This window comes from Cannabis sativa, chromosome 6 (assembly GCF_029168945.1).
Source record: "Cannabis sativa cultivar Pink pepper isolate KNU-18-1 chromosome 6, ASM2916894v1, whole genome shotgun sequence".
In the NCBI taxonomy this organism is placed as follows: Eukaryota; Viridiplantae; Streptophyta; class Magnoliopsida; order Rosales; family Cannabaceae; genus Cannabis; species Cannabis sativa.
In genome coordinates, this window is record NC_083606.1 from 19974892 (window position 1) to 20046980 (window position 72089).

At 36.8% G+C, this 72089-nt stretch overlaps 3 protein-coding genes and 1 non-coding gene across 4 annotated transcripts; 1 reads left to right on the top strand and 3 right to left on the bottom strand.

Moving 5' to 3' along the window:
* The first annotated feature begins 35189 nt into the window (after positions 1–35189).
* Positions 35190–46173, top strand: LOC115724941 (trafficking protein particle complex II-specific subunit 130 homolog). The gene is made up of 21 exons (XM_030654316.2): positions 35190–35501; positions 36365–36594; positions 37355–37536; positions 37809–37992; positions 38289–38379; positions 38642–38802; positions 39392–39481; positions 39635–39796; positions 40058–40119; positions 40297–40387; positions 41093–41226; positions 41427–41637; positions 42081–42626; positions 42710–42922; positions 43068–43455; positions 43594–43684; positions 43803–43887; positions 44550–44739; positions 44840–45129; positions 45324–45414; positions 45578–46173. Exons 1-21 carry the CDS (start codon positions 35438–35440, stop codon positions 45751–45753), a joined length of 3732 nt encoding a protein of 1243 aa, XP_030510176.2. The 5' UTR covers positions 35190–35437; the 3' UTR covers positions 45754–46173.
* Positions 46174–46379: 206 nt separating this feature from the next.
* TRNAQ-CUG (transfer RNA glutamine (anticodon CUG)) lies at positions 46380–46451 on the bottom strand. Its single transcript has one exon. It is a non-coding gene; the product is annotated as a tRNA-Gln (tRNA).
* A 3541-nt stretch (positions 46452–49992) lies between these two features.
* Positions 49993–50319, bottom strand: LOC133039200 (uncharacterized). Its single transcript, XM_061118036.1, has one exon. The coding sequence runs from the start codon at positions 50317–50319 to the stop codon at positions 49993–49995; it is 327 nt and encodes a 108-aa protein (XP_060974019.1).
* A 17466-nt stretch (positions 50320–67785) lies between these two features.
* On the bottom strand, positions 67786–70088 carry LOC115725378 (uncharacterized). The gene is made up of 2 exons (XM_030654878.2): positions 69451–70088; positions 67786–69161 (listed from the first exon to the last, which is right to left on the bottom strand). The coding sequence occupies exon 2, from the start codon at positions 68995–68997 to the stop codon at positions 68110–68112; it is 888 nt and encodes a 295-aa protein (XP_030510738.1). The 5' UTR covers positions 68998–69161; positions 69451–70088; the 3' UTR covers positions 67786–68109.
* Positions 70089–72089: the final 2001 nt, after the last annotated feature.

Consider the following 72089-nt stretch of genomic DNA (forward strand, 5'->3'; position numbering starts at 1 on the left):
ATTAAATACAAGAAAAATACAAATAGTTTATCTAGAAATGAAATTCATTAAACTATGTTTTTCTTAAATTAATTTCAAGGAAATTAATTATGTTGCTATTCAATTTTATTAGGTCAAACTAGTATAATTAACCTAGCATAGTTATCCAAATCAGGCAAATGGGCCTTCACAATTGGGGTTGTTCATGTGAGGGGGGGCTGGGTCCAGTATGTCGTACCCACTTCTAAGGCTCCCAACTCTCACACAAGGCCCAAAAGAGAGGAATTTAACCTTAAAATGAACAACTGTTATTAATTGAATAGGCCCATTAACTAAATGAGCCTAAATAAAATCTATCAGGTAATGACATTTTATTTAGCAACAACAACCTATATGTGTCTATAACAGAAATTAAACATATAGGCTCACACAGGCACACAGATTTGGATGGATCCTATCATGTTACTAGGTCATACACAGATGAAAGAAGAATGTAAAATATACCTGTTACAAATTATTTACTTGACCTATTGACAATTGAACCATGGGTTAAAATCAGATCATTGGATCTGTCAACAAGTTAACCCTGGCAATTTAGATCAAGCAATAATAGGTTTTAGAAAACTTACCAACAATCTAAAACACATACTCCTGCAACAAGGTTAGATTTGGATAGTTGGATGTAGGATTTATTTAATTTTAAAATATTAATCTTTATTTCAAAAAAAAAAAAATCGGTTCTTAAAGAATAAATAAAATAATATTTAAAATTAAACCTACAATTTTGAAAAATTAGGTTTTGGGTAACCTAAATATCATTTCAAAATAAATTTGCTAACTTTCCTTTTAAATTTCATGTTATTTAATAAATTAAATATTCAATAAAATAGAAAATGGTAAATATATACCCTTTTCTCATTTTACAATTTAATTTAGGTAAAAATAATTTAAAAGAGTTAACAAAATTATCTTATTTCCTCTTTTAAAATACCATGATTATAGTAATCTTATTCTAAATAAGGTCAATTTACCAAAAAAAAATTAATAAAAATTTAATTTCTGACCTTTTATTCAAAATAAGATAGAAAAATCAAAATTTAAAAGAAATAAGAAAAGAGGCAAGCAATGCTTGATTTTATCCTATTTTCAAATTCAAATTACACTAATATCTAAAATTAATTTTAAAATAATATTAATTTATTTCTGATAATTAGATTTGAAAATTGAAAAACAAAAATCAAATTACAAAACTACACAAAAAATCGGAAGTCAATTCCATGAAATAGCATGAAAAATCGAAGAAAGCGAAGAAAAATAGCACACTGTACGGATGGTATGCGTTGCATACAATCCGCGCGCGCAAGGGAGGTGATCTGCCCAGTTTCCTCGGCGCTGGGAGGCTGCCAGCAGCCCTTCCGCGCGCGTGGGTAGGGTGATCACCACCCCAATTTTTCCCGATTTTCAAAAATTCATAACTAATTCAAATTAAATCGAAATCGAGTTCTGTAAAAAAAATAAATTGCTTAGAATTTTCTAAACTATCCAATAAAAATAATTCCAGATACAGATAATCAATTATTTTTTCCAGAATTCACAAACATCAATCAAACATCAATATGACACACCATGAAACCATCCAAATCACAAACAAATCGTTTTAAGTCCAAATTTCTTGCAAGCAAATCAATTACCATGGCTCTGGTGCCAGTTGTTGGAAATATATTTTACCAGGAACTTAGATCTACTCACAAGTATGTTGATTTAACAACCTAAAATTGAACTTCTAAAACGATGAACTAAACACATAAAAGTTAAGAATAACTTACAGTGATGGCAGCGGAATTAAGTGTCTCCTTCCACTCAGATCTCTAACCCTTGATTCCTGTCTGTAGCAGAGTATAATCAAGATATGAGCCCGAAAATTCTTCAGTTGGATGTGATCCTTCACAGTCTTCCAAACTATAATGAGGTACTGAGTGATGTGTGTGGGCACTTCTCTCTCACTAGGATTTTCGAAATTCTCTCTTGTTTTTCTCTCTTGATTTCGTGTATAGCAATGCAAAGCAAAAGCTTGTAAAAACATTCCAAGAGTAGAGAGAGGGGGCGGCTATAAATAGGAAAAGGGAAGAGCACAACTTTCCAAATAAACAGTTTCCTCTTTTACTGTGTAATTGAATAACTGTCTTATTTAGTGTGATCCACCACTTTCCTATTTAGGCTAGGCTTTGATTAGCAATTACATGACAATTTAAATTGAAAATAATAATTGGGAAACAAGCAAAGGGTGGCCGGCCATGGTGTGTATGGGCCTCACTGGAATTTTGCAGTTTCCTCAATTTTATTTCTATTTCTCCAAAAATGCCATTTTTCCAATTCTAATCTTTTAAATGCCAAAACTAATTATTTAATAACTAAAATAGATTATTAAATAATATTTCCATTTAAAGTAATTATTAATTAGACATGCAAAGTCTCTTAATTAATAATTAAACCTAGAAACCCTTTTATTTACAATTTCATCCTTAAACTATGAGAATTCACAAATTAGACATAGTCTAACTTTCAGAATTATAATTGATTAATCATAAATCAATTATAGAGTCTTACAAACAATATAGTCTCAACTAGAATGAGGACCATGGATCTATATGCTGAGCTTCCAATAAGTTGAACCGATTTACCAAGTAAATCCCTAACTTATTAATTCCTTGTTGAATCCACTCTTAGAACTTGGAATTTCACTCTCAGACTTATATAGAGCATATCATATGTTTCACGATATCAATATGCTATCTCATTTAACCATTGTTATAATCTTAATGTGATTTAGAGATCCTCTATATAGATGATTTACATCGAGATGGGACCAATTTACCGTTTACACCCCTCAATGTATTTTGCCCCTTTGAACACTTAGTTACCTGTAAATGATGTTTTAGTGATCTAATATACAGTCACTGAAACAAGAGCTCATCCATTTACTTCTATTTAACTAAGCTCAAAAGGAATCGTCACTTTACTTCTATACACCAGTAGAAGCTATAGATTTCCATATTTATGTTCAGCACTCCCATTCAGTTATGCTATCATGTTCCCAAAATATACGTATCATCCTGACTTAAAAGGTAGGCTTAACTAATAAATCAAAGAACATGAATAGCACTCCTGAGATTGAGCCTAAGCATATCAGGATTTACATTCTCTTAATCTAAGATCAACTTCTAACATTGACTTGGAAAGATACAACGGTAAGTTTACAATATCTTTGACCAAGTTCAATATCGGTCCAGTCCAATGTATACTCCATACATTCGAAACTAGTATACTTTGCCAATGTTCTGGAAAGAACATAACACTTACTCCAAGTGTAAGTATACTTCATCGCTGATTATCACATCAGTGTAAATCCAAAACACTGATGAACAGGGACCAAATCTTTTGAATCATATAATCACAATCACATTCCACTGTATTGACAATACTGTAATTGTGAATAACTATATGTTCTGGATTTAACTGATTTTGTGCATATATCAAGTATATATATATTAAACCATAAACATGTAACATACATGTAATCATAATTCACTTCAAAATTCTAAATTGATAATTAATCAGATTGTAATGGGTTTTATTAGGGCACAAAACCCAACACCATGGGTCTATATAACCGAGCTTCCAATAAGTAGATCAAGAATTTATCACTAAAATTCACTAACTTATTAATTCTTCGTTGAATCCACGCATAGAACTTAGAATTGCACTCTCTGTATATAGAATGCTCTATATGTTCCACCATATAGACGCATCATTAGTTATCCATTGTTATAATCCTAATTTGATCAATGATCCTCTATGTGAATGATCTACACTGTAAAGGGATTAGATTACCGTTACACCCTACTATGTGTTTTATCCTTAAAACACTTGACCCCGTATAAATGATATTTCAGCTTTTGTGAAATGAGTACTCCACCATTTATGTTCGTTTGGTCAAGCTCGAAGGAGATCATCCTTGGCTTACTATTCGCCAGATAGAAGCTATAGATTCCATGTTTATGTTAGCGCTCCCACTCAATTGCACTACCGTGTTCCCAAAATGTACGTATCACCCTGACCTAAAAGTAGGCTTAACTAACAAATCAAAGAACACGAATAGCCTTTCAAGATTGAGCCTAATCATAACAGGATTAAGAACATTTGATCTAGGATCAACTTGGCGATATTGACTTGAATAGATTTTACGGTAAGTTTAATTAAATCTAAGTCAAAGTTCAATATCGGTCCCTTCCGATGCATACTCCATGCATCCAACCTGAGCTTTACTTTAACTGTTATAGGCATAAATCTACCCTCCCCGCGAGAAACACTTGTCTATAGAGAACTCGCTGTATTGAAGATGGCTCGCAATATTATAGTACTCGCAGTACCGAAAGAAAGGATCTCGCAATATTAACTTAAAGAGTCCTCGCTATATTAAGAAAGGCACACCTCGCATATTTGATGAAGTCGCAGTATCAATAGGGAAAGACGCAAATACATACACCAATCAACGAAAGTCAACAGTCAAACATTCAAGGAGCATTCATGACAAACGTTACATATATTTATAACCGTTGTAATTAATTTGATTAATAATCATATTATTGTTATTATTTTGTAACGGTCTCATTATGGCCATTATTTGTAACCGATGCCTACTACCTATAAGTAGAGGTTTCCCCCTCCATTCAAAGGGGGCTGATGTGAATAAAGAGACAGAGCAAGAGACTCTTTTGAAGAGTGGATTAGGCAGGCCGAGCCCGAAGCTCCTGCTGAACCACTATATTTTTCTGTGTCTATTTTATACTATTTACAATACTCGCATACATCATACATTATATTCTTTGAGTACTCGCCATTCTAAGTGAGTACTCGCATAACTATTATTTGGTATTCAAGCAGCTCTTGAATACTCGCACAAAACTGGTGTTGTCAAAATTTGCGCGACAACAATTGGCGCCGTCTGTGGGAACGATTTTTATAATAATTCTATGATTTTTTGGAGGAAAATCACAGCGTGATTAGACACAGAATCAGCATGTTCAGTCAAACGAGATGTGAGCAATCTCAGCTCCGACACTCAAAATATCAACAAAAATCAAGAGATCATCAACAACACTGTTCAGAGCAACACAAAGAATTCCCTGAGGAAAATTCACATCAGCAAAATCAAATAAGCATCTCCGTTTGAGATTATCCACCAGACTCCCATGAAGAGATAAACAACCTCAACCTGAGAAAAGCCCCCATATCAGCAAACAGAGAGAACCAGAGATATATATCATCTATTTCGAAAGGAAGGAATGACTCTTACCGCTATCTTGGACGTCGGAGCCGCCCCAAATCTTGAAGAAGCTCAGATCCTGGAACCGCTCAAGCCCAAGAGTCTGTCGAGTGTTAATCCCTCAACTCTAGGAGCTGCCTGGACTCTAAGGACGTTCGGTTTTTTAAGCCACTTAGGCATCGAAGTGCCTCGACTTTCAACATTCTTCAAAGAGATCGTAAATAATGAAGAACAAAATATCAATCTTATTCTCACAACAAGAGCTCTCAGATGACAACATAAAGGCTATAAATTCTTACTGAAAAAGAGCCCCCAATACCACAGATTACATATTGTTTCAGGAACTTATAGCACCAACAAATCGCATAGGCCAATCCGCGAAGACTGCGATTAGCGGCATGACTGCACAACGAAAAATTGAATTGCACTAAGAAAAAAGAAGCGATGAGGATGCTCAACAAAGAAAGAACAAACTGCTCTCACTCACCCTGTCGTCGTTCTCGTTGCCAGAAGAAAGTCTAATCGGTAAACTCCAAACGACATCTTTATGTCTTGAATCAAAAACGTCTCTATAAAGTACACCATAAATGGAAAATCAAATGGGTGTGAAACGGTTCAATTATTGAAGTGAAGAGAAGAAGACGAAATATCAGAACCATTCATTTAAGTCATTTGAGGAAAGCATATTCGGGAGGTTATTGTTCGTAAGATGGTTAGCGGCGTTTTTGAGAGTTCGCATGTTAATTGAGAAACATATGAAATACTGTATAGGGTTTGGGGCATGATGTAATCTTTAAAGGCAGAAGGCCTTTTTTGTTCTGGTTATCTCAAAGGCCCAAATAGCCCACATGATAAATACCACATTATGGTATGGTTTGTATTGGTACATGAGATATTGGTTAGTGTACCCACATGACCTGATTGATGGAGCTATACGAGTCAGCGCAAGGAAGAGAGGAAAAATAAGAAGCTACACAAATGGTCACAACAATCAAAGTTTCCTCTCTACAGGTTATGATCTTTTTCATTTTATCTAAAGGATATTCTCCATTTATAATGAAAATACGTATATGTGGTCTTGCGAAATTTGAGACCAAATTTTGTTGCAATTGCGAAATTGGCAAACCCCACGTGTGCACATTCTCGCATAATTGCTCAACAAAATTATTATTGCGCTTATACATAATTGCAAATAGGCGTGCCTAATATAGTGCTCATTTTTGCGTCATTTAGCAAATTCACTATTATATTTTTATTTGCAAATTGGCGAGCCTTACATGTGCTCATTTTTTGCAAAATTACTTGACAAGTTCACAACTATGCTTATGTACTCTCAAAGAGGCAAGCTCAAACACTTATTTTTTGCATACTAAAATACCAAGTATATGGCAAACTCGCGATAGTGCTTAATTATTTTTACCCATTAGCACATCGCAAATATGGCCAATGCCTCGCTTAGGCACCACTCCGATTCAATCAGGCAGCACAAACCCAAAAGGTTTGCTGGCTAACATCTCAGAAAAATGAAAGAATCGAACCCTACTGAAAAGGTTCGGGCGATAAAATAATTACCAAAGTCAAAAGACTTTTTCGTCTCATTTTAGGGCCCGATGGCCCACTTGGTAAATACCACCCGCTTATATATCGAATATATAAAAGTAAAGAGGCACTGTACATCAGAGGGACGAGAAGGAATCAATCAATGCTCAGATGCTATATGTGCGAATAGCCCAACACCTACAATTTACCAGGTGCACTTTCTCCTTTATTTTAATCAAGTCCAATACTTTGGTCAAAATAATCATTTTATATTTGATACATTATTATTCGTTCACTTCTAAGAGAAATAGAAATGCATCTGAATGCATGAGCTATATTTTTACATGTGCTCATTTTATTTGCAAAATGGAGTGAAACATGACACTTATTTCTTGCATAATTATTTATGAGCGTATTGCAAACACTCATTTCTTCATAATCGCAAATTGGCGAGCCCAATGTGTGCTCATTTTTGCATGATACTTAGAGCCAACTATAATGCTCATTTTTGCATACGCTCACAAATAATTGGCAAGTCGAAAATAGTGTTCATTTTTGCCCACGATTATGCTTATCTAATCACAAATTGGCGAGCACTGTCTGTGCTCATTTTTGCATAATTATTTGGGCCAACTGTGCTCATTCTTAAGTAATCACAAATTGGCGAGCTATGTGCGCTCATTTTTGTTTAATTATTTAATGAGTCTATTGCAATAATTATTTTAATAATCATAAATAGGCGAGTCCAAAGACTCATTTTTGCATGATAAAATAACAAGTTTATTGCAAACCCCTGCTGGTGCTCGGTACTTTTAATACTAGCACATCGTATATATGGCCAAATCTATGCCTTATTTGGACGATTCATGAAAAAATTGCCTCTCCGTCCTAACGGACAGTACAGACTCCAAAAAGTTCTGCTGACAGGGCATCTTGAAAATATAAATGATGATCGATAGTCATTATGAAAACCTCGATAAGGTAAAACTAAAGAACACCTGTAAAGTGACAGATCAAATGTCCCTCAAGAAAAGTTCAACGATTAGACATCAACATGTCATTGCAAGAACTAGGGGCATGATAAGGGAGCAATTCCCACAGTATTTCCTTGCATGATCAAAACTTGCGAGAAGGTGCGACCGAGATATGGTCTAGTCGCACACTATGCATCGCATAGTAAAAATAATAAAAGCGGGATGTAGAGAGAAGTTAGCACAGTCGCGACATATATCGAGTATATGCGATGATCCGGTGTTTCTCCCTCAAGCTTATGTAAAGACTGCATCTTTACCAGCATTTGGTCCGGATGACCAATGTGCACGACAACTTGATCGGAACCCGCGAGTTCTATGTTGTCAGTATACGAATGCCCAATATGCGACCCGTTTAGTCGCATGCATTCCATGAATTAAGAACCCCGAGAGGTTCATACATGAATGCCCGATACGCGACGCGTTTAGTCGCAGGCATTCCATGAATTAAGAACCCCGAGAGGTTCATACATGGATGCTCGATACGCGACCCATTTAGTCGCAGGCATTCCATGAAAAAGGAACCCCGAGAGGTTCATACACGAATGCCCGATACGCGACCTGTTTAGTCGCAAGCATTCCACGAGTTAAGAACCCCGAGAGGTTCATACATGGATGCTCGATACACGACCCGTTTAGTCGCAGGCATTCCATGAAATAAGAACCCCGAGAGGTTCATACATGGATGCCCAATACGCGACCCATTTAGTCGCAGGCATTCCATGAAAAAGGAACCCCGAGAGGTTCATACACGAATGCCCGATACGCGACCTATTTAGTCGCAAGCATTCCACGAGTTAAGAACCCTGAGAGGTTCACACAACAAAACAAACCCCGAGAGGTTTGTGCATTTATTTGAACCCCGTAAGGTTCATACATCAGTGCAAACTCCAAGAAGTTCATGCATCAATTAGAACCTCACAAGGTTCATAAGAACCCCGATAAGGTCATACACCGATAAAAACCCCGCGAGGTCCATGCATCAATATGAACCACGAGCGGTTCACACATCCAAAAGAATCCCGTGAGATTCACATTTTTATTGTGCGATGGTCTTATAAGAAACCTGCGAGTTTAGATAACCAATCGAAAATGTGACGCACAACATGAATAAGGCATCGTGATCATCGAAAAACGTGGGCTTGGACTATTTTAAGTTCTCCAGCACAGAGCAAGCTATACTGAAGAACTAGGGGCATGTGTTATAGGCATAAATCTACCCTCCCCGCGAGAAACACTTGTCTATAGAGAACTCGCTGTATTGAAGATGGCTCGCAATATTATAGTACTCGCAGTACCGAAAGAAAGGATCTCGCAATATTAACTTAAAGAGACCTCGCTATATTAAGAAAGGCACACCTCGCATATTTGATGAAGTCGCAGTATCAATAGGGAAAGACGCAAATACATACACCAATCAACGAAAGTCAACAGTCAAACATTCAAGGAGCATTCATGACAAACGTTACATATATTTATAACCGTTGTAATTAATTTGATTAATAATCATATTATTGTTATTATTTTGTAACGGTCTCATTATGGCCATTATTTGTAACCGATGCCTACTACCTATAAGTAGAGGTTTCCCCCTCCATTCAAAGGGGGCTGATGTGAATAAAGAGACAGAGCAAGAGACTCTTTTGAAGAGTGGATTAGGCAGGCCGAGCCCGAAGCTCCTGCTGAACCACTATATTTTTCTGTGTCTATTTTATACTATTTACAATACTCGCATACATCATACATTATATTCTTTGAGTACTCGCCATTCTAAGTGAGTACTCGCATAACTATTATTTGGTATTCAAGCAGCTCTTGAATACTCGCACAAAACTGGTGTTGTCAAAATTTGCGCGACAACATTAACCAATGCTCTGGAAAGAACATAGCATTTCTCCAAATGCAAGTAAACTCTTGTTGTAGATTATCATATCAGTAAAACCCTGTGTCTGATAAATCTAGGAAACTTTATTCACATAGTCATGTTTACTTTCTAATGTGATGACAACACAATAAACAGGATCAAGTATGTGAAAAGGGTTTAAGATGAATTTATAAATCAAATAGACAAGCAATTGATAAAGTGAACCAAAACATACACAAATGAATGAAAAATACTTCTATTTCTTTATTGATGTTGAATAAAATAGATTACATTGAAATGGAGTTTTATTTAGGGCATAAAACCTAACACTGTCTTACCTGATGTCCCAAGTACGTAGAGATTCCAAATCCCCGGATGCTCCCTGTACAAGTGTCGGTAATCCTAGTCACAATTCCCATGATTCACAAATAGGGTTAATTCCTAAATCCACTTTCACATAATCATATAATTGGCATTCAAATACAAATAAACATACAGACCTCGGAACAAGCATTTCAACGATATTCGGAACACCCCAAACGGAGTTCAGATCAAAAAGTTATGAACAACCAAAGTTCAACATGTAATCTGCCCAAAACTACCCAGGCAGGCCGCGACACTCACCAAGCATGTCGCGGTTTCTAGGTAGAAAAACCCAAAATTCACGCGAGCAGGCCGCGGTACCCCCTTGAGCGTGCCGCGACACGTGGGTTGAAAATCCAGAAATGCCAATTCAGTTCATATGAATTTCAAGGCCAAAATACAGCAAACTCCTACCAAATCATGCTCAACTCAAATAGATATTTTCCAATTATAACCATCAATAACAGAGGCTAAGAAAAATAGAATCAAGCTTAAATTAACATCAATATATGCAATTTAATTCAAGCTCCTCAAGCAAAAAAACTAGCAACAACTTTAAACCAAAATCAACATCATCCACCCACTGCACAAGCTTCAACACAAAACTTTTAGGCAACATAAAAACCCAGAAAAATATCGAAGTATATATTCAAGAACTAAATCACAATTTTAACTCCAAAAAATTCACCCAACAAGTCTAGATGCATATCACAAAAATCCACAAGCCTAAGCAACATGGTGATAACTCTAAGATTTAGAATTATTTTGATATCTTCAAACTTGAATTTTAAGCTAAATAATAGAGTAATTAGTGTCTATATTATGTAATTGTGTTTAGTTTGTTGTGTTTTTGTAATAAATGGAAGTGTGTGTGTGTGTGTGTGTTAGTAAGTGTTAAATAGACTTATGTTGTTGTTTTTGTGTGTATTAAGCAGAAAAAAGGCTGAAATGGGTATTGGGAAATATTTGGAACAAGAAGAAAAAGGAACAGGAAAAGGCTTGTTGCTGACTGTCATTGCTATAACAATTATCGCATAGCAATTGGCCAGCCCAAGAAGTGTAGTGTGGCAGAAATTCCAGCTGGCGTGAATGAAGAATAAATGATGCTTATGTGGCAAAAAATGTGTATAATGACTCAACCAATATGTGGAAAAAGAAGGGCAAGTGGACCATGACTTGGATTTCCAATTAGGGTAAACTTTAGTACCCTAATTGGGAGGCAGCCAAGAGAGGGAGATATAAAAAATGGTGGCTGCACTTGGAGACTAAGGGGAGTACGAAAATTACAGAGAAAAAGTACAAAAAAAAAAAAGGAAAGGAGAGAGTACAAAGAATAGAATAAGAAGACTAAGAAGAAGGAGAAGAAGGCAACCTCAAAAGAGAAGATTTGAGCACACCAACTCAAATGAATTTACACCCTCATGCATTCTACAACCTAGGCATAACATGAACACAACAATTCACACAATATTCAACATCAAATTCAGAATTAAAGAAATAAGAAACTACCTCAAGTCCTTTACAACCCTAGCACCAACAATCTTCAACGCCAAGTTTAATTCAACATGAAATCAATTTAGAGAAAATTAGGAAAGTAAGAAATGGAGAGAGGGGGCTCGATTAGGTTGTGTAAAATCAGAAAATAGATTTTCCACTATTATCAAAAATCCATTCTGTTAAAATATGACTAAATGGTCAAATGACCAAAATGCCCACCAAGGCCAAAATAAGCATACACACATATCAAGGGTATAATTATCATTCTCCACACATAAACAACATATATAAATTTTAGATTATTCATTTATCAAATAAATGCAAAAATAAAATCTCAAAAATATATTTCGGGCCTCGAACCTGGTTCGGCCCAAAATACCCGGTTGTGACTATACTGCGCTGACTTGTCAAAAAATACCTGCAGATACACAGAATACATATACTATATAGTAATATAGTCCATAAGCACGATATAACATTAAAATTACAGTTTTACCCTTCTCAAGTTAAAATAACGAAAAAATACCCCTAGCTCGCCAACGGGATCTTAACATGTCATCTAACGGTATAATTCCATATATTAAATTATAATATAATTTCACATCAATTCACATTTAACTAGTTAGGGTTTGCTAATTCGATTCCTTAATTTTAGAGTATTACAGTATTAGTTAGGCCACAGTCCTTTAGATTGGCAGGAGTAAATAGATGCTTGGCAGTCCTTTCAATGTAAGAAAGGTCGTAGAATTCTCCAAGGCCCTGCGAGAGTCAGTGCTAAGCTTGGGAATATTCTTGGTCACTGCAACAAAGAAGTAAAGCATAAGCCTGCAGTAAAGAGAGAAAAATAAAGCAAAAGTAAGGAAAGTGAATCACGAGTTTACTAATTTAAACTCTGAGATGACGCCAGCTGGTATGCCCTCTACCATGAAAAATCTAGAGGTCTTGATGGAAATTGTAGAAGGCATCCTTAATAAACATTCGACGTCTTTAGCACTTACTATCCTAAAGAAATAAGTATCAGTCATTGTGGAGCTATGGGGATTGTTGTAGACCGAATGGAACTCTTCTACTAAGGGGAAATGACCATTTGCCCATTTGAAGGCAATGGCAAAGCTCGATAAAATGATGTAGCAGATCGGAGCCAACTGGAGTGGAGCAATGCCAAAATAAGTCGAAACTGCAATAAGAAATGGATGAAGGGGAAGAGTTGCACCGCACGTAAGCAGCTGATCATTAAAGGAAACTCTACAAGCCGCATGATGAGTAGCTCTTTCCCCATCACTGGCAACTAATAAACAAAAATGGGCATTAGGTGGAATGCAGTAAGCGGCCCCAATATCATGAAGTTCATAAGGTGATAGAACTGGAAACATCAGCATGAGCAAATGGGTCCAACAACATAGGCAAGCTAGGGACCACCCTCTTCTTAGAAGGCATACCTACAAACATAAGGAAATGATGGTGAGCACGGGCTTCGAACTTTCAATTTCTTTCAAGAACTTTGTGAGCTCGAGTCTTAATTTGAGTTAATCCAACAAGGGATGGAGAAGAATTGAATTCCATCCTACAATCATTGGGTAAGCAAACTCCAGTGAAGGAGGAAGAATAGGTTTCTAGGGAAAGGTATTCTCGGTGCAATAACTCGTTCTCAGTCTCAGCTAACAACATCCACCTCGGGGTTAGTAATTTGGTCACTTTGCTCCCTCCTAGGACTGAATATATTTTAGACTGAACTCTTTCCAGATGCTCCTTGTAGTTTATGATGCATCTTAAATGGTCGCCCCTCTCAAATAACAACCTAACATATCTCTCATAAAGGTCTTCTTGAGGACTTTCATAGTTCAAGGAGGAGATGTAAATAAAGTTGGCCCCAAGGGGTATTTGTCCGGTATTCATGGCCAACTCGAGGTGGAATAACATGACACCTTCACCTAAGAGGTATAAGAGGGATTACTAAGTTTGCTTAGCGAAGAAAATAGATAGAAGGGTTCTATGGGGCAACATGCAATTCGATTCTGTAGTCGTAAGAAAGACAAGACTCGCATACATAAGAAATGAGTAAACAATTAACAACTTCAGCAGGGAAAGGAAGACTTCTTTTAAGGTGCTGAAGGAAAGCCAATGAGATGCAAAGTTCTGTAAGTAGGAGGTGAAATACCTGTAACAAAAAAATATATATATAATGATGTGTCAAAACAATCATCCTACCAAATGATTTATGAGATTGACAAGATCTAAGGTCACTCGGCCCAAGAATGAATGAATGTCACTCGACCCCAAGAACGAGTCAAAGTCACTTGGTCTCATGATGGCCAAATGTCACTCAACCTTGAGAGTGACTAATGTCACTTGGCCCCAAGAGCGACCCAAAGTCACTCAGCCTCTTGAAGACCAAGTGTCACTCGACCTCTTGAAGACCAAGTGTCACTCAACCTTGAGAGTGACTAATCTCACTCGGCCTTAATAATGACTAATGTCACTCAACCCTAAGAGCGACTCAAAGTCACTCCTAAATGTCATTCAATCTTGAGAGTGACTAATGTTATTCGGCCTCAAGAGCGACTCAAAGTCACTCAGCCTCTTGATGACCAAATATCACTCAGCCTTGAGAGTGACTAATCTCACTCGGCCTTGAGAGTGACTAATGTCACTCGGCCTAAAAAGACTCAAAGTTACTCAGCCTCATGATGACTAAATGTCTCCCAACCCCTAGTAACCATGGTTACTCGCAAAAGAGTGACCAAATGTCACTCGGGCTCATGGTGACCAAGGTCACTCAGCCAAAGAGTGACCAAATGTCACTCGGGCCGATGGTGACCAAGGTCACTCCACCTCATGGTGACTTAGGTCACTCGGCAAAAGAAAAGAAAAAAGAAATTCTTTTTGCCCTTGAAAAATCAACAAAAAAAGAGAAAAAGGTTTAGACAAGGTTCGAACCTGGGACCTCTTGCCAAGAAGGATTGACCTTCACCACTAGACCAAGGAAAAAAATGTGAAGTGAAGAAGAGAAAGGGGGAGACCTCCTATATATACTAAGGGCATTATCAAAGTGCGCATCGAGGGAGAAATTTACAAGGCATCCAAAGGACACCCTAATAACTAGTCCTCAAGAACAATTAAAAGAATTCTAGAAGACTACGGGGGTAAGTGTTAATTTTAGAAATTGGCACTTGTAATTTCTAAGGTTAGCTGACCAAGGCATGAAGAATGACATGACCAAAGTCACTCAGCTCAAGAGTGACTCAATGTCACTCATCCTTGAGAGTCACTAATGTCACCTGCCCCAATAGTGACTAAAAGTCACTCGACCCCATCATGAACAAATGTCACTCGGCCTCGTCATGACCAAATGTCACTCGGCCTTAAGAGTTACAATGTCACTCGGCCATAAGAGTGACAATGTCACTCGGCCTTAAGAGTAACAAATATCACTCAGCCTTAAGACTGACAATGTACCTCGACCGTGAGAGTGACAATGTCACTCAGCCGTGAGAGTGACAATGTCACTCGGCCTTGGCATTGAGAAGTCACTCAGAAAAAGCATTAAGAAGTCATTCGACAAGGGAATTAACGAATGTCACTCGGTAATGACTTCTCAAAAATTAATTCGACAACCTCCCTAGAGAAGTCACTCGGCAATGACTTCTTAAGAAGTCACTGGGTAATGACTTCTTAAGAAGTCACTCGACAATGACTTCTCAAATAGTCACTCGGTATCCTCCTTTGAAAAGTCACTCGGTAGCCTCCCTAGAGAAGTCACTCGACAATGACTTCTTGAGAAGTCACTCGGCAATGACTTCTCAAGAAGTCACGCATAAATAACTTCTTTGAGAGGTCACTCAGCCATGACATTACAAATGTCACTCGGCCATGATCTTGAAAAACTTGGAAGAATTTTCCCAAGCCAGAGGAGAATGAAAGCGACAAGGATACAATCACAAGGACATGGTAAGCATGCGAGGAGAGTACGACCATGCCTACAAGCTCTGAAAGCAAGGAGGTACTGCACCTATAGGGTCTGAGGAGCTGACCAAGGGTACACTGTAGCCACAACCCCTGTGACCCAGGACCATCTGACACCAGACAAGGGTATGAAGTGTAAGACCACCTTCTACACCTACGATTTACACCCTGAAAGTGATAGCTTGTCCCCTTTGGGACCACTATGTATCTCAAGCCACTTAGGCCTATAAATACCCCATCCTAAAATGTGAGAAGGGGTTGGAAAATTAGAGTTGTAATCTTGAGCTTGAAAGCAATAGAAGAAAAATTTTCTCTACTCTAAAATTTCATGGTCATTTGAGGTTACATTTTATCATCATCTCCTTCTTATTTTTGAGTTTAAGTTTAGATTTTGATTTTCCAGCTACAAAGTTAGTTGACAAGTTCTCGTCGTCAACACAAACTAATATGCCTGAAATGTAAGTGTTATCCTGATTTTTCCCACTTGACGTGGCATGTCCACGTGGCCAAGATCAATGCCATGTGAGAGTACAACTCGTCAAGAAGAAGGTCAAGCCATCTACTCAACACTATAACTAACGGGGGGTCAGAGTACTTAGAAGGGATGATGAAACGACGAACAACCACCCCGAGGGGGTTGGTCGACCACTCTTGGTCAGCCCTATGGACAACATAGGCTGGCTAGCTTTCAAGCATTATGTGGCCAGCCAACTTGCACTTGGCAAGTGCATGGCTGGTCAGCCTTTGCCTGGCAGGCCTTTGGTGTGCAGCCTTCATCCATGGACAATAAGTTAAGCAGCAAATTGGGCCTTGACAACCAACAAAAATAGGGGAAATATTAACTTCCCTATTTTTGAGGGATAATTAACTCATTTAAAGTTTATTATTGTAAAGCCCGCTTAGTTAATTTGGAAATTAGCAGTTGTTTATGATCAATTATGAAATTATTTATAGCTATTTAAATAATTTATTATACTGTTATTTATGTTATTTAGTAGCTTGCATATTTTGTAATTCCGGTGCCCGGTATTTTGGAACTCGGCGTTTGGCTCAGTAGAAATCACAACTTAGTATGTTAGCAGTTTGGGGACGGGTTTTAGACATTGGGAATGTCGAGAATGGCCGGGAATTTAGAATGTCCCAAAAATACCCCTTTAGTATGATTTATGTGGTTTTAAGGTGGAGGGGCAAAATGGTCTTTTTGCCCCATTAGTATTTTGTCTTTTGTGATTTTATGAAATGGAAAAATAAATGCTTAATTGTTTAATTAATGGCTGAAATAAAATGTGATAAGTGAATTATATTCTTCTTTTTTCACAAACATTCAACACTTAGTCAAAATTTAAGAAATTTTCAAAACACTCAAAGCTCTCTCTCTCTCTCTATTTTCGGCCAAAGCTTGGGCTGCTAGGGCTGGGATTTTTTCTGCTCAAAGCTTGTAATTTTCAACTCATCCTTGTGTAATTCTAGTCAAGGTTTGATCTCTTGTAAATTCCCTTTGTGTTTTCTTGAATTTTAAGTGAAATTGATGAAATGCATGCATGATTTTGGTATATGTTGCTGCTGTGATTCTTGTTGTTGTTTCTGAGATTTAAGCATGTTAAATTGTGGTTATTTTGGTTGTTAGTAATGAATGTTAATTGCTTTGCTCAAGTTTGGAATTTTTAGCTAAAAATATGGTTTTCAAAGAGAATTGTTTAGATTCTGTTTCTGTGTTGTTGCTGTAGTTTCTAATAGTTTTCAGAGGTGATTTTATGCTAGTTTAAGTAGAATTAAGCTAGTGGAATGCATGTTTAGGTGGATTTGCTCAAGTTTGAGTTTAGAACTCAAAGCTTGAGCTCCAATGGTGATTTTTGTTTCTGTGATTTCTGGGTTAGTTTGTTGCCTTAGATTTGTTCTTTGGGGTGTTTAGAGCAGGTCTGGAAAGTTTGGAACCATTTGGGGTTGAATTGGTCGGGTTATGAAAAATTTGGTTTGCTTTGCTCGCGAGGAACCGAATTCGGTTGTGCATCCGAATTCGGATGAGGGTCCCGACTTCCCAACCGAATTCCGGTTGGGCAACCGGCTCACGGTTGGGGAATTTTTCGTAACCCGTGTTTTCCTCATTTTTATGTTTTAGGGGTATTGCCATGCTTTTTATCGATAGGGAAACTTTTAGTTCCTAGTTTTAGTCCCCGGAAGTGATTTAGCGTGTCACTTATAGCGTTGTAATTTTTATGGTTTAGGAGCCGATGTCCGCTCGGCTTCAGTTCCGGTCGGGTTGACGGCACACCCGAATTTGGAATCCAGTAAGATTAGTATAACAAGATGCATATGTAGATTACATGTTTAGCGTGCATGTAGGAAGCCTATTAGATTACATTAGTTGTATGTTGGCTTCGAACCATCCAACCCCGTCACGTCGGTACAGTGGAGTATGACCAACAATGGAGTATGACCGTTTTGACCGATCAGGCTGACATTTGGTTGGTGGTTCCGTGCTATTGACGTATCCCGTCGGTACAGCCGGAGTATGACCGGCGGCGGAGTATGACCGGTTCGACCGATCGGAGGATATAGTAACACGTCGGTACAGCCGGAGTATGACCGGCGGCGGAGTATGACCGGCTCGACCGATCGGGTTGTTACGTGTCAATAGTACCGTCCCTATGAACGTTCGTAACTCGGTACCATGTTGGACATGGCGGTAGTGGCTCGGTACCATGTTGGACATGGCGATGCGGGACTCGCATCGTGTTGGACACTGCAGTTAGAATTATGTATGATATTATTATGCTTTTCTTACTGAGTCTGTCGACTCACAGTTTATGTTCATGTGTAGGTAAAGGCAAGGCTATAGCTGATGGACCGTGAGCGAGCTTGTGAGATTGTACATGTCGGGGCGGTTAGGCCTGGAGCGTACGATCCTCGGGACAGCAAGGCTGAATTTTTGTAACTGGTCGTTAGACGACTTTTATTTTTATGTAATGGTTAAACAGTTAAACCTTTTTGTAAATGATTTTATAATCGGGATCCCGAGTCTTTTGTAATATGGTTTATAAGTTTAATTAAAAAGCAAAATTTTAATTAATCACGTTTTTCCATAAACCTCGTTGATTAGCAACGAGCTGCACAGTACGTTTAAAAATCACGTAATACGCCTAAGTTAGTTAGGGTGTTACAATTTGGTATCAGAGCCGCCAGGTTGTCTTCCGAAGATCGTCACGACATGTACAATCATCATCGGCTAGCTCGGTTCACGGTTCAGTAAGCCTTTATTGCTTTAGTAGTTTATTTTATTCAGTTATGAAAAAGAAAAGCCTGTTAGGAAGCATGTTAGTAGCCTGATAGTAGAATAGGCGCATGTTTTGTTTCTAATTTCCAAATTAAGCGGCATTAGTAGCTCTCCTTGAATACGACTGATATGCCAACTCTTGGTTTCGCAGGCGGTTCTAACTAGATGGACGCCAGGCGGACCACCAGGAGTCAGGGCAACTCAGTGGGGTCGAATCAAGGACAGGGAGCTCAGTTTCCCCCACCTGCTAGGGGCCGAGGTAGAGGTCCCCGAGGCAGGGCTCATGGCCGGGGTGATGAGAACCCGCCACAGGCTGCCCAGCTCCCCGGCCCGATCAGGGAGCCCCGAACTGGGAGTTGCAGTTTGCGGAAATGCAAGCCCGGATCGAAGAGCAAGACCTCGAGATTCGTAGGTTGAGACGGCGGGGTGCTCCTGCCGGTTCCGGTGCCCATAGTTCCAAAGTGGCACCTCGCCCTCGCCGCCTGTGCCGAGATAGTGGTGGCGGCCCATAGATTAGAACCTCTGTATGAGCGGTTCCGGAAGCAAGCACCTCCGGTTTTCCTGGGAGGTCCGGACGTGATGAAAGTCGAACAGTGGCTGACGGTGATCACCAAGATACTGAATTTTATGGGTGTTACCGGTAACGACAGAGTGGTGTGCGCCACATTTCAGTTCCAGGAGGACGCTCTGGTATGGTGGGACATGGTGTCTCAGATCCATGACGTCACCACCATGACCTGGGAAAGGTTCCAGGAACTCTTTAATGCGAAATACTACAATGAGGCGGTCAGAAGCGCCAAGAGGAAAGAGTTCGTTCACCTGACCCAGCGGGAGAACATGAGCGTCACTGAGTATACTACTCAGTTTGATCGGTTGGCGAGGTTAGCCTCGGGAATTGTGCCGACCGATTTCAGCAAGAAGGAGAAGTATCTAGACGGGTTGAATCCCAAGATCAGGCATGATCTGATGATTACCACAGACGACAGCACCACCTATGCTCAGATGGTGGAGAAGGCACTGCGAGCTGAGGGCGCAGTGGGGTGCAAGTCAGAATCAGCGAGTACTCCGGTTAGTGGCGGGGCTCCTACCCCTCCTGCATCAGGCTATAGCAGGGGGAGTAGTGGTTCGGCCATTGATCAGAGGAAGAGGGCACCCACTGCTTCCGGTGGCTCGAGTCAGAACAAGAGGTTCCGGGGGACCCAGAACAGAGGGAGTCGTCCTGGTGGTACTGAGACCTGATTCTCCTATCCCGAGTGCCCTAGCTGCAAGAGGCACCATCGGGGCGAGTGCAAAGGTCAGGGATGCTTCCATTGTGGCATGCCCGGACACTTCAAGAGGGAATGTCCCCAGCTCCGACCAGAGGCACCGCGAGCTCCAGCGATACCCACTCCAGCCAGGGTGTTCGCTATCACGCAGGTTGATGCAGATGCCAGCCCATCAGTTGTCATAGGTCAGCTTTCTATTAACAACTCGCTATATTCAATGCTGTTTGATTCTGGGGCTACACATTCCTATGTGGCGGCCAGAGTCTTTAGTAAATTGGGTAGACCCTATGATAGATATGAATCAGGGTTTGGAACCCTGTTACCTGGCGGAGAATTGGTTATCTCCAATAGGTGGATTAGGTCTATGCTGATCAGGATAGATGGTAGAGAGTTAAGTGCTGATCTGATAGAGATGAGCTTAGTCGAATTCGATATTATTTTAGGAATGGATTTCCTATCTAAATATTTGGCGAGCATTGACTGTAAGAAGAAGATGGTGGTCTTCCAACCGGAAAGTGAAGAACCGTTTGTATTTGTGGGTTCAGTTCAGGGATCTCGGATCCCGGTGATCTCGGCTATGTCAGCGAGAGAATTGTTGCACGGCGGTTGCTTAGGGTTTCTGGCCGTGGTGGTGGACACCACTCGACTAGATACCATTCGGCCAGAGGACATCAGGGTGGTTCGGGAATTTTTGGATGTTTTCCCCGAAGAACTTCCAGGGTTACCACCTCAGCGGGAGATTGATTTCGTGATTGACTTGGCACCAGGGGTGGAACCGGTCTCCAAAGCCCCATATAGAATGGCTCCAGCTGAACTTAAGGAATTAAAGATTCAGCTCCAAGGGTTGCTTGACATAGGGTTCATTCGGCCCAGTGTATCACCCTGGGGAGCCCAGGTTTTGTTCGTCAAGAAGAAGGACGGATCTATGAGGATGTGCATCGACTACAGGGAATTGAACAAGCTAACGGTGAAGAATAAATATCCATTACCTAGGATCGATGACTTGTTCGATCAGCTTCAGGGGAAGACGGTCTTTTCTAAGATTGATCTCCGTTCGGGTTATCATCAGTTGAGAATCCGAGAGGAGGACATTCCAAAGACGGCTTTCCGCACTAGGTATGGACATTACGAGTTTCTGGTTATGTCATTCGGACTAACCAATGCTCCCGCATTCATGGACCTGATGAATAGAGTATTCAAGGATTTCCTCGATATCTGTGTGATTGTGTTTATCGACGACATCCTCGTGTACTCTCAATCAGAAGAGGAGCATGAGTTACATCTTCAGATGGTACTGCAACGACTTCGAGAACATAAGCTTTACGCCAAGTTCAAGAAATGTGAGTTCTGGTTATCCCAGGTGTCCTTCCTTGGGCACATTGTGAGTAAAGATGGGATCAAGGTGGATCCCGGGAAGATTGAATCCGTCAGGGATTGGCCGAGACCGAAGACAGTGATAGAGATCAGAAGCTTCTTGGGTTTAGCTGGGTACTACCGTAGGTTCGTAGAAGGGTTCTCCAAAATCTCAATGCCCCTAACCGAGCTTACAAAGAAGAATCAGCGATTTATCTGGTCAGATAAATACGAAGCTAGTTTTCAGGAGCTGAAACAGAGGTTGATTACTGCTCCAGTGCTAGCTTTGCCTTCGGACAAGGAGAAGTTTGTAGTTTACTGTGACGCATCCAAACAGGGTTTAGGGTGTGTGTTGATGCAAGCCGATCGGGTCATCGCTTATGCCTCTCGTCAGTTAAAGGATTATGAACAGCGATACCCGACTCATGATCTAGAATTGGCCGCAGTGGTTTTTGCACTGAAGATTTGGCGGCATTATCTTTACGGGGATAAGTGTGAGATCTATACCGACCATAAAAGTCTCAAGTATTTCTTTACTCAGAAAGATTTGAACATGAGACAAAGGCGTTGGTTGGAATTAGTGAAGGATTACGATTGCGAGATCCTCTATCATCCCGGAAAAGCCAATGTAGTGGCTGATGCCCTGAGCAGAAAGGGTCCCGGGCAAGTAGCTAGTTTGGTTCAGATCTCACCTCAGCTAGCAGAGGATATGGTTAGATCCAGCATTGAGTTTGTGGTAGGTCAGCTTCACAACTTGACGCTGCAATCTGATCTGTTGGAAAGAATAAAAGTCGCTCAGATGACAGATCCGGAGTTAGTGAAAATCCGAGATGAGGTATTGGCCGGTCAAGCCAAGGACTTTTCGAGTGTCGACAAAGGATGCTTTTGTATAAAGCCAGGGTTTGTGTTCCGAACAGTGTGGAACTTAGAAATGAGATCTTTGAGGAGGCTCATTCTACCCCATATTCTCTGCATCCCGGCACCACCAAGATGTACCAAGATTTGAAACCGTACTTCTGGTGGAGCGGTATGAAGAAGAATTTGGTAGAATTCGTATCGAGATGCCTCACTTGTCAGCAGATTAAGGCTGAACATCAGAGACCGACGGGGTTGTTGCAGCCTCTAACCCTACCAGAATGGAAATGGGAGGATATTACGATGGATTTTGTGGTCGGGTTACCTAGGACCACGGGTTTATTTGATTCCATCTGGGTAGTGGTGGATCGATTTACGAAATCTGCTCATTTTCTGCCGGTTAGAACAACATTTTCAGTGGATCAGTTGGCAGAATTGTATGTCAGAGAAATAGTGAGACTTCACGGGGTACCGAAGTCTATAGTTTCGGACAGGGATCCGAAGTTCACCTCCAAATTTTGGCAAAGTTTGCAGCGGGCAATGGGTACAAAGCTAAAATTTAGTACAGCATTCCATCCTCAGACAGATGGTCAGTCCGAAAGGACAATTCAGATATTGGAGGACATGTTGAGAGCCTGTGTTATGGACTTTGAAGGCTCATGGAATAAATACCTACCGTTGATAGAATTTGCGTACAACAACAGTTATCAGAGTACAATAGGGATGGCTCCCTATGAACTGTTGTACGGTAGGAAATGTAGATCCCCTATCCACTGGGATGAGACAGGGGAAAGGAAATACCTAGGTCCAGAGTCAGTGCAGCGGACCAATGAGGCAATAGAGAAAATAAAAGCTAGAATGATTGCCTCACAGAGCAGACAGAAGAGTTACGCAGATCCAAAACGCAGAGATGTTGAGTTCCGAGTAGGGGACCATGTGTTTTTACGAGTATCTCCGATGAAGGGGATTAAACGTTTCGGGAAAAGAGGTAAGTTATGCCCTAGATTTACAGGACCTTTCGAGATTCTCGAGAAGATAGGTCAAGTGGCATATCGGTTAGCATTGCCTCCAGCCTTATCAGCAGTTCACAACGTATTCCATCTCTCGATGTTGAGAAAATACGTTTCAGACCCCTCTCATATACTCAGTTATGAGAGTCTTCAGCTACAACCAGACATGACTTATGAGGAACAGCCAGTGCAGATCCTGGATAGAAAGGATAAAGTCCTTCGGAATAAGACCATAGCATTGGTCAAAGTTCTCTGGAGAAACAGCAAGGTGGAGGAAGCCACCTGGGAGCTAGAGTCAGATATGAGAGCTCGATATCCAGAGTTATTCAGGTTAGATTTCGGGGATGAAATCCTTTTAAGGGGGGGATAGTTGTAAAGCCCGCTTAGTTAATTTGGAAATTAGCAGTTGTTTATGATCAATTATGAAATTATTTATAGCTATTTAAATAATTTATTATACTGTTATTTATGTTATTCAGTAGCTTGCATATTTTGTAATTCCGGTGCCCGGTATTTTGGAACTCGGCGTTTGGCTCAGTAGAAATCACAACTTAGTATGTTAGCAGTTTGGGGACGGGTTTTAGACATTGGGAATGTCGGGAATGGCCGGGAATTTAGAATGTCCCAAAAATACCCCTTTAGTATGATTTATGTGGTTTTAAGGTAGAGGGGCAAAATGGTCTTTTTGCCCCATTAGTATTTTGTCTTCTGTGATTTTATGAAATGGAAAAATAAATGCTTAATTGTTTAATTAATGGCTGAAATAAAATGTGATAAGTGAATTATATTCTTCTTTTTTCACAAACATTCAACACTTAGTCAAAATTTAAGAAATTTTCAAAACACTCAAAGCTCTCTCTCTCTCTCTCTCTTTTCGGCCAAAGCTTGGGCTGCTAGGGCTGGGATTTTTTCTGCTCAAAGCTTGTAATTTTCAACTCATCCTTGTGTAATTCTAGTCAAGGTTTGATCTCTTGTAAATTCCCTTTGTGTTTTCTTGAATTTTAAGTGAAATTGATGAAATGCATGCATGATTTTGGTATATGTTGCTGCTGTGATTCTTGTTGTTGTTTCTGAGATTTAAGCATGTTAAATTGTGGTTATTTTGGTTGTTAGTAATGAATGTTAATTGCTTTGCTCAAGTTTGGAATTTTTAGCTAAAAATATGGTTTTCAAAGAGAATTGTTTAGATTCGTTTACGTGTTTATTCGTTGTAGTTTCTAATAGTTTTCAGAGGTGATTTTATGCTAGTTTAAGTAGAATTAAGCTAGTGGAATGCATGTTTAGGTGGATTTGCTCAAGTTTGAGTTTAGAACTCAAAGCTTGAGCTCCAATGGTGATTTTTGTTTCTGTGATTTCTGGGTTAGTTTGTTGCCTTAGATTTGTTCTTTGGGGTGTTTAGAGCAGGTCTGGAAAGTTTGGAACCATTTGGGGTTGAATTGGTCGAGTTATGAAAAATTTGGTTTGCTGCCTGCGAGGAACCGAATTCGGTTGTGCATCCGGAATTCGGATGAGGGTCCCGAATTTCCCGTAACCGATTCGGTTGGGCAACCGGTCTACCGGTCGGGGAATTTTTCAGAACCCGTGTTTTCCTCGTTTTTATGTTTTAGGGGGTATTGCCATGCTTTTTATCGATAGGGAAACTTTTAGTTCCTAGTTTTAGTCCCCGGGAAGTGATTTAGCGTGTCACTTATAGCGTTGTGATTTTTATGGTTTAGGAGCCAGTAATCCGCTCGGCTTCGGTTCCGGTCGGGTTGACCGCACACACTGAATTCGGAATCCGTAAGATTAGTATAACGGTATGCATATGTAGATTACATGTTTAGCGTGCATGTAGGAAGCCTATTAGATTACATTAGTTGTATGTTGGCTTCGAACCATCCAACCCCGTCACGTCGGTACAGCCGGAGTATGACCAGACGGCGGAGTATGACCGGTTTGACCGATCAGTCGACATTTGGTTGGTGGTTCCGTGCTATTGACGTATCCCGTCGGTACAGGTGGAGTATGACCAAGCGGAGTATGACCGGTTCGACCGATCGTGAGGATATAGTAACACGTTGGTACAGTGGAGTATGACCCGGCGGCGGAGTATGACCGGCTCGACCGATCGGGTTGTTACGTGTCAATAGTACCGTCCCTATGAACGTTCGTAACTCGGTACCATGTTGGACATGGCGGTAGTGGCTCGGCACCATGTTGGACATGGCGATGGCGGGACTCAGTATCGTGTTGGACACGGCAGTTAGAATTATGTATGATATTATTATGCTTTTCTTACTGAGTCTGTCGACTCACAGTTTATGTTCATGTGTAGGTAAAGGCAAGGCTATAGCTGATGGACCGTGAGCGAGCTTATGAGATTGTACATGTCGGGGCGGTTAGGCCTGGAGCGTACGATCCTCGGGACAGCAAGGCTGAATTTTTGTAACTGGTCGTTAGACGACTTTTATTTTTATGTAATGGTTAAACAGTTAAACCTTTTTGTAAATAATTTTATAATCGGGATCCCGAGTCTTTTGTAATATGGTTTATAAGTTTAATTAAAAAGCAAAATTTTAATTAATCACGTTTTTCCATAAACCTCGTTGATTAGCAACGAGCTGCACAGTACGTTTAAAAATCACGTAATACGCCTAAGTTAGTTAGGGTGTTACAATTATTTAATTATGGAAATATAACTTTATTTACCTATTTTCAAGGGATATTAATTATGTAAGATCTACTAAATAAAGAGCATTAGTTGAACCCTAATTTCCTAAGTCTTATGCTCTCAGTTCTAAGCTCTGAAGCTCTAAGTTTGAAACTCATCTCTCTCTTCTCTCTCTCACACGCCATATGAGATTTGCCAACCCAATTCTCATATTATAATCTTAAGAGAGCCACTTCAGATTCCACAACACTTAGTAGAAGTGCATGAAGGCTTTTGCAACAATCATGCTGCGGGCAAAGAATTTCTGAAAAGATACTTAGGCAAGGGTATTTTTCACATACTATGATTCAATGGACTATGTCAATAAATGTGACAAGTGCCAAAGATTCTCAAAGATCCCAAGATCTCCAACAAACGAGCTCACACTAATGCAGTCCCCTTGGCCCTTTGCTGTGTGGGGAATAGACCTAATTGGTCAACTCTCTAAGGGAAAAATGGGTGTAAAATATGTCGTATTCGTAGTCGACTACTTCACTAAGTGGACAGAAGCTGAGCCACTGGCGACAATAACTTCTAAGATAGTCCTCAACTTTGTTGTCAAGAGCATCATATGTCGATTTGGACTCTCTCAGCAGATTGTGTCAGACAATGGGAAATAGTTCGACAGTGATATCTTCACTGACTTTTATAACAGACATGACATCATTAAAAGTTTCTCCGCAGTTACGCATCCTCAAACAAATGGGCAAGTAGAAGCTGTAGATAAGACCCTCAAAGACACTATGAAAAAGCGTCTAGAAGAGGCAAAAGGCAATTGGCCTGACTTACTCCCAGAGGTACTCTGGTCACACAGGACCACCGAGAAGATAGCCACTAGTCAGATACCCTTTGCATTAGCCTATGGATATGAAGCAATGTTGCCCATTGAATTGGAACCATTATGACCAAGAAGCAAACCACACCTTGCTATCAGAATCCCTCGACAAAATAAAGGAAAGAAGAGACCAAACCAACCTAAATCTGCATGCCTACCAGCAAAAAGTTATCAGGTACTTCAATAAACAAGTCAAGGAAAAGAAATTCTTTGTAGGAGACTTAGTGCTTCGAAAGTATTCTTGAATACCATAGATCTTGCATCCGGAGTGTTCAGACAAAACTAGAAAGGTTCGTACCAAGTTACAGAAATAACGAGTAAAGGTGCATACAAGCTTGGCAGGTATAATGAGAGCATGGAATTAGTTTCCCTACCAAGGTAGTGGAATGGAGAACATCTCAGAAAGTACTACCAATGAACAACTTGTAAAAACACTACTCTTCAATAGTGGTTCCCGTATAGCTCACTGTATAAGAATTAGTGTAAGAGAGCTAAGTTTCTACCACTATTTAGTGGTGGCCCCTGTTTGGTATGTCATGCAAGAATAGCCAAAAAAATGAGTTTAGAAGCAGACTTTAGATTTGTAAGCTTTTAGAATAAAAAAAATGTATGTTGCACAACAACAACACATATGTAAGACCAATTAATGAATAAAAACATTGTTTCAGTTCAAAATTGTGTCAAATAACTTGCTAACAAGATAACTTCTTAAAGTTAATCTTCATTATTTTAGTTCCACATGCATACAAATAAGTCCCTACAAGAAAATACACAGGCAAAGGTCTATAGTACTTGGTGAATTATAAATGACCAAGAGACCATAAGTCTGCTCGATCACTTAGGGGCACCCACACCGTACAACATCGAACAATCACAGTTAAACTTAAGCAAAATTTAAAGCTTTGATAAGCAAAAAATTGAAAGCTAAGTAAGTTTGAATGACATACTTCAGATTAGACATAAAAAAATGTAAGCCTAGACACCTACATGTCTAACAAAAGAAGTTAAAGCTGGGATTAAAGACCGTCTATCCAGTCATTTGTTTGAAAGTAAAAGGTCCAAAGGCCATACACGAACATTGTTCAAAAGTAAAGGGCCTATAGGCCATACAAGAACAAAAAATAAAGTATGCAAAATAAAAGCATAAAAAAAACATAAGTCTCTAGACATCTTCAGGAATAATCACAGGGGTAGGCGATTTCAAGTCAACCAAACGCTCGACAGATTGAGCTTTTGATGTAGACTCTGTAGTCTGGCCAATGGAAGGCTAGCCAGATGGCATCTCATCCATAGCCTGACTGGCTAATGCTCTAGTAGGCTGGTCGGTAGAAGCATTAAGGGTCTGGCTAGCCAGCACCTCATCACCCTGTGCGGCCTGGTCTGACGGTTACCACTCTCATATAACACCCTCCCTCGAGCAAGTTAGCTCTCACGAAGGGACAACTCCATGTATGAAAGATTGGCCTCAGGGTTATGAAGAAATACCTCATAAAGGACCTCTATGGACAAGTCTCCATACTCGTCTCTGATCGCTTATTACCCATCAAGGGCCTCTTGCTTCTCTATGAGGGCTATATGCTTCTTGCTGCACTCCTTCTCCAATTCCATCTTTAGTTTGGAGTTATCAATTGTCATGTTTATCTCCTCTTGGTTATGAATACCAAGTAGTTGACCAACACCGTCATACTGATCCTAGACCTCCTTCAGCTGGGGCGATGTCAAATCTAGATCAGCATGCACCTCTACAAGCTCAGCCTCTTTTGCCTTGAGTTTGGCATCATTACTCTCAAGTTTCTTCTTGAAAACTATAGTAGAGCCCTTAGCCATGTCATGGGCATGGCTAAGCTTCAACAAGGTCTGAAATAAAAAATAAACAAGAAAAGGTGTATGAAAGGACTACATGAAAAATATCAGTAAGACAAATAAACAACTTACGGAGTAACATCTTTAAGAGTGTTGGTTGTTAGATAATTCAGGGTGTCAACATCCAAGTCCTGGAGTTGCTCATCAACACTTGGCAAGCATTTGCCTATATAGTTGTGCGCAATATCTTTCATCCTCTCACGCTTAGTTGAGCAGGTTGCCCGACTGTGCTTTTGGGCTGCCTTGCCCGATGGTCTTTAAGGAGGAGGAGGAAGAGCAGTGCTCGAAAGAAGATATATAACCACGAGCTAGTTGGGCGGTGGAAGACCTGAAAGAGGAGGAGGCAAGCCATTTTGGGTCACATCAGAAGACCCAATAGTCTTGGCCACCTTGGCATGAGACCGACCAGAAGAAGAGCCACCTGAGGACCTCTTCACCAGGTTTTTCATCCTGGAAGCCATATGAACAAAAAAGAAAATAACAAAGTTAGAATACAAGTTATAAGTACTAAATACAAGTAAAAGTAAGAAAATTACTATCGTCAGGAGTGGGGTCGGAAACCTCTCATCCTTGAAAGAGGTTTCATCAAAACTGTTCTCAGAGGAAGCATCCATACCTTTGTCTTTGGACGTAGGTGGTGGCTGGACAAGCCTAGCAAACTCTTATCTTTCAGGCCTAATCAACATGGGGGCATCCTCAACTGTGCCTCCCCGTGCCAAACACTGCTGAAAGGCTCATCCCTCCTGGCTACTATTCAGGCAATCTTGGCCAGAGGGATGTCCTCGTCAGACTTACCATTTTCCTGCTTGGGCACAGGTCTTTTCTTTTGGATAACCTCCTTCACCGCAAGAGTATCGTCTGGATCTTTAGGAGGGCTTCTAACACCCTCGGTATTTTGTCCAGGAAGGTACAAGCCATACTTCTTAAAATTTTGCTCACAAGCTAACTTGCAGATGTTACACCTTTTAGTAGGGAGAGATAGAATATGATTGGTTCTATCCCTCAGCCTGAGAGTGGGGATTGGATGAAGGTATGTCAGGACCCTTTAAAAAAGATGATGGACGTACCTAACATCCTAAGCAATGAAGTAGCTCTTGGCGTACTTCCCAGTTTTAGACATGGCCCTTGTCATTGGTACCTCCAAGCCATTGATTGCCCAGCTGGCTAAAGTAAAAGTATCCAGACTTGCCCTGCTTCGGAGTGGATTTTAGCTCAAAATAGTAACTAACCTCCTAAGGTGAGGGATGCGGCCAGCTTAACTCTGCACAGAGAATGAAGAGTGCCGAAAGGTACTTAATGCCTTTTGAAGTAATCTGAGTCAGACACAACCTAAAGAAGTTGGTTATGTCCCTAAAATAGGGATGCAAGGGCAAGACCGCCCCTTGCTTGGCATGGGGCCTTGACCATGCCATCTAGTTGGATGGAAGACAATGTGCCAATTGAACCCTAGTGGGCCTATCACATTAGACTCTTCCCACGAGTCCCTTTCCCTTGATTTAGTAGAGCTTGCCAACCTACAAGGAAGATGGAGGAGATATACAGTGCTACTTATCTCCGTACTTGAGGAACCAAGGCTCGAGAGTCTCATCCTCAACATAATTAACTCCAACCTTTGACAGTTAACCCCTAGCATTTAAAGGTTGTTCAAACTCATCATAAGTATCTAGAGGATTACATTGGATCACGACAAAAGTCTTATACTGCCTCCTAGCAGTTTGGCATGGAAGCAGATTCGAGCTACTTAGCCTCTAACTTGTCATCTTGACCAGCCAAGGGTTCCTCATCCTGGCTGGCCTCAAGTTGCCCGGCCAAAGGCTCCTCAGCCTGGCCAGCCTCAAGCTGTTCAACTTGAGGTTGTTTAGCCTCCTCAACATGTCAAACCCTTCCTCTTGCCATCAGCTTGGAAATATGAGGGTCCTCAAGAGGTGTCCTACGACATATTTACTTCGTCCTAGCCATGGTGGGATATGGCTAAAAGTATCTAGCTATGATAACAATAGCCTCAACAGTGGAAAGACCTCTAACTATAAGAGTTGCCCGTCCAGTGGGCAACGTGTCAGGCACACCTTCTTAGACAATATAAGTCCACGACTTGGGGAGGAACTGCCTCCACCCCTGGTTCAGTTCCCAGATGATCCGACCATAAAGCTCACTGCCTACTCGCTTAGAATAGTGGTGGTGCTAAATCTCAAGTTCTGGAGAACCACTACTGACCTTGAAATCACAAGAGGAACTATCCAAAGAACCCCTCGGAAGAAGAACTAGTTGTCTGAACTAGACAATAATCTTTGTAAAGAAGACTGAGCAAGTCTTCTTCAATCTAGTTGTCAACTCCCCAAAAGTTATGCAGGTTCATCTGTCCAAAAAGGCAGAGGGAGATGAACAACCGGATGAAATAAAAAGACTTAGACAAAGCACAGGTCAACTGGCCAAAACCTAAGGGTAGTAACAAGACAACCCTGATGTACAAAGTTGTAAATTGGCAAAGTATAGACTTCAAGTTCAAAAAATTAAATAAACATTGAGTTTTAGGCCATTAATTGGCTAGGATAGATTCTACCTAAGACAACCTGTAGAGAGTTCCTATGGAATCGAGTACTAGACAAGGGTGAAATAGGCTCAAAAAGCCATACAGAGTTTTTACAAAGACCAAGTATTAGCCAGAACTAGGCAAACTTGCGATGCAAAACTGCGTACCAGCCAGGTTTTTGGGTCTAAAATCATGAACTGGCCAAGGTCTCTGTCTGAAACCACTAATTGGCTAGGGTTACATGTAAAGACCACAAACTGGCCAGGGTCACAAACAGACCCTATGTGCTGACCAGAAGCTAAAAAAAATCAAAATCTTATTTTTCTAAAATTCAAACAATGTTCTTCGTGACTCAAAGAGTCAAGAATCAAAATAGAGTTCAAAATTTAATCTTTTTAATCAGAAATTCATACATTATACATCCTAAAACTATCAAACGAATTATAATGTAAAAATGACTACACTACAGCGTGAGAATAAAAAATTTTAAAAAGCTTAAAGTTATCAATTGCAAATTCAAGAATACAATGAAAAAGTAAGATTTGAAGACTTATCCACTGAGGAAGACCATTGTGGACACTCGAGCAACAATCGGATCGTCGAAAAAATTAAAAACCACAAGGAATGGAGGTGCTTGGGGCGTCAATTTTGAAAAAGGAAACGAAAAGTTTTTTTTTTCTCTTTTTCTTACAGAGAGAATACAAAGGAGAGAGAGGGGGTGAAGTAAAATGAGGAAAAATGAAGAATGAACCTTATATAGGTACTGATATATTCCCCCCCCCCCCCCCAAAAAAAAAAAAAAAAAAACTTAATGGGTGGTTATTTGTCCACAAAGATATCTATGCATGGGATAAGAAGACCAAAAGTTAAAAAAAAAAAAAATAGAAAAATGTGCAGTCGTTACATAAATCCCCATAATAATTGGCAATAAAGTCATTTTTTTATCATAAAGATAAGTCATTTGAAGAGTCCAATACACGACTAGGCAAAGTTTCCTAGTAAAAGCTTTTATAGTCAAGACTAGAGCTGAAAAGTCTCTATCCGTATAGACGTCTGCATAGGGACTTAGGGGGCAAATGTTATCCCAATTATTTCCCACCTTACGTGGCATGTCCACATAATCATAATTGAAATCACGCCGAATATAACCTGTCAATAACCGAACAAGGTCACCTTGCACGACACATTAATTGTCAACAATTCTGAGGCTATCAAACAGGATCAAGCAAGGAGAGAATGGCCATCCAGGGAACCCTGGCCGGACCATGCCTGGCCGACCAATGAAGTCCCACATGACGGCTAGGCCCTAGAAATAGGGCTAGCCGGCCAATGTGTGCAGACAACCTCAAAGGAAAGCTTGAACAAATCGTGGGGTCCATAGCCACCTTCTGGAAGATTCTCAAGCTAAATTTCAGTTACGGGATAGATCCATCAACCCACAAAGATATGCATATTCCCTCAAAGATATTAGTCCAATATTCTAAGGATTTAGTTAGTAATTTAAATATAAGATAAAAAGATGTTATTTTTCTTATTCTAGAAGATATATTTACATATTTGAATTATGATCTTTTGTAAACCCTACACTATATATAAAGAACATTAGACCACATGAAAAGAGACCTCAAGCCCAAGTCTCACATGCCCCATAGCCTCTTTCTCAGTCCTCCGCTCCACTTTTGTTTCCTAGACACTAAATCTATTTCCTTTACAAAAATCTCACAAGTTCTTCAATCTGTAATACTCAATTCTTATTATTGTACTATTGAAAAGAACTATAGTTAGAAATTACAAGGTCTAAGCCTGTACTCCATGCGATATTATCTCAAGAATAAATATAACTAAGAGGGAAGTATGTCATTACCCATTCATCAAGGGAGCCGAACCTCTATAAATTCACGTGTTATTTTTATTATTTATTATTATTATTTACATGTGGTGAAAATTAATAATTAATAAGATTCTACTGTCACTTAATTAAATTTTAAGTCAACATAGCCACGGTTAGGAGTAGGGGTGTTCATCAAACCGCTCAAACTACTCAAACCGCCCGCACCGCAAAAAAAATGCAGTTTGAAATTCTTTGCGATGCGGTCGTGGTTTGAATTTTTTCTAAACCGCGCATTGCGGTGCGGTTTGCGGTTTTGAATTGTTAATATGCGGTTCAAACCGCATGGTATATTATTTTATAATATAATAAGTGTAGATTAAAATGTAGTAATATATATTATTTTGTGAATAATATGTATTAGGTGTTTGGTAAATAAATTGTGTAACATATAATTTATTTAACCTAAAATTGTAACCTACACTTTATAACATGGAGAAGAGTTACAAAGTTAATTGTTTTTGTAACTTCTTTTGGTTGATCATAATATTGTGTAATAAAAGAGATGTTACACAATTTGATGATAGGATTCAAATGGTTTGAAATATAGTTGTTACAAACTATATTAATGCTCATTATATGAGAGAAATGAGATGGTGAGTTTGAATTCTAAGTGTGATCACCTAAACACTATATAAAAGAGGTCTATGGTGCTCATTTGAGGGTAAGAGATGAAGTTTTCTATCAAGAAAGCACTTTGCTAGAAAACCCTAAAAGGCTTATAATTCCCAAAGCTATTTCCTAGAGAGTTCCCTTAGTGCTTAGAGATAGGGGGAAATAAGCTTTTGGACAAAGGTGTAATACCTTGTTCAAGTCATGGTGATCCTCACTAATCTACACTCAAGGTTGTGAGTGAGTGTTTATACATATATATTATTCTCTTATTATATACACATATTTTATATTACATGTGTTCTTATCTTCTTCTATATTTCTTATATATAATATATATATATATAGTGTATATATATTGTATATTATGTTGTTGTAACATTTATTTAATCTCTTTGTTGGTCCTTGTATTGTATTACAATAGAGTTGTAATATTTTGATTTTCTTCCATTGTAATAATATCTCTAACACCGCACCGCACCGCACATTATAAAAATACAATTTTTTTATATTTATTTAGGTCCAATATGTGAATGTCTAACTCAAATCCCACTAATTATTGTATTATTGAAACTTATTTTTTTTTTTTCATTTTTATTTTTAGGGTACATACCATTTTGGACCCTATATTTTATAAAAGTTACCAATTGGACCCTGTATTTTGTTAAATGACAAAATAGACCCTATATTTTCTAAAATAGTACAAATAGGACCCTGAATTGATCTTTTGTCAAAATAAAGTTTAATTATAATCCGATCTAAAAGTGCTATGACAAAACTGTTTATATTTTTTGTATCTGTTCGTATTAAGCATTGTCTTCAAGTTGGTTGTATTAAAAAAAAAGTTGTCAAAAATTAAGCTCAGGGTCCTATTTTTACTATTTTAGAAAATACAGGGTCCATTTTGTCATTTAACAAAACACAGGGTCCAATCTGTAACTTTTGCAAAACACAGGATCCAAAATGGTATTTACCTTTATTTTTAAGTCTTATGGTATTTTTGACATGTGTTGCTTAAACTTTGTTGTATTTGTGATAGTTTAATTATTTGGTGATAGTCTAAACTGCAAAAATCGCACTGCACCGTACTATTTTTTGCGATGCGGGTGCGGTTTTAGAAATCGGAAAAACTGCACGTGCGAGTTAGTTTGAAAAAATAGCCAAAAATTACACCACTCGCATTGCGAAGATCCTAGTTAGGAGAATTTATTTAAATACGGTAAACTTTAAGAGGTAAGATTAATGTCAAAAGTTGATAGCACAAAAATGCTAATTATCGTAAATGGTAATTGTTTTTTTTTTTTTTTTTTGAAACATGTAAATGGTAATTGAGAAGTTATTTTTTCAACCAATTTTCACAACAAATACTACTAACCATTAATCATGACAGTGCTGGGCCATGGAGCGGAGATAAAAAAGACGGCTAATCCGACGGTCAGATCTTTTGGGCGCAGTGATCAAGCGTTATAGAGTCGCGAAGCACTAGATCTCCGGGACCATACCAATTCAACCCCAAACTCCACACATACACTCTTCTCTCTCTCTCTCTCTCTCTCTCTCTGCATTTCTCGCTTCTCCCTTCCACTTTCACAACAACACAATACACTCTGTCAGAGACTACACTTGGAAGAAGAAGAAGATGATTCGGATCATCCATGTGTAGTACGGTTTGTATAATGTTGGTGTAGATCGAGGTTGAACATGGCGAATTTTCTAGCTCAGTTCCAGACAATCAAGAATTCCTGTGATCACCTCGTCATTGCTGGTAAAATCTCATTTCCTTACTCGATTCTATTTTCTTCTTTACTAAATTTAGCTTTTAGGTTGCAAAATTTTGAGCTTGATTTTGTTTCCCCTGCTACCGATCTTATTGCGATTCAGATTGTGTTTAGACATACATACTAGATTTGAATGGTTCCTTTGCAATTCTAAGGATCATAGTTTGAGCTAAAAAATAGTTTGAGACGTTAATGGCTAATTGGGATTATGAATGAGAGTGCTAACAGGTATTGCGTTTCGCTTTTTATGTTGTTTTCAGAATTTGGAATCCGGGATAAGTTAGAAATATCATAGAATTTACGTGTTTTGAGAATGTGGGCCTATTTAATACTGAATTATGGAAATGCTTGAAGAATAAATTTTTGTATTTTCTGATCATGTTTGTAAAAATAGTAACAAAGATTGGGTTTCCCCCTTCGATTTCTCGTAGTTTTAATATTGAGTTATTCGGGATTTCTTAATGAGTGTACTCAGTGATTTCAGTTACGTATCCCTGTTTAGCGTAATTAGTTTAAGAACCATATGGCATCATTAGCATGAGTCCTTTTTTACTTTGCGAGCTATGTGTGAATCATCTGAGGCTGTTAGTTGATTATATATCTTTACTGGGAAGCAGGCTGGGGTAATTTTGTGTATGTTGAACTTTTATTGTAAGTTGATGGAGAGTTATTAAGTACGCTCCTGCAAATCTCACTTAACTGTGTTTGTCCCTCTGAAGTTTTACATTCTGGTTTTTTCTGTTGCTTTTGGAAGATGATTGAAGAAATGTATTGGTAATGCAGTTATCATAATGGTCCTTAAAAGTCAATAATATAATTTGAATAAAACACATGTGGTGGTGCTTTTCAGTTGAAGATGTGAGTGATTTATGGCCCACTGTGAAGACTGGTTTTGAGGAGCGTTTTCCATTGAAAAGAGCCTGCTTGAACAATAAGACCCGGAATCCTGTGTTTGTGGAGAATTTGCCTGCCGAATTCATTTTAACAACAGATGCGAGACTTCGCAGCCGGTTTCCGCAGGAGCAATACTTATTTTGGTTTCGAGAACCATATGCAACTGTTGTCCTTGTCACTTGTGAGGTAACATGCAATTTTCTTTACCTCACCTATGTCTTCGACTTTTTACTTCTCAGCATAGCTCTGCAGGTGCAGGTTTATATGATTTTAGATGATTTATTGTGTCTCTACCTTTTTGTGGTTTTCCAGTGATGGTAGTTTGAAGCAAAGAATTTGCTTGTGTAGGCATTGAGAATTTATATATTTATAGGACAGTTCGTGTATTTGCATCTCATATGTTTTGTGGGGAAAAGGGTGCATTTTATTTTCTATTGATAAGGTTACACATACAATGATGTTTATAAGCATTTTTAACTAGCTAAGGATGAAATTATTTATTTAAAATCAGAACTGTGAGGGGGAAGGGTTGGAAAAAAAAAATTATACTGCCATATTTTGTTGTGTGTAGTCTGGTGAAGAGGTAGATGTTTATAGGTAATTAATGGTGCTATTGGAAAGTAGTCAGATCTGAAGAGAAAGGATAGTAGAATTCTTTATGCGAGTGTCAATTTTTTTTATTTTATATTGTGTATTGTCATCTATAAGAAGAAAAAAGGAAAAAAATGTACTCTTACATCTTTTTTCTCTTCTGCTGGTGGAAGACACTAAAAGGATAATATTTGATTTTTTTTTTTTTGTTTTTTATGTCGTTACTTCTTCAACGATTTCACTTACCTTTTATTCTTCTTAGATGGTGATTTCTTTTTCTTCATACACTAATGCCCGATGTTATTGTGCTAATGCAATTGACATATTGTAGAGTGACAACTTTTTTCTTTATTAGGGCCTTGATGAGTTCAAAACCATCTTGAAACCACGCCTGAAATTAATCGTCCAAAATGATGAACGGGAATGGTTTATTGTTTATGTCTCTAAGGCTCATCCAAGTAATGATCAGGCTACCAAAATGGCAAAAAAAGTATATGCTAGACTTGAAGTTGATTTTAGCTCAAAGAAAAGAGAAAGGTAAACTTGCTGCTTTCAGTTGTTGGTACATTTTCAGTTGATGTCTTCTTATATATAGTTGTTATTTTTAATATATTAAAGAGTAGCTGTCTGTGATGCTCTCTGATACTTATTTCATACTCACTTGATATCTTTTCTTTAGCATACCTTTATCTTAATTCTTATATTGACTTAATTTTGTTTTACTACTGTATATATATTACGAGAATATGAACTTCTCTTGTAAATATTGCTTAGATTTCTACAGTTTATTTTAACATTGCTTTACTCAGGTGCTGCAAATATGATTTACATTCCCCTGAAGCAAATTTTTGGGAAGACTTAGAATCTAAGATTGTGGAATCTATTAGAAATACCTTGGACAAGCGTGTACAGTTTTACGAGGATGAGATACGCAAACTCAGTGAACAACGACTCATGCCAGTGTGGAACTTCTGCAATTTTTTTATTCTGAAGGTTGTTTAATCTTGGCAATATGTAAACTATAACAATTTGATAAGAAAATGCATAGTAAATAGGAATTAAGCATATTACTGAAAATATTATTTGTGATCCTGTTTGCATTTCTGGCTTGTTCTTGTGCATAGATCTTGTTCATAATATTCATGACTAGGAGTTTGTAATCCACTTCTTGCATATATGTAGGCACAAGCTCCACAACCCTTTGTTTTTGTAGCCATGTACTCTCCGCCGTCTATGCATTATTTTCTTTCTATTCTAGATACTTACTGTTTTTAGCTACTTGTTCTCAGGAAAGCTTGGCTTTTATATTTGAGATTGCTCATCTTCATGAAGACGCTCTACGTGAATATGATGAACTTGAAATTTGCTATTTAGAAACAGGTACATTTTGTATTTTTCTCTCACAAGATAAATGTTTTAGTTTCTGCACACATAAGAGCATTGATGAAAAATGCACTTGTACTGCCAGAAGGTATCATGGTCATCTGTTTTACTTCAGTTGATCTAGTTCGTAAATCTTTTTTTTTTCTTTTCAAGGAATTTGAACAATACATTTCATTGATATATCTGAAGCAGCTCTTTTATTATTATAGATGCTGTTAACTATCGTGATTTAGGGCTGATTTATTTCCATGTATTGCAGTTAGTATACCTGGAAAACAAAGGGACTTTGGAGGAGTAGACCATGGTGATGATCAGGCATCACTGCTTAATCCTGGGAGAAAGCCACTAACACAGATTGTCCAGGATGACTCATTTAGGGAATTTGAATTTAGACAATATCTTTTTGCTTGTCAATCAAAGGTATGCAAAACTGAGATCTCCTATATCTAACCTATAGTAAATAAAAAAACAAGTGTGGCTGAAATAATCCATCTCTTTACTTTGGTCTACTTCTAAAATTTTATCGATCTTTATTTATAAATATCTCTCAGATATAAAATGCAGACTTGGTTTCTATGCTGTTATTTTTGTGTGTTGATTCAACTGGCGAAATCTGCCCCTAAGCTTCCTTTCCACTTTTGTTGGAGTTTTCCCAACCAGTACTGTCTGTTTACGATCTGTATTTAAAGTACTTCCATTATTATACCATGGCACCTTATTAACAAACTTCATATAGAAAATTGATGTACAAAGTTACTGTACCTGACTGTTCCAAGTGCATGCATAGCTAGGATGTAGAGCAGGATAATAGGAGTGTCCCAGAATTTCATTCTGCAGTATTTGAAATAATCACGGATCAACTTGACTGAGAATTTAAGCTTGTTTCCTCTTGTGTATTTGATAAAATTGATCTATTAGTTTGAAATTCTTGCTTTGCTTCACAGTTGGTTTCATGTTTATTTGAAATATTCTTTAAATGTATGCTGAAATGATGATTTTTTTGATGCAGCTTTTGTTCAAGCTGGGTCGCCCCTTTGAGGTTGCGGCAAGGGGTTTCGCATTCATTATTAGTTTCTCAAAGGCCCTGACCCAGCATGAGGTAATGGATTTCTGATTTTATTATTGTGTTTTCTTACGATGCTATATTACTGACGTTAAGCTTCATTAAGTAATCATTTGATTTCTGTCTCACCTTTTTTTTCCCTTTCTCTTCCCCTTTTTGACATATTCCTCTTCTTGGAGTTGCTCTCAGAATATTCTACCTTTTTGTATGCGTGAAGTATGGGTAATATCTGCTTGCATGGATTTGATCAGCTCAACTGCCTCACATTATAACGAAGGAGTAGTGGCAGCTGATATAGAAAAGGAGTTCTACAGACTTCAGGGTGACCTTTATTCACTATGCAGGGTTAAGGTAACAGTTTCTTAAGCTTCACCAAGTGTTGAAGTAATTCATCATATATGATTCAATTATTCAACAATTTTTCTAGTGTGTCAGTTGAAGTAATTCAAAATCAATCAACTTAAAGTTTAGTTAGATTATATAACATCACAGCACAGGTTTTATCAAATGATCTAAATGCAGTTTTGTGTTGTTCTAGGTGATTGTACAACAAAATTTGTTGATTTTCTTTTGCTCCATATAAAGTTGTAATTTAGTTCACGATTTTTGCAGTTCATGAGACTTGCATATTTGATTGGATTCGGAACAAATATAGAAAGAAGCCCTGTCAACAGGTACAGATACAACCTTTTAAGATCAAGTTGACCTTTACCTTCTCCCTACTAATTCTTAATTTTTTTTGTTTACGTGGATCTCTAGAGGCAAGCATGCTCATGGAATTGAAATTAATTATTGTCATATTTGCTTTATTACTTTGTGAATACTTATTCTTTTTATTTCTGTTTGAACAGTGCATCACTTAGTATGCTACCTTGGCCCAAACCAGCAGTATGGCCTTTACTTCCACCTGATGCATCATCCAAAGTGTTGGTAAAAGAAAAGGTCAGTTGATAGGATATTCTTAGAGAATAAAATAATCTAACAAAATCCGAACACAGAGCTATGAAATCCCTCCTAGAGAAACTCTTTATTGATGAAGAAATTAAAGAACAAACTAGCCTTCGAGATGCTAGTTCTCCAATCACAACCTTTCAAGAGTGCCGCACTCTCTTAGAGGCAATTCTCTTCTATTTCCAAGCTACCCCTAAAAGAATCCCACGGCCTTATTTATAGGCTTTGGACACAATACAAAAGACAACCCTGCCCTTAAACAAAACAGCCACTTAAAATAAAACTAAAAGAAAACTAATAGACCAGAAAAGACAAATAAGCCCCCAACCAAAGGCTATGGCCTTCTATTATAAACAAAGTGTCATGGAGGTTTATCATCAGTGTAATCCAGCACATGATGCACAATTCACACACTAACTGGACTTCTTTTAGGGGTGGGGAGTAGCTATTATGTGGTTGGACTTTTATCTATTTGAACTACATAGCTACCTCTAAGAACTTATGAATTTACTAATGGTAAAAAAAGATTTAATCTTCACATAAATAGACCATCTAAATGATTTCTCCTGCATCTTTTCCCATCTGACATGTAAATTATGTGTCGTTAAAAGTCAAAAAGGAATTTTCTATACTATCTAAACTGGAACTCAATAATTTACTAAAATTTCTTGTGATCCTTCATTTTCATTTTTGTAGATGATTCTTCAAGAAACTCCACTAGTCAAGCACTTTGGTATTCAGAGGAAACCATTGCCTCTTGAACCTTCTTTTCTTCTACGTGAGGCTAATCGACGAAGAGCTTCTCTGTCTGTTGGAAATATGTTTGAAATGTATGATGGTCACCATAGCTTTATTGTTTGGAAATCATAATTCAGAAAGGATAGCGAGTATTGTGATGCTATCGTTTTTCTTTATTCTTTTTCTAAATGATGCTATCATTTTCCAAGGATGCATTAATTTTGATAAATGCTTGTCTAGAGTTTATTGTACAAATTTTTTTAATCTCCGAAGTTGCTATGTATTTTGGCAGATCAGGTTCAGATTCAATTTCAAAGATGTCCCCAACAAATAAATTACATACAAGCTCCATGACACGTACTAATTCTTCTCCGGGAATGGACAGCTCAATTGATAGACCTATGAGACTTGCAGAAATTTATGTTGCTGCTGAACATGCTTTGCACAATACTATTTCCAATACTGAGTTGTGGAAGTCCTTCTCATCTGTTGAAGATTTTGAGGTATGGATTGGGGCTTCAAACACAGTCAGGCACTTGCTTAATAAGATAAATCGTATCTACTTCTTAATTTTTTTGAATTATGTCATTCCTACTTCATGAAATTATTTGTAGAAGATTTAGGTGGTATGATTTCGAGGTTTCTAACACAGTCAGACACTTGTTTATATAATCTGTATCCTGTTGCGCTTCTGAATTTTTTTAGCTGCCATTTACTTTATGACAATACGGCTCCTAGAATCTTATTTGTTTTTATTACTGTTAAATTTCTTCTTAATGTTTAGTCCTCTAAAATGTTATCTCCTGAAAGTGTGGAATTTTAATTTTTGTTGCGTTGGAGCTCTGGGTTGTCTCTCTCTCTCTCTCTCTCTCTCTCTCTCTCTCTCTCTCTCTCTGCCATGCACATGCATTGGATTTCTCTCTAAATATAGACTCTGGTTCTGCAGCAAAAATACTTGGACCTAACAAAGGGTGCTGCAGACAATTACCACCGATCTTGGTGGAAAAGACATGGAGTTGTTCTTGATGGTGAAATAGCAGCTGTTTGTTTTAAGCATGGGAACTTTGATCTAGCTGCAAAATCATATGAGAAGGTTTGTGCCCTTTATGCTGGTGAAGGATGGCAGGATCTATTAGCAGAGGTCCTGCCCAATTTAGCAGAGTGTCAAAAGATACTGGATGACGAAGCTGGTTACCTATCATCTTGTGTGAGATTACTTTCACTAGATAAAAGCTTGTTTTTAACCAAAGAACGCCAAGCATTTCAGTCAGAGGTTGTTCGTCTTGCTCATAGTGAAATGAAACAACCTGTGCCTCTAGATGTATCTTCATTGATTACATTCTCTGGGAATCCTGGGCCTCCAATTGAATTATGCGATGGGGATCCTGGCATTCTCTCTGTAACCGTTTGGAGTGGCTTTCCTGAAGATATAACTCTTGACTCACTTAGTTTGACACTGATGGCTACTTTTAATGCTGATGAGGGTGTTAAGGTATGCATTCTTGGACATAATCTTATACATGTTTTACGACTATCCTTGTACTTTAAGTTGCTAAAGTTTCATTTACATTACAGGCACTCAAAAGCTCAAGTGCCATTGTACTAAAACCTGGTCGGAACACAATTACCTTAGATTTACCGCCCCAAAAGCCAGGTTCCTATGTCTTGGGTGTTCTTACTGGGCAGATTGGGCACTTAAGATTCAGATCTCACAGCTTTTCAAAGGGAGGCCCTGCAGACACTGATGATTTTTTGAGTTATGAAAAGCCTACAAGACCAATCTTGAAGGTACCTAGTGTATAATAAACTAACCTGATTGCATTAAATTTTCAGTCAGATGCTGAATGTGACATGGTGATAAAGTTGAGCAGTAGGTTTCTTTCTAACCAGATTATGCAGGCTGTTTCAGTATCTGATTCTTCTTGTTTTTTAGGTTTTCAAACCAAGACCGTTGGTTGATCTTGCTGCAGCTGTTTCATCTGCTTTGCTTATAAATGAGTCACAGTGGGTTGGGATTATAGTGAGGCCCATTAACTACTCCCTGAAAGATGCTGTATTGCATATCGATACTGGTCCTGGCCTTAGAATTGAAGAGTCGCATGTAATTGAGATGGAAAGCTATGCAGATTCATCTAAGGGTTCCACCGAAAAGAAAAGTGACAGTGCTTTGGAAAATGGTTCTACTGTCAGTAGAAAATATGAGCAGTTGACACTCCATGATGGTAGAATAGAGTTTCCGGATTGGGCAAGCAATATAGCGTCAATTTTGTGGATTCCTGTCCGCGCTATCAGTGACAAGCTGGCAAGAGGATCCTCTTCAGGTTCAGAGACAATGATGCAATTCCTCAAGTCAAAGTCATTTCATATATGTCACACACACACGTACACATGCATCGCATAAAGAGTAATATAGCATCCAGATACTTACCTGTGTTTGGTGCATCATTTTTTATGAGCAGCTATTCCCCAGAGAACGAGCATTGTAGATGGCATGAGGACTATTGCCCTAAAACTTGAATTCGGAATATCTCATAACCAAACATTTGACAGGCATTGCAACTTTCATTCTCCTAGAGTTTGATATTAATTTGTTCTTCTATTTTTGTTTAGTATAGAAGTTCTTTCAAATGAAAAATTTATTTGCGAATTCACTTGATATTTTCTGCAGGACTCTCGCTGTGCATTTCACTGATCCTTTCCATGTGAGCATGCGAGTTGCTGATAAATGCAATGACGGTACTTTGCTTCTGCAGGTATTCTATATTTTGAGTTTAAAGGACTAGTTCATCTATTCTTTGAACATGTCGAGAGTAATGATTGTAATGGGCTAATCATTATAAATTAAATAAGAGTGACAATGACTACCAATATGAATTGGAATATTGTTCAGAATCAGGTAGACATACTATAAGCATAGCTAATTTTCTAGCATCCTCCAGTCAGGTTTCTTTTGTTGTTTATTCATCTTGATAATGATCACCTGGTTTGGTTTTCAGGACATTAGCTGCACATCTTCACAAATTAATTACATATGCATATGCACAAAGAAGATGAAAACTGCTGTATTATGAAGTATAAGAGTTTAATGTGTACATTTGTGTCCAGACTTTTATGAATTTATTCTGAATTCTCTAGCTTCTTTTCCATATACCAGGCTTGTTTATTGTGTTTCATAGTTCATATTGATTACTCATTAATACATACCTCATCTGCTGTAGATATCAAAGGCTTGTTTATTGTGTTTCCATATACCAGGCTTGTTTAAGCTAGGGGAGGCTAGTCCAATTTTTATTTTTTGATCACCTCTGTAGATATCAAAAGTTTACCTGTGCACTGTATAATGATTGTACTTCTTTTTAATTGACCCTGGATTATTTCTCAATTCACTGATCTCAAATCGGTTAATATACTTCAGATTTTTTTACATTCTGAAGTAAAAGCCACACTGACAGTCTACGATGCTTGGCTTGATCTGCAAGATGGATTTGTCCATGCTGGACAACGTGATGGGAGACCGGCCTCTGGCTTCTTTCCACTTGTCCTTTCTCCGAATGCCAGAGCTGGAATCTTGTTTATTATATGCTTAGGGAAGATAGTACCTGAGGGTATGGATAATCATATGATTAACATCAGCGAATATGCTATTTAGAGCCCACGATTATGCAAGTAACTTGATGTGGCTTTTTTTTTATCCTTTTGGTGCAGATGAAGTTAAGGATCTACAATCAGAGAGTATACTGAACATAAAATATGGAATTTCTGGTGATAGAAATTTGGGAGCACATGCTCCTTCTGGTACAATGACTTCTGCACCAGAGGATGCTAAACAGGAATTAGTTTTCCGGAGTGCTCTTGTTTTGCAGAGGCCTGTCCTTGACCCGTGTTTAGCTGTTGGATTTCTTCCTCTCCCTGGCCTTAGAGTTGGGCAGCTTGTTACCATGAAATGGAGAGTTGAAAGGTTAAAAGATTTGCAGAATGAAGTTTTGCAGCAGCGTGTAAGTCTTGGGAATGATCGCTATTTCTTTTTTTTAGTAAAAACCATGATAAATCTCATCAATCTCTAATTTCTATTTATGAATGATGAATCCTCAATTTCAGTGAAGCAAATAAAATAATTCAACAACTTAATAGTGAGATTTTTCCAAACACTAGAATCATGCACTGTTGATAAAACTTGTCCATGCATCAGGATGAAGTTTTATACGAAGTCAATGCAAATAAAGAAAATTGGATGATTGCTGGAAGGAAAAGAGGGCATGTATCTTTATCTGAAAAACAAGGTTTGTTGTACAATTATTTATTATTGTACTTTTGAAGGAGTATGTTGTACAATTCAATTTCACATTAAATCATACTCTGGTATTGTCATAGAAGTAACTCAAAATGAAATGGTTCTTATGTGCCAACATCTCTGACATTGTCCTCACCATACACATTGAACAGGTTCAAGGCTAGAAATCTCTATATTATGTGTGCCCTTGGTGGCGGGTTATGTACGACCCCCTCAACTTGGGTTACCGGATGTTGATGAGGCAAATATAAGCTGTAATCCACCCAGTCCCCATCTCGTCTGTGTATTACCTCCAGCTCTCAGCTCCTCCTTCTGCATACCAGCTTGATTGCTCATACAGCTCAGTATTTCTCCATTGTTGTCAGGCTATTTTATTTTTCCACTCCCTGATCGAGCAATTTTTTTTTTTTTTTTTTTGTTTTGTTAAAGTAAAAGATTAATGGCAGAGGTATAGATTTTTGTTCCCCATTTCAACAGCCAAAAATGTGTAAATCCAAAATCCGTGTTTTTCTTTCTTCATTTATTTTCTTCACAATCCCAAATCTTACAAAATTTTAGCTGAATTTTGTTTTGCTTAGGTAGGTTTCAGAGTGTTAGTACTGAACGTTACTGTATAGCAACACTTTTCGTTTTCCTTTGTACAACAACATTATTAAAAACTCGGCCATAATCATCAATTTTTTGGCTTATTGTAAAACAAGACATCGGTTCTGGAACAATATTTGATTTGGTCAAGTTACTTTTTTTATGCCCATCAGTATTAAAATTTGTAACAAGTGAAAATGTTTTCTATTTATCTAGTTCAATACATTGATTTAAACTAAATTGGAAATAAGGAAAGAGGATCTCTACTTGGTTCATTTAATTAAAAATTAACAAGGAATCAAGAGGATTTTGTTTAGCTGAATGAAGGTATAAGTTTGAAAGTTAATGTCAAAAATAAAAATTTAAAAAAGGTCCTACCGAGACTTGAACTCGGGTTACTGGATTCAGAGTCCAATGTCCTGACCACTAGACCATAGGACCCTTACATTAGAGAATATTTTCATTTTACATATTCCATAGTACCAAAGATGGATATAACACTGTACGGTGATATGTAGGGGTGGGCATCCGATCCAATTCAACCTTTTTTTTCTCATCCGATCCAATCTAATTAGTAATTGGATTTGGAAAATCATCATCCGATCCAATCCAATTAGACCTCAAAATCCAATCCAATTACTAATTGGATTGGATCGGTTTTTTAATTGGATATCCAATTACACACCTAAATTTCAATATTAACTTAAAAATATAAAGAAGAATACGTAAAAAAAACTAAGTATCACTTTTTATTTAAGTTTAATATTTCATAAATATACTATTCTTACAAGTGTATTGTAGCTAAAAGTTTTAAATAATTAAAACAACAACATTTCTAAGTAATAAAATAGAACAAAATATCAAAAAAAAAAAAAAAATACACTAAACAATTAAGTGTTACAAATTCAACATACAAAAAAATCTAATAAAATATAATAAATATTTATTATATTTTTCGATAATTTTTATTCTATAAATAATTTTTTAATATATATAAATGTAATTGGATTGGATCGGTTTTTAATTGGATTTTGAGATTGACATCCAATAACCGATCCAATCCAATTAGAATCCAACTTTTAGCATCCAATCCAATCCAATCCAATTGTAATTGGATATCCAACTTTTTGTAATTGGATTGGATTGGATCGGTTCGGTTCAATTGGATTGGATTGGATGATGCCCACCCCTAGTGATATAGGTCTTGTATTTGGTGCATTTGTATGTTGTTTAATTATGTTTTTTTTTTGGGGTAGTTTTTTATTTTTATACTTTAAAGTAGTTTATTTTTTAATTATAAATTTACGAAAATTTATGTAGTAATCAACGAAGTAGTTTGAATCACAATTAAAATTTAAATAGCAACCCACATAAAAATTATTGGAAAAATTCAAATCGTAAATTTGAAAAAAAAAAATTAAAAAATAGTATAAGGAGTAATTTTTTTTCCTTATTTTGCTCATGAACTTTTGACACTACCTTATTTTATCTTCTAAAATATACAGAAAAAATTATTTTCACCCGAAAAAAGTATAAACATACCCCAAGACAAAGTTTATCCCATTTTATTTATTTTGAAATAGCCCCATTTTATTTATTAAAACATTATTTTTTATAATTACATCCAATTTATTTTCCAAAATAGTTCTTATTTGAAAAATAAAGTACACCCCACTCCTCCCACTTACTGCCACAATTTTTGCTCCTCCCATCTAATTAAAATATATAATTGAGTTACTATTATGAAATATTAGTATTATGTAATATTATAATTTAGAAAAAGAAAATAGAGAAAAGATGAGAATTTTTTGAGTGTCTTATTCCAATAAGTGATCTCCTATTTATACACATACAAGAGTCAAATATTAAGAAACTAAGAAAAAGTGAATGTTGATTACATTAATGGTAAAAGATTTGGACATCCACATAATTAATAATATTTATAACACTCCCACTTGGATGTCCATAATAACTGCCTCATTAAAAACCTCGCCAATAAAACCCAATAGGACAAAACTCGGTCAAGGAAAAAAGAGTGCAGTATGAAATTACTGTTGGGTTTTGTGCCCTAAATAAAACTCATTACAATCTGATTAGTTATCAATTTAAGAGATTTGAAGTGATTTATATTTACATGTATTTTACATGCTTATGGTTTAATATATATATTTAATATATGCACAAAATCAGTTAAGTCCAGTTGATATATTTATTCACAATTACAGTATTGTCAACACAGTGGAATGTGATTGTGATTATATGATTCAAAAGACTAAGTCCATGTTCATCAGTGTTTTGGATTTACACTAATGTGATAAACAACGATGAAGTATACTTACACTTGGAGTAAGTGTTATGTTCTTTCCAGGACATTGGTAAAGTATACTAGTTTCAAATGTACGGAGTATACATTGGACTGGACCGATATTGAACTTAGACAAGATATTATAAACTTACCGTTGTATCTTTCCAAGTCAATATCAGTAGTTGATCTTAGATTAAAAGAATCTAAATCCTGATATGCTTAGGCTCAATCTCAGCAGTGCTATTGATGTTCTTTGATTTATTAGTTAAGCCTACTTTTGGGTCAGGGTGATACGTATATTTTGGGAACATGATAGTATGATTGAGTGGGAGCGCTGAACATAAATATGGAATCTATAGCTTCTACTGGTGTATAGAAGTCAAGTGATGATTCCCTTCGAGCTTAGCTAAATAGAAGTAAATGGATGAGCTCTTGTTTCAGTGACTATATCTTAGATCACTAAAACATCATTTACATGTAACTAAGTGTTTTAAGGGGCCAAATACATTGAGGGGTGAAAACGGTAAATTTATCCTATCTCGATGTAAATCATCTATATAGAGGATCTTTGATCACATTAAGATTATAACAATGGTTAAATGAGATAGCATATCTATATCGTGGAACATATAGAATGCTCTATATAAGTCTGAGAGTGCAATTCCAAGTTCTAAGAGTGGATTCAACAAGGAATTAATAAGTTAGGGATTTACTTGGTAAATTCGATTCAACTTATTGGAAGCTCAGCAATATAGATCCATGGTCCACATTCTAGTTGAGACCATACTGTTTGTAAGACTCAATAATTGATTTATGTTTAATCAATTATAATTCTAAAAGTTAGACTATGTCTAATTTGTGAATTTTCACTAAGTAGGGGTGAAATTGTAAAGAAAAGAGATTCTAGGTTTATTTATTAATTAAGAGACTCTATATGTCTAATTAATAATTATATTAAATGACAATATTATTTAATAATCTATTTTAGTTATTAAATAATTAGTTTTGGCATTTAAATGGTTAGAATTAGAGAATTGACATTTTTGGGAAAATAGAAATAAAATTGTGGAAACTGCAAAATCCAAGTGAGGCCCATCACACCTATGGCCGGCCACTTGTTTGTGTTTCCCAATTATTATTTTCAATTTTTTAATTGCCAAACAATTACTAACCTAAACCTAGCAGCTATCTATAAAGGGAAAGTGGTGGCTCACACCAAATAAGGCAATTAAGCAATTACTCTGTAATTCAGGAAACTGCCTCTTTCAGAAAGTTGAGCTTCCCTTTCTCTATATATAGTCGCCCACTCTCTTCCTCTTGAATGCTTGAACCATACACGAAATACACACAAGAGAGAGAGATACAATTTCGAATTCCCTAGTGAGAGAGTAGTGCCCACATACAGCAAACAGTACCTCAATCATAGATTGGAAGACTGTGAAGGATCACATCCAACTGAAGGACATTCGGGTTCAGATCTTGATTATACTCTGCAACAGAAAGGAATCAAGGGTTAGAGATCTGAGTAGAAGGAGACATTATTTCGCTGCAATCAATGTAAGGTTTTCTTAACTTTATATGTGTTTTCCTTTTATCGTTTTAGAAGTTCATATTTAGGTTGTTAAATCAACATACTTGTGAGTAGATCTAAGATCTTGGTAAAATTAATTCCAACAATTACTCCCCCTCATTTTGGCATTCATGGAGATCCTTTAATCGACGCATTCCAATCTTGTGAACCATCTTCTCAAAAGTTGATGTTTGTAATGACTTCGTGAATAAGTCTGCAAGATTATCACTTGATCGAATTTGTTGAACATTGATATCACCATTTTCTTGAAGATTGTGTGTAAAGAAGAATTTTGGTGAAATATGTTTAGTTCTGTCTCCTTTAATGTACCCCCCTTTAAGTTGAGCGATGCAAGCAGCATTATCTTCATAGAGAATTGTTGGTACTTCTTTATTAGATGTTAATCCACATGTTCCTCGAATATGTTGAGTCATTGATCTTAACCAAACACATTCTCGACTTGCCTCGTGAATTGCAAGTATCTCAGCATGATTTGAGGAAGTAGCCACCAGAGTTTACTTTGTTGACTGCCAGGATATAGCAGTGTCACCGCAAGTGAACAAATAGCCAGTTTGAGATCTAGCTTTATGTGAATCAGATAAATATCCTGCATCTGCGTAGCCAATAAGTTGTGACCCACAATTATTAGAATAGAATAATCCTTTATCAATAGTACCCTGGAGATAGCAGAGTATGTGCTTAATCCCTTTCCAATGTCTATATGTTGGAGCAGAACTAAATCTTGCTAATAAATTGACAGAGAAAGCTATATCAGGTCTTGTACAATTAGCAAGATACATCAATGCTCCTATTGCACTAAGATATGGTACTTCTGGACCAAGGAGCTCTTCATGTTCTTCTCTAGGTCGAAAATGATCTTTTTCTACATCAAGTGACCTAACTACCATTGGGCTACTCAATGGGTGTGATTTATCCATATAAAACCGTCTCAAAATCTTTTCAGTATAAGTTGACTGGTGAATGAAAATTTCACATTTTAAATGCTCAATTTGTAGACCAAGACAAAATTTTGTTTTTCCTAAATCTTTCATTTCGAACTCTTTCTTTAGATATTCCACAGCTTCTGAAAGTTTTCCAGGAGTTCCAATAATATTCAAATCATCAACATATACAGCAATGATAACAAACTGAGGACTTGAACTTTTTATAAAAACACATGGGCAAATAGGATCATTTTTATATCCTTCTTTTAATAAATATTCACTAAGTCAATTGTACCACATGCGTCCTGATTGTTTAATCCATACAATGATCTTTGTAATTTAATTGAGCACATTTCTCGATTGATTGAATTATACGCATCAGGCATCTTAAATCCTTCAGGGATCTTCATGTAAATATCACTATCTAGTGATCCATATAAATAAGCTGTGACTACATCCATTAATTGCATATCGAGTTTTTCACTCACAGCCAGGCTAACCAAATATCTTAATGTTATTACATCCACCACAGGAGAATATGTCTCCTCATAATCAATACTTGGCCTTTGAGAAAAATCTTGAGCTACAAGTCTTGCTTTGTATATCACAACTTCATTTTTCTCATTTCTTTTACGTAAACATACCCATTTGTATCCAATGGGTTTCACACCTTCAGGTGTTTGGACTATAGGTCCAAATACTTTGTGTTTAGCAAGTGAATTCAATTCTGCTTGAATTGCTTCTTTCCATTTTGGCCAGTCTTTTCTATTTTGACATTCTTTGATAGATTTAGGTTCAAGATCCTCCCTTTCATTTACAATTTCTAGCGCTACATTATAAGCAAAAATATTGTCGACAATTACTTCGAGTCGGTTCCATTCTTTTCCTGTATTGACATAATTTATTGAGATCTCATTATTTCTAATATTTTCAGGTACCTGAATCTCTTCAAGAGATTTGTTTATGTCAACATCTTCCTCGAAATTTTTAGCCTCTTCATTAGGGCCATCTTGATTATTTGCTTCCTTTCTTTTTCGAGGATTTTTATCTTTGGAACCGACTGGTGTACCACGTTTCAAACGTGCTTTAGAATCATTAATTAATTGTCCTTTTGGGACTTCAATTCGAATTGGAGCATTTTCAGTTGGAATATGTGATTTTGTAATTTTCTTTGGGTCAGTGAATGCATCTGGTAATTGATTTGCAATATTTTGCAAATGAATTATTCTTTGAACTTTAAGTTCACACTGATTTGTACGAGGATCAAATTGAGATAATGATTGTGCATTCCATATATTTTCTTTTTCCAGTTGTTTCTTTTCCCCTCCCCCTAAAGCTGGGAAACTTGTCTCATCAAAATGACAATTAGCAAAACGTGCTGTAAATATATCTCTAGTTGTGGGTTCGAGATATTTAATGATAGATGGAGATTCATACCCAACATATATTCCCAACCTCCTTTGAGGACCCATCTTTGTTCGTTGTGGTGGAGCAATCGGAACATATACTGTACAACCAAAGATTCTTAGATGGGAAATATTTGGCTCCTGACCAAAAGCCAATTGTAGTGGGGAGAATTTGTGATATGATGTTGGCCTAATGCGTACAAGTGCCGCAACATGTAAAATAGCATGTCCCCAAGCTATAATTGGTAGTTTTGTTCTCATAAGTAATGGTCTTGCGATTAATTGGAGGCGCTTAATAAATGATTCTGCTAGACCATTTTGTGTATGTACATGAGCAACAGGATGTTCAACATTTATCCCTATTGACATACAATAATCATCAAAAGCCTGTGATGTAAATTTACCAGCATTATCAAGGCGGATTGTCTTGATTACATAGTCTGGGAATTGTGCTCGTAATCGGATTATTTGAGCAAGCAATCTTACAAATGCTATCTAGTTGATGCATCTATCAATACCATAAAATATCTGAATGGTCCACATGGTGGGCAAATAGGCCCACATATGTCGCCCTGAATTCGTTCAAGAAATCCAGGGGATTCAATTCCAACCTTTACCGGTGAGGGCTTAATGATTAACTTTCCTTGAGAACAAGCAGCACATGAGAACTCACTGGATAAAAGAATCTTTTGGTTCTTCAATGGATGACCATGTGAGTTCTCTATTATTCTACACATCATAATTGAACCGGGATGACCTAACCGGTCATGCCATATAACAAATAAATTTTTTTAGTTTGTGAACCTCTCGTTCACAATAACATGAGTTTCTATTGTTCTTATACGTGTAACGTACAAACCTGAAGACAAACCAGGTAATTTTTCTAATATGCATTTTTTTTCTTGAAACAATAGATGTAATACAAAGATATTCAAAATTATTTTCATCTATTGTCTCAATATGATATCCATTACGATGTATATCTTTGAAACTCAACAGATTCCTTTTTGATTTGGTGGATAATAAGGCATCATCTATAATAATTTTTGTTCCTCTAGGCATCAATATAATGGCTCTTCCGGAGCCTTCAATTAAATTTGCAGTGCCTAATATTGTATTAACATTTGCCTTCATTTATCACTTCTAAGTATTGTATGAGTGGTTGCGCTATCCACCAAGCACATATCATCACCATTATTTGTAGAATCATGTATAGAATGACAAATGTCCATTACTTCATTAACCAAAAAAAAAAACATAATAAGTTCAAAATATAAATGCTTAAATAATAAAAGTTCATTACATAAACATGCAAATAAAATAAACACCTTAAAGTAAATAAATTACAATAATAAAAAAATAACAAAGAAAAGTGACTAATTGTGGACATTCCCATCTCCATTATCGATATTCATGTTGCTATTAATAAAATCTTCATTAACAAAATCTGCAACACCTAAGTGCGTAATATCCAAAGACTCTTTGAGAAAACCATCATCTTGATAGGCAAAATTTGCTTCTGTTTTCTCCTTTCCTTTCACAGATGCTTGATAAAGATCAGCAAGGTATTTTGCCGTACGACAGGCACGTGCCCAGTGTCCTTTCATTCCACATCTGGAACATAAATTTTTAGAATTTCTACGATTATTATTTTGAGGACCTTTTCCCTTGGTCTCAGTAGTTGTGCTTTTCATTGGAGTATATGAATTTTTATTTTGGCCATTACGATGCCAAACATTGCTTCGAGCGCGATCGCGACCACGACCCTGACTTTGATTATGGTCACGACCACGTCTATTACTTCGATTATGATCACGACTACGACTATGATTATGATTGTCAGCAATTGTAGCATTCACTTCAGGGAATGGAGCATACCCAGTTGGGTGAGATTCATGATTTTTCATCAAAAGTTCATTATTCTTCTCAGCTACTATGAAATCAATTCTGAATATTTTTTAAAATTTTGCTCTCTATATTGCTGCTGCAGGAGCACATTAGAGGCATGAAAAGTAGTATATGTTTTTTCTAACATTTCATAGTCAGTAACTTTTTCTCCACACAACATTAATTTAGAAGTGATATTAAACATTACAGAGTTATAATCGCTTACTGATTTAAAATCTTGCAACCTCAGGTGCAACCAATCATTCTTAGCTTTTGGCAATATGACAATTTTTTGATGGTCATATCTTTCTTTCAAATTTTGTCAAAGCACAAGAAGATCTTTCACGGTTAAATATTCAGATTTTAACCCCTCATGGAGATGATGGCGAAAGAAAATCATAGCCTTGGCCTTATTTTGTTTTATTTCAGTATTTTGATCTTTGATGGTGTCTCCAAGACCCATAGCATCTAAATGGATTTCAGCATCAAGAAGCCATGATAAATAGTTTTTTCTAGAAATATCAAGTGCCACAAAGTCAAGTTTTGCAAGGTTTGCCATGAAGAAAACTATATCAATATAAAGTGTTAATTATTAGACATATACATAAATTTTGAAAAAAAAATACAACAAAATATAGTACAATACTAAAATATAGAATAAGATAATAAAATTAAACAATGTAATATAATAAATAAATCAACACATATATATAATATATAGGCATCTATATAGATATATATAAGCATAGAGATATATTGATTCATTACAAAATAAATAAAAGAATAAAAAATGGCTAACTCGAATGTGTTTCAGTCAGATGAGTATATATATATAGATACATATATATTTAGTGTATCATGACTTTGAAGCAATTCGAGATCACATATAAAAAAATATTATCATACTTTGGTGAGAGGCTCGTGCTGATAACCAATATTATGACATATTAGTATTATGTAATATTATAATTTAGAGAAAGAAAATAGAGAAAAGATGTGTCTTATTCCAATAAGTGATCTCCTATTTATACACATACAAGAGTCAAATATTAAGAAACTAAGAAAAGGGAAACTAAGAAAAAGGGAATGTTGATTACATTAATGGTAAAAGATTTGGACATCCACATAATTAATAATATTTATAACAGTTACAATTTTTTTTTTAGAAAAATAGAAATTTTTATTAATATGCAAATCAAACAATAGTCCATTAAATAATGATATATCGCTAGGCAAACCATGTCCTTACAATAAAAGGAATGAAAACCCTAATGAGCATGTGACAAATCACACCTATCAATGACTATCAGCCAAAAATCTTCTAATAAAAATTGGGTAACAACAATCCCATTATTCAAGCTAGAATAAAAGAAAATAATCAAACGACCAACCATAGCGATAACAATCGTAACAAATAATCGTACCATAAACCATGTGGCCAATAAGAATATGAGATACCCCCATATATAAGCATGAACAAGAATAGTCATGCTACTAACACATATGAGCCAATTGAGATTCTCACAACATCCCAAAAGAAAAAAAGCTAAAATTTCTCGCCATAAATAAACAAAGTCCTACTACTATAATAATAGCAAAATAGTGTATCAACACCATTATTAAAACTAAAAAAAAAATTCTACTATAAAATTAATCATTTAAAAATTAGCCTCATTTTATAATTGCTTATATATATAAAGCTAATTAGGATTTTTGCCCCTGAACTTTGACATGTACCAAATCATGCCCCCTGAACTTTTAAGATCGTTAAAAATGCCCCCTGAACTATTGAAATTGTTGGAGTTAAGGACTTTTGTCAAATTTCATTCAATTTTACTATTTCAAAGATTATTTATGTACTAAATCATGCTCCCAAACTTTGATATCTACCAAATCATGCCCCTCGAACTTTGACATGTACTAAATTATGCCCTTTGAACTTTCATCCATGTTAGACTTTTTTACTAAAATTAGAAAAAAGTCATTAAATCCAACAATCTCAATAGTTCAGGGGGCATTTTAAACGACCTTAAAAGTTCAGGGGGCATGATTTAGTATATGTCAAAGTTCAAGGGGAAAAAATCCTTATTAGCCTATATATAATTATATAGAAAATATAAATTGACACTTTATTTACAAAAAATACTTCGATAAGGTATTTATACTTTTTATGTAATTTTAATTACTAAAATACCACTTACACTATTACTTACATAATCAGACGATAGTTGCAGGGTGGTTGCTGCGTGGTTGCGCGGTGGTTGCATCAGACGAAGGTTTCAATCAGACAATGGTTGTAGGGTGGTTGCTGGGTAGTTGGCCGAAGGTTGCATCACACGAAGGTTTCAATCAGACAAAAGTTTCTTGGTAGTTGCTGGGTGGTTGGCCGAAGGTTGCATCAGATGAAGGTTTCAATCAGACAAAATAACTGTTAGCAAAATATTTATGTAACTGTTGTGAAACATTAAAAATTAGAGCAGTGTTTCCACGTACGTATAACTCTATCTACATGTCTCTTTATGATTTAATATGAACAAATTCCCCATTAGAAATTTGGAAAACAACGAAAATACACAAGGATAAACATTTTACTATAGTATTGACCTAATTTTTTTTGGATTATACTTGAGTTGGATTGTTGGGAACTCCAGTTCAACTTTTTGAGATCTGCCTTTCATGGATCTGAAAATTGAAGTTAGGACATTAGTTTTATGCAAATTAAGCTAGATTTCCGGTTGAACAATAAGTTTCGTAGTAGTTTTTCTACACTTTTTTTCTTGAATTCGAAACAGCGCCTGTTTTGATTGATTCTGGTTGTCTTCTTAGGTGAAGTCGCCGAAATTAATGGTAGTTCTCTTTCTGGTTGAATTTTTGTTTCGATTGCGTCGTGGTTGTGCGATGGTTGCACGATAGTTGCCCAAGAAACATGGATCCTGGGTTGAATGTGTGTAAGTTGTATTTGTGTAATTTTTTTTATTTGGGATGTATATTTATTTATTTGGCCAGCTGGAAGTATTTTTTGTAATATTGTTACTTCTTTTGGTTAAAATTGAAAAAAAGTCCTATATTAATTTATGTGATTGATTAAAAACTTACTGTAAAAATATCATTTATAGAATTTCAATGTCTTAATTATGTCTTTTTTTGTCTGTTCGTGTAATTGTCATTTTTTTTTCTTTGTTTGCCTTTTTTTGAGAAATTTAAACAATATCAAAGAAGTGAGGAAATCGGTAAAATATTTTTTTTTTAAAAAAAAGAAAACGTTAATTAATTAAACAAAATGACACCTCTCGGTCATTACAAAAAATATTTCTCGGTATAGAAGATATATCCACTATACCAATCCTCTTGTGGATAAACGCCCAATTTACTATATTATGGGCCATAAAATTACAAGTTCTTACAATCTTGGAAAAAAAAAACAACCAACTGAGAAAAGTCTTTTACAATGGTTAGCATTGTTATCAATCTCCCATCTAGCACAAACACCATTGACAGTGTTGATAACCACACTAGAGTCGCTTTCCACAATTACAAAATGGTGACCATACTCCACCACCATATCAAGAGCCAAACAACAAGATACGGCCTTGCCACAAAGGGGGTCAAAAAAGCATAATCTCTTAGTTGTCACCCAGATCACCTCACTAAGGTGGTTACGAGCAACTACCGCTAAACACATATCTTCCATCCCCACACGAACATCACAGCTCAGCTTGATCCAGTCGAGAGGGGGAGGGACCACTTCTACATCTAGTCAAGAGAAGAGTGTGGGATGAGAAAAGCACTGTAATCTGCATAACAATCAGAAATGGAGTCAATGTAGTATTTTATGATATCAAGATTATTATTATGTACCTTGTCATTTAGGGCTCTCCAAATAACGTCCACAGATGGAATGCCAACGAACAGTGGAGAAAGAGGTGTTCTGTAGATTCCTCTTCACCCCCACAAATAGGGGAAAGGTTGTCATTGATCTACAGTCTCTTTCTTAATTCTGAACGCACAAGCAAAGCATTGGAAAGAACACTCCACCAAAGGATCTTGTGACGCTCGAGAATTCTACTATTCTAGAGCCTATTCCAAAGTGAGGGAGAAACATCACAATGAGGGGCTCGTTGAAGAGCTTGGACTAGGTAAGTCGATTTACTAGAGAATTTACCATTAGGCTCCCTAGTCCAAACCCAGTAATCATTGCCTTGACCCGAAGGCCTACCCCCTTTTAAAATGGCATCGATCGTTTCCTGGTCAAAAATTTATGAATATCCCAATTACCATTTTTCAGCCAGTAGATCGGCAACTTTGTTAAACTCATTGGATGGAACCCTCTTAGATTTTTAAACAAAATGCTTCCTATGAGTCACCCAAGGATCTTCCTAGATATTCACGCCTTTCCCCTCAACAATCACTTTACAAGCACCTTTCCTGAGAATGTCACTGACTTTAACTACATTTTTCCAAAACCAAGAATCAGAGTTCTTATAATGGCCCTTCAAGAAATCTTTGCCCCTAAGATATTTAGCTTCCAAAATCTTGCAACAGAGAGATTGGCTCCTGGTCAAAAGGTTCTAGTCCCATTTAGCGAGAAATGCAAGATTTATTTCTTTAGTTTTACAAAACCCAAGACCCCCGCGAGACTTAGGGAGACACAACTTATCTCAAGCCTTCAGATAAATCCCTTTGTTTCCCTTCTCAAAGCCCCACTAGAAATCTCGCACCATGCCATCTATATTTGAGACCATCTTGTTGGACAGTTTTGTGGATGCATGGAGTACACTGTCATAGATAATCCAACAGATTTGATTAACGTGGCACACCCAGCCTTTGAGAGAGTTTTAACTTTCTATCCTTGGAGCTTGGAAGTGAGATTATCAAGGATGAAATTAAAATTAGCATCCTTCTGTCTTGATCTGAACAAGGGGTGCCCCAAGTAATTAATATTTCCTTTTGGCTCATTGACTCCCAGCAAGTCCCTTATCCCTTTTTTCATTCCATCACTCATGTTCTTACTGAAAAAATAGACGTTTTGAGTTTATTAATACGTTGTTCTGACCAAGAGCAAAACTTTTCTAGGCACTTCCAGTAATCCCTAGTTTCCACAATTGTAGCTCTTCCTACCAGAATCAGATCATCCACAAAGAAAATATGTGATAGACGAGGCCCTTCTCGACTAAGCTTAACCCCTTTAATCCCCCCTTTCAGGGCTTCCTCCAAAATTCTTGACAACAATTCTACAATCCAGATAAACAGATAAGGGGAAAGGGGATCACCTTGCCGAATGCCACAAAAAGGGACAAATTTTCCAACCTGGCCTCCATGAAGGCAAACATTGAGGGAAGTAGTGGAGATGCACTGATTTATCCAGTTATAAAACCTCACTGAGGTATCAAAGCTAGCTAACACATTATCAATAAATTACCAACTCAACTTATCGTAGGCCTTGACCAGGTCTATATTAATAGCGAAAAAACCTTCTTTCCCTTTCTTAGCTTTGAAGGAATGGATAATTTCTTGAGCAATCACATTGTTATCCTAGATGTTTCTTCCTAGAACAAACGTCTCTTGAGTAGGACATATAATTCTCCGTAAGATCAGCTTGATTCTATTTGCAAGTATCTTGGATATGACTTTATACGTGACATTGCAGAGAGAAATAGGCCAAAATTGAGTAACCCTTTTCGAATTTGAAACTTTTGGTATAAGCACCACATTGGTCGCATTGATTTCTTTGTGCAAATAACCAGAACAGAAAAAAAATCTAAGACTGAATCACAAAAGTCACTACCCATAATCTCCTAGTAATACTTGAAGAACAAAAGAGACTTGGCCTTGGGGCCTTACTACTATCAATGTTAAACAAAGTCCTTTGAATTTCTTAAGCATCTGGACAACAAATGAGGTCTTTCTGCTCTCTACTAGAGAGTTGGTCGTGAATAAGAACCTCTAAGTTAGTCACCACCCCTCATGTATGCCTAGAGAAAGTTACACTAAAATACTCAACGTATTCTTTCCCTATTAGATCAAGACTTTTGATCCAAACACCGTTCTTGTCCAAAATACTCTCAATAACATTCCACCTTCTTCTAATGGTAGCCGAAATGAAAAAGAACTTAGAATTATTATCCTCCTCCTTAAGCCATGCAATTCTGAATCTCTATTTCCAATACAAAGCTTTCCTTTCCCAAGCCTGATTCAGGGAGTTCCTAGTATCCCACTCCTCTTGCCACTTTCTCAAACCAGAAGGTAGTTTTTGGATGTTGTGAGGTCTAGATTCCAATAAATTATTTATGTTTGTGTATGTCGCTACTTTAATCGTGAAATGTCGCCACATATCGAGATCATCACATAATTATTATGTTCTAATATGTCGCGACTAAAGTCACATATCGCAAAATAAATATCGCAAATTGAAAGCCATGAAAACAAATTATGTGTCTCTATATCGGAAAACATATCATCAAAATGTCACAAAATGTCGATATTATTAGAAACTAATTATGTTCTAATAAAACTATTTATGTTTTTGTATGTCGCAAAGTCAATCGTGAAATGTCGTTACATGTCGCAAATTGTCACGAAATATATAAAAAAAAATTTCGTTAAAAACATACCTAGACAGAAAAAACTACAAAATAGATTTCATAAACCATACTAATAATGCATGCAATCAAAATACAAAAAGGATGCTCAAACCCTGGCCTTGCATGTAGCATTGTTGTGTTCCAAGTGCCACAGTTTGAACAATGGCGAGGTTCCACAACTTTTTAACCGTTAGATGGATATTGGTTAGTCCGTATTCTTCCTGCATCGCTCTTTCTTGGATGACCTGCGGGTTTCTTCTCCACTGTTACCCTGACTCTCATGTTCTGCATGTATTCTGGAAGCACCCAATCATCGTCCTTGCCGACAAGATTAATCGTTGCATTATAAGTATTCTTTCACGTCTCTTTTGTGTAATAGGGGAGGACAGAGTGTACAAACTGACATTCTGAGTAAGCACCGCAACACATGTATGGGGATAAGGAATTTTCAACAATTGAAACATGTCGCATGTGCATGTTCTCTCAACTAAGTTCACATCACCACCTTTCTCATAATCAGAACCGTCAAATCTTCTTGCAACGTTAAAACAATTGTGCACCGTTACGTAGGCCACTTCTAAACCTACCATACTCATGTTGCTTTACCAAATCTTCCTCAAAATGAGTTGCCAAGGGGTAGCGCACTTCCTTGCCTTTTCGAGACGGTCAGCGAACCAATTTTACAATGTGAACCTTATGAACTCAACTAGAGTAGTAATTGGATATTTTCAAAATTCTTCTGTCATGTTGTTGAGGTTTTCAACAGCATTGTTTATCATTATGTTGTACCTGTCTCTTAGACAATAAGGACGAGCCCACTTTTCCAATCCTATACTCTCAACATAAGCAGTGATGCAAGGATCCATCTGTCGAAGCATCTATAAATGTCTATCACATTCCCTCTATGACCATGCGTAAGTGGCCAGCCATATTTGCGTGTTACATACATCAATCTTGATCTTGTGGGTGACATTCATAGAAATATGTTTGTAGCATGCACATTGGCATGCTTCAGGGAAAATAACCTCGACAACATGTTCAACGCTTTGATGCCTATTCAATACAAACACTAAGTTTTTAACCTCCCTAATTGCTTCCCTTAACTTCTACAAGAAATACTTCCAAGAGTCGTGATTCTCACTATCAACAATTGCAAAGGCAATCAGAAATAATTAGTTGTTTGCATCCAGTGACCAGAAACAGTACTTGAACCTGTTGTCCTCTATGACAATGTCTGTAATAGTACCCAGATTCTTCTATTCCAGCATGTACAAGTAACTAGGTAACTGACTATAAGCTTCTACTGGGTACCCCTCGCATACATAAGTGCCTTCTCCCGGAACCTCCAAGCCTTCTCATAACTTATCTTGATGCTATAGTCCTGAAACATATCCGTTTGTATGTCTTTTGCCTTGTACTTAGTTCCATTTGATCTAAACTTGTTCTTAATAAGGTGGCCAACAACCCACGGTGCTTCTTGATGGTTATCAGCATGTCTAGAAACCAGGCTACATGTGTGTTCGTTGTGGAATACAGTGACCTCAAACATGTCACAGCGTGCCCTCTTCTTCCCCCTCACTCTTCATTTGCAATTTGAATCCCTGCAAGTTGCATAAAAAGCATCGGTGCCAGACTTCTTCACCATGAACTCAAAATTCATTTTTAATGCAAACTTTCCCACTATATTTTTTTAATTCAGTCTTATTTGTGTATAACTTGCCAACGTGTATTTTCCTTGAATGTGTACCAGTAAGAGAAGTTGTATAAATATTATTTTCCTCTATGTCTTTCCTTGTCCACACAATAGGTTTAAATTTTGTACAAACCTCAAAATCAGATGGTACAGTACTACGAGGAGGACCTGGCCGGCTGCTACTGGTGCCTGGTGTTTGGTGATTTTCACTACGAAAGTTCTTCTTTCTTGCTCTTTCCTCTGGTCCCTTGGAGCTGGTGGAGGTGGTGGAGGTAGTTCCAACCTCAAAGTAGGTACCTTTATAGCTTCATCAACTTGCAACTCCGCATCACCATCCTCTACCACAGGATCATTGTTGTAAAAGGGACCATCAAACTTATCAAACTGATCAAATACATGGTCAACCCTATCCTCATCTATATTAGTAGGGGCCTGCTCATTCAAACCTACCGCTGGATCTGTTTCTGGGACAAAACTCCCAACAACACTTCTTGGGGGGACAGTTGGCGGAGTAGGCCCCAAAATCACATGCCTTTTAACCTTAGTCACAAACAGTGCCAGCAAGTTCTCCACACTCATTTTATCATCATTCTTAAGAATAATCTTACTTGACTATCTTTCACTAAAACTTCCGGCTGTATCATATTGCCTTTCATGTACATGTAACACACCTCTATTTTCAATTCATACACAAGAGGGTCTATGTCCAACTCTTCATACAAAATTTCATGCATCTTTTATAAAGTAGTGTCAACCTCAAACATTAACATCTTACTTTTTGGATTATTGAATATCCAGTTGAAACCTTCAACTGCCCAAGCCCCATCATACAGTACAACCACAAACACAGTTGAATTCGCAAACAAAAATGACAAAAAAATTAATTCAGATAAATAATATGTCGCAAAATATTGTGAAAAGCATCGTCACTTATCATGAAAATTATCGATAACTACATCGCGACACATCGCTGCTTGTCGATAAATTTTATCTTGGACTTGGCCAGACACTACGTCTAAATAAATTGACAAAATTGAAAAAAGGCGTTAACATAACACAAGACTACAATATGTTGCGACATACATCGTGACACATCACTACATATTAGAGGTGTACATCAAACCGCTCAAACCGCCCGCACCGCAAAAAAAAATACGGTTTGAAATTCTTCGCGGTGCGGTTTGCGATTTTGAATTATTAAATCGCGATTCAAACCGCACCGCACCGCATCTTTCAAAATTTCAATTTTATATTTATTTTATTAAGCCCATACATATGAGCCCAACCCAAGCCTATAAATCTTAGGGCAAAATCCATAACTCTTCACAAACCCTCTCTTCTTAGCAACAAACCCAAGTCCATACATGTGTATTAAAATTTGGAGTTGGAAGTTTGTGTTTTTTATTTTTAATCTATTGATGTAAGTATGTTAGTTGTACATTTATATTGTTGTTGGAACTTAATTAGTTTCAAGTTTGTTATTTTGATTTAAGTGTGTTGTTGAAACTTTAAAAAGATTATTGACTTTATTGTTGTTGTTATAACTTTTATTAGTCTCAAGTTTGTTGTATTTTCTTAAGTGTTTTGGAATAATTATATTAATGATAGTTTAATTATTTTATGATTATTTCAAAAAAAATTGTGATAGTTCAAACAGCATAAACCGCAAAAACCGCACCGCACCGCATCATTTTTTGCGGTACGGTTTTTTGCGGTTTTTTAGTATCGCGGTGCGAGTGCGGTTTGGAAAATTGGGAAAACCGCATGTGGGGGTTGGTTTGAAAAAATGGTTAAAAACCGCACCACCCGCACCGCGAACACCCCTACTACATATCGAGAAACTTCATCCCTAACCTCAGACTCACTGTTTTATCGCTAAATGTCAAAAACAATATCGCAAAATGTCTCTAAACTCGCAAAAAAAAAAAACCAGAAAACTAGAATCACTTCATTTCGTGTTTCCTTGACAAAAATGGTACATAAAAATAAGGATATGTGTAGATCTATTCAGATCAACATAAATACAGATAAATCAAACAATAATTACTAAAGAAATAACACCCATTATTTTTTTTTGAAGGAATTTCTTTCTAAAAGCTTTGGTTTTAAGGTTCTGTAATGTAAGGCGATCGAACAACAGTAGCTTCAGCGACAGGAGGTCCGACTGGTAGAGTGTGTGTGTGTGGTGTTTTGGTGTGAGTTTCCTAGAGAGAGAGAGAGAGAGAGAGAGAGAGAGAGAGAGAGAGAGAGAGAGAGAGAGAGAGAGAGAGAGAGAGAGAGAGAGAGAGAGAGAGAGAGAGAGAGAGAGAGAGAGAGAGAGAGAGAGAGAGAGAGAGAGAGAGAGAGAGAGAGATGGGATGTTTTGGTGTTTTATTTGTTTAGTGGATAAATTTATTTTAGGGATTATTTCACAAAAACATAAAAACAACAAAAAATTCACAAAAATACGGTTTCACAGAATTTTAAATATTTTTACGATTTTTTTTTTTACTCAAAAATACGATTTTTTTTTATGTTGTAATCTTGTTAATTTGTTTTGATTTTTTGTCATCTATATACTATTTTTTGTTGTTATTTTGATGTTATTTTCATGTTACTTTTATGTAGTTTTCTTGTTGATTTTATGTTGTTTTCGTGTTATTTTTTTGGAAAACCGTAAAAATGTAAAAAAAACATTCTTTGAATATAAAAATGTAAATATTTTACAAAAAATGGTGCCTTATGTAATTATTCCTTTATTTTAAGCATATAATAGTAAATTTCCCTACTAAAAATAACTCACAATCAAGAAATAAAATGAAAAATTGCCCAAACATTATTTTTTTAAAAAAAGTTACAAAATGTATACATTTAATAATATATAAAAACGTTATAAAGGAATACCTCAATTCCCTCTCTTTTTCTTTTCAACTTTGATAAAGGAAAGGAAAAAACGTTAGCTTCAATCTTTTCTGATCTAAGTAATTTGAGTAATTTTAAACCTCCTTATAAGGATCCTTGAGAAGCACTTATCTAATGTAACCTTCTTCCTTTTCATCAGTGGTCATCACTATTAAAAGCTCATCTTAATTTTCTGGTTTTAAAAATGAGAATTTTATGAATAAGGGGAAGTTAAAAATGGCAGGGCATGCAAGTCCCATCATTTCAGGAAGGTAAGACAGGGAATTTGTAAAATCATAAAGGAGTTGTGGTTGGACTTAGAGTAGTGGTCCTAGTAGATTTAATGCTCCAACTAACACATTTCCCACCCTCGTTTGGTTCCAATTATCATTTCTTATTGATTTTGTCTAGGAAAGTGACCACACAACAACAACAACGACTAATCTCTATGATCATATATTCTCCACAACATTAAAAATATTGATCATTGTAAAAAAAACAAAACCCATCTCCTAAAACTTAGCAAACCATCACTAATTGGCCCCTTCATAAAGCAATCACCCCTAAAAGGAGGAGAACAAAAAAAAAAAATCGTCACATGTAATGCATATATAATGTATATAAAGGTTATTAGAACAAATGGGTTAAATTTAGACAAGTGGAGAGTGTTGAAATAAGATGTCAATTCAGATATATATATTATATATACATATTTGGGACAGGACTTACTAAGACACATGGTGTAATAAAAATGGTTGAGATTTGAGAGAGTCACCAATACTCAATGTGCATATTACATTACTACATATAATTATAAAGAATAGAATTGCAGCGCTAACATGGGATCATAGAATCTTCTAAGAGCTTTGTTTGAAGTGGCATCATTTCACTCTTCTACATTTTGCTATTTAATGGCATCTTATTATATAAGTCATTGAATGACAATCGTCCAAATTCACTATCTACTTTCCATATACAATTAATTTCAAACTTCAATACTACTCATTAAAAATTATTTAAAGCAAACTTTACAGGTGTATATGAATGAGTATATATATTGTCAAAAAAAAAATGCTCGGCATGTATATATATCAAACGGCTTAATTATATTGTGCCCACCAGATCAGATCGTTGGTCTTGGACTCTTAATAATGAATATTCAAGCATATGTTATTTATCGGTGATGATGCAATAATACAGAGGTGCAGTATTTAACATGCAAATATGTTATTTTTACTATGTCAATTTTGTTAAGGTTACTTTGCAAAAAAAAAAAAAAACTAGGTAAAAGGCTTCTATTTTATGCAATACTCCAAAGCTCGTGCCAAAAAAAAAAAAAAAAAATCAATTTCGCCAAATTTTTGAAAATGTGTCATTTTACAAATTTACATTGCCGATGGCCTAAAATTCATATTAGGATTTGTTTTAGAATGCATCATATTATAAATAAATGATAAAAGTGGGGTTCTATATATATCATTATTATATATAAAGATATAGATTAATGTCGTCCTGTTTCTATGAACTCTTGGTTGGAGGTTATGGGAACTCTATTCAAATAAATTGAGGAATTTCTTGTACTTTGTTAGAGGATTTGGTATCATCGTAATATATTTGTGTATGATAACAATTTTAATTCGCTGATTCATGTGAGTCCACCAATGGTAATGGGTCCTAAGTTGAGCTTGAGTAGTAATATTATGCATCACTAATGCCAAATTTTATTTTATTTAAATTAGTATTTATTTATTTTGAAAAGGAAATTAGTATTTATTTAAAAATATCATGCTTTTATAGAGGTCCTAGAGCCGATTCTATCTAATAAAGTATGCATAACTTTTTTACTTTTTTTTTAAAGGAAGTATGCATAACTTTTATTCAAAAAAAAAAAATCATGCTTTTCGTGCTCAAGCTTCAAAATGCAAAATGACAATTATGGAAACAAATTACTCGAGATGTGATTTACAAAATGCCTAACTTTGTTATATGAAAAAAAAAAATAGGACTAATATACAAACTAGGTTGTACTATTAGAAATAAACGGCATTAGTTTAAGAGAAGATGGCATCTTGGACGGTGAGACTACTCGAAATAACTACAAAATTGGTAATAATATAAAATATATAAACAAAAATGTAAATTGACCTATTGGAAGAGAAATAAGAAAAATCAATTGAGACTACTTTTTGAAAAGTTGGAACATGATAAAACTGCATGGGAATGAAGCAGATCAGATGCCAATAAGATAAATAAAATTTTCAAACCTAAATTATCCAATTTCCATTCCACTTTTCATTTGAATGCTACTCAAAACTCATACACTATTATTTGAGAGTGACATTACAACATCCCCACCCAACAACTTGAATCAAAATATCATTATAACCTTTTCTTTCCAACTCAAACTATAGTATCTAATGCATCACTCAAATTATATTTATTTTTTTAAAAATAAAAACAATGAGTAATATATATCACTAATCGATAAATTAGCCAGGACAAAATTATATCTAGTTGGAGAAAAGTTGGCATTAAAAACCATATTATATATGACAGACTACGTTATACAAATACTAAATATATAGATATTATATATTATCCACCAAATCCATCTGAGTCAGCTTCGCCTCCTCAAACATCAACATTATAATTATGATCTTACATAATACCAAACTATGTAATATTCAAAAGAAAGAAAAAACAGCACCATTAATTTCATTTTCTCCTCTCTTTTACGTTTTTAGTTTACCTTTCTAACAATCCTCAAGTATAATATATCTCTTTCTTTTTTTTTTCTCTTTAATATAATATAATGTGTGTAATTTCCACGTCATCAACATCTCCAATCCAGCCTGACCTCATTGGGTCCCACAAAATGCTGACTAGGCTTCCTAAAGGAGACGATGTGGCTATTGACCATAAACGCCGTCACACGTTCGGAGACTCTCACGTCTTCCATCTTCAATTCCTGTAACCGTCGCACGTACTCCGGCACGTGCACCAGGTCCCACACCACCCCGACCCCACCTGGCTTCAGAACTCTCACCAGCTCACCCACCGCCCTCATTCTCTCGGCGGAGGCCGCCACCGTCTTGGGGCCGTGCTCCTTACCTACCGTGTGGACGAACACACCGGATACCACCACGTCGAAGTAGTTATCTCCGAAGGGTAATCTCCTGGGGTCACCCTCACGACAAGTCACGTACTCTCCTACACCTTCCATCTTGGCCGTACGCAGGGTCGACAGGGTCGAGCTCTTAGACCGGTCCAGACCCACTACACGACCCGAGCTTCCGCCTTTCTTCAGCTGGGTCGCCACTGCGTTGAGGAGGATCCCGCGGCCGCAGCCCAAGTCCAGGGCGTGTTTCACCGTTGACCAATCGCTTACTGAGTTGACCATGCGGTGGGCCATGTCGTAGTGGAGCGGGAGAGATGAGTAGAAGAAGTTAGCGGCGGCGAAGAAGAGACAAATGGCGGAGATCGCGGTGACTGAACCGGTGAAGCCGGCGGCGAAACGAGCGGCTCCGCCAGGAACTGAGACCAGGGCGAGGAAACGCTCGAAGAGGTGGACTACCGGGTTGAAGTAAGCGAGGTAGAGGATGGAGAGGACAGTGAAGAGGATGGCGTGGAAGAGGAGGAAGAGTAAGGTCTGCCATTGGTCGAGTCCGTAAATCGCGTAGATCTGAGTCCAGTCTCGTCCGGTTGTGGCTGATTTTCCCATTTTGTAATTGGTGTGGGTTCAGTGTGAGATTCACTTACAAAAAAAAAAAAAAGAGAGAGAGAAAATTCTAGAAAGTGATATTCTTTCACGGACAAAGGAAAAGGGATTCTGAAGAGTGAAGAGCCTCGTCTCCAATATATTCAACCCTATGTTGAACCAGAAGTCTGCAATCACAGTATAAAGAAAAACCTATGAGAAATCAATAGTAAAAAAGAAAAGATTAAAAACCACGCAGAAAATTTTTCTCTGGGTCTGTGAGAAAATTTCAGAGAGTGAGCGACCGTTTATGTGTTCGATAAAAAATCAGCTGAGTCAAGTTGAAAATCTCCATAAATGGACCACACAAAACAAAACCCAGAACTTCAAATAGCGGTATTTCTTCTTCTTCTCCAACAATTTTGAAAGAAGAAAAAAAAAATAAAAAACACAGACTACTCTGGCATCATTTCTTACCGTGAAGAAGCTCAAAAGTCTCAGATCCACTGCGATTTTGTGTCGATCACAACACGAAAAAACTGCAGAGAACAGAATCACACCTCTTGATGAATTAGTTTCGATGACCCAGTACGTCATTCATGGTCACTAGAAGTGCCTACTCAGTAATGAATCTGGAAAATGTCAGCATCTATTTACTCAAAATAGGAAGAAGACGATGAAGATGACGATGATGGTGACAATTGATAATGAAGACCAACTTGTAAACTCTATCGTAGCTTACAGCTACCCATAACGCGCTTTGGGTCGGTTTGTGATTCTAAAATTTTGAATTTACAAAGAAAAAAGTTAAAGAGAAATTGGGTTTCGAGCAAACTCAACTTTATTATTATACAAAAATTCTTCACTCTCAGTGGGTTTGGGTGTGGATTATGTACGGACTTTTAGAGAGAGAGAGGGAGGAAAATGGGAGAGTGATTGGCTCATGCGACTGATATTATAGTGAGACAGATTAGAGTAACCCAAAAAACAATTTATTTTTTTTAATTTTTTTTTAGGTTGGTGCTTTTTTGGGAGAGGTTTTACCGGAAAACTGGTGGAACAAGTCACTTGATGACTTTCTTTGAGAGAATGGAGAGTTGGTCGTTAGTTAGACTCAAATGGGAAATCTTAAATTAAAACTTTGACAGAATATATATAGAAAAATCAAAATCAATGGGAATGCGTATACAATATGCAATATATACACATATTTTATATCTATGTTTATAAATTTTATGGTGTATATCTTCTTTCTTTTCATCGAGATATATTGTATAATCTATTTGTCTTTTAATCGGAATTTTTAAAGGGTTTACTTTTACGGAATATATTGCGTGGTACATTAGATGAGTCTTAGGGTACATTAAATGAATGTCAGAATACGTTTCTACTTTTTAACTCTAATTACCCCTAGATCAATCTCAGCCGTCAGATCAAATAACTCTCTCATCTGACGGCTGCTGTATATCACGGATTACAATCCGTGAAAGTACAATAACAGAACAAAATCATATCCCTATAATTTTATATCTTGTTACGACATCATATTTATAGCCAATACTCGTGTCTTAGCTCGTGTGGGAGTTAAATTTACCTCAATTATTTGTTTCTTGCCTTTAGTTTTACTCAAGTTAACTTCCACTATTTCAAGAGTTTGCTAAGTGCTTGTCAAAAGGGTTTTGACGGTTTGAAGATGGCAATGGTGATTGAGCCGGTGCTGAAGTTGCTTGGGTTTGATAAGCCATTTTTGGTTGAAACTTTTGCTTCTGGCAGAGACCTTGACAGGTTGAGCACTCTTTGCGCTTCTTTACCAATTTTATTATATTTTAAAAAACCCCAAAAAGTCTTAAATATTTGGGCCTCCCTCCCGAATGCTCTCTTTTACGTGAGGTTCTTTCAGAGCATAGTAGTTGAAAATTTTATTTTGTTAAATGATAAAAAAATTCTTGTAATTTTTAAAATAGTACAAATAGAATTTTGAACTTAATTTTTGATTTTTTTTTTAATATAACTAACTTGAACAAAATTTTTAACATGAACAATGTAGAAAACGTAACAAGTTTTCTCATAACACCTCTATATCAGATTACTATTAAGTTTTATTTTGACAAAAAATAAATTTAGAGTGCTATTTAGTGCGATTTTAAAAAATACAAGATCTAATTTATCAATTTACAAAATAAATAGTCTAATTTATAATTTTTACAAAACATTAAATCCAAAATAATATTTACCAAATTTTTAAAATGTAATTTTGGGTTTGCCTAAAGGGAAAAAGTGCTTTTCAAATGTTAAATAAAGAAGTAACTGTAGCTGTATTTGTCTATTTGAAACTACAAATTCATTGTATTTACAGATTGCTGTTTTTGAAAGAGAAATTTTGTGATATTTGCAACATTTAATGCATTTGTTGACATTTATTTTTTATTGAAAACTTGTTTTGTTATGTAATTAGTGACATTAGCAAAAAAAAAATGTTGGTGGAATTGGAAAACAATGACTAGAAGTAGTCAGCAGAGATAGGAATGGGCAAAACCACACAAGGTCTTGTAATTAAAGTGATTAAGTATTAAAATAGAATCTTTAGCCAATTTTAATTGGAATTTGAGAAGTTTTATGTGTTACTTGTGACATAAGTGAATTTACTCATATGCATGTTGGGTTATAAATAAATTTAGAAAAAAATTAAATTATAAAACGAAGAATTAATTATACAAACATGTTGGCTTGAATATATATATATATATATATATATATAAATATATATATATATTAAAAATTATAAGAAAACTTATACTTGTAATTTCGTATAAGGCCAAATCAAAGTATCAAAATACTTCCCCACTCCAACCAATTCTGGTCTAACATATTAGTCATCATTAGATAAGTTAAGCTACCGAATTATTAGTTTTATACCTTCAACATTTTATCAAACATAAATATCATCAATGATCAATTCTTTAAATTAATGGCAATTAGCATTGACAAATCTCCGAATAAAATTATAAGAACACTTAAACAAGTGTTTTTATAAGTTACAAAAATGAACAAAAGAAAACGAGTTATTGTTTGTTTTAAGTGCAGATTTTATAGTGAGACAAAATTCGAGGGGAAGT

What these genes read in the sequence shown, in the direction of transcription:
- LOC115725378 (XM_030654878.2), bottom strand. Translation starts at nt 68,997, where the DNA reads ATGGGAAAATCAGCCACAACCGGACGAGACTGGACTCAGATCTACGCG.
- LOC115724941 (XM_030654316.2), top strand. Translation starts at nt 35,438, where the DNA reads ATGGCGAATTTTCTAGCTCAGTTCCAGACAATCAAGAATTCCTGTGAT. An exon ending in GCAATTTTTTTATTCTGAAG is followed by an intron (nt 37,993 to 38,288) that starts GTTGTTTAATCT and finishes ACTTGTTCTCAG; the next exon opens with GAAAGCTTGGCTTTTATATT. An exon ending in GGCAAGAGGATCCTCTTCAG is followed by an intron (nt 43,456 to 43,593) that starts GTTCAGAGACAA and finishes TTTTATGAGCAG; the next exon opens with CTATTCCCCAGAGAACGAGC.
- LOC133039200 (XM_061118036.1), bottom strand. Translation starts at nt 50,319, where the DNA reads ATGACTCAACATATTCGAGGAACATGTGGATTAACATCTAATAAAGAA.